The sequence below is a fragment of the Triticum aestivum genome, chromosome 3B, assembly GCF_018294505.1.
Source record: "Triticum aestivum cultivar Chinese Spring chromosome 3B, IWGSC CS RefSeq v2.1, whole genome shotgun sequence".
NCBI classification, from domain to species: domain Eukaryota; kingdom Viridiplantae; phylum Streptophyta; class Magnoliopsida; order Poales; family Poaceae; genus Triticum; species Triticum aestivum.
The window spans coordinates 463,197,248-463,269,336 of NC_057801.1; the positions used below are offsets into that span (position 1 = coordinate 463,197,248).

Genomic DNA, 72,089 nt, shown 5'->3' on the forward strand with positions numbered 1-72,089 from the left:
CCAGAAACTTTCCTTCAAATCCAGATACATCTTAATGTTTCCTGGGTGAATCGAACACGGCGAATAAAGTGCCTCCTGCAGAATCAACTTCCTGATCTCGGGGTCATTAGGCCCATATATGCGATCCTCAAACCATAAAGTGTCATGCTCATCCTCACGAAATCCTTTAGCCTTTCCTTTACTCATCCTTTCCTTTATCTCGGCAATCTCTTTGTTAGTCTTCTGGGCTTGTCCGATCTTACCCAAAAGAGTGGACTGAATTTCCAATGCTGCAACATAACCTCTCGGAACTATCTCCAAGCATAGCTCTCGAAGATCATTTGCTAGCTCCTTAGGTAATCCTTCGGTTATGAGCGTGTTAACATAACTCTTGCGGCTCAACGCATCTGCTACGACATTGGCCTTTTGCGGGATGATAGTGCAATTTCATATCATAATCCTTGATGAGCTCCAACCATCTCCTTTGCACGAGGTTCAATTCCTTCTGCGTGAAGATGTATTTCAAACTCTTATGATCCGTGTATACCTCACAATGGTTTCCGATGAGAAAATGCCTCCATGTCTTCAGCGCGTGCACTACGGCTGCTAACTCCAAATCATGCGTAGCATAATTCAGCTCATGGGGTTTAAGTTGTCCTGAGGCATATGAAACAACTCTTCCTTCCTGCATAAGCACAGCTCCAAGTCCTCATCGTGAAGCGTCACAATATACTTGGTAATCCTTACGTTGGTCTGGGAGAATCAACACTAGGGCTGTAACCAAACATTTTTCAACTCCTGAAAACTAGCTTCACACTCCTCAGTCCATTTAAACTTGGTGTCCATCTTCAATAATTCCGTCATGGGCTTTGCAATCCTGGAGAAATACTCAATGAACCTCCGATTATAACCTGCGAGTCCAAGAAAACTTCTGATCTCTCCAACAGATGTGGGTGCCACCCATTTAGTAACAGAAGTAACCTTGGTAGGGTATACTGCTATTCCTTCTCCGAATATAACATGTCCGAGAAATCCAACTTCCTTTAGCCAAAACTCACATTTGCTGAACTTGGCATACAACTGATGTTCCATGAGCTTCTCAAGAACCAAATGCAAATGCTCCTTATACTCTTCTTCATTCTTCGAGTAGACCAATATATCATCAATGAACACCACGATGAACTTATCCAGAAACTCCATAAACAATTTGTTCATCATATTCATGAAATAAGCAGGCGCGTTAGTCAGACCAAATGACATAATGGTATACTCATATAGCCCGTACCTTGTGGTAAAAGCTGTCTTTGGTATATCCTTCTCTCGGATCTTCAACTAGTGATAACCTGATCGAAGATCAATCTTAGAGAAAACTTTAGCTCCTTGCAACTGGTCAAACAAATCATTGATCATCGGTAGTGGGTATTTGTTCTTGATCATCACCTCATTCAGTGCACGATAATCAACAACCATCCTTAAAGATCCATCCTTCTTTTCCACTAGAAGCACTGGGGCTCCCCAAGGTGATGAACTTGGTCGAATGTAACCTTTATCTAGTAACTCCTTTATCTTCTTCTTAATTTCCTCTAGATCTTGTCCGGGCATCCGATATGGTCTCTTTGATATTTGCCCAGTGCCTGGCAATAGCTCAATCAAAAACTCAATGTCTCTATCCGGTGGCATGCCTGGTAACTCCTCTGGAAATACGTCAGGGTAGTCCTTCACCACTGGTACTTCCTCCTGTACAACTCCTGATAAGGAATTCACTTGAGTCCTCCTCGGCGCATGCCGGGATACATACTTGATCCTCTTTCCTACTAGGGTGGTGAGAAGTATCGACTTACTAGCACAATCAATGTTTCCTTCATACTTTGATAACCAATCCATGCCTAGTATTATATCCAATCCTTGTGACTCCAAAATTATTAGATCAGAAGGAAACACATGGCTACCAATGGTTAAGGGTAACCGATCACACCATCGGCTAGCCATATACTCTGCTCCTTGCGAGCTTACTAACATGGGTAACCTAACGGGTAGGGTTGGCAACTTAAACTTGTCCACAAATCCCCTTGATATGTATGAATCCGATGCACCAGTGTAAAAAGAACGAGGGCGGTAAATGACTTAATCAAAAACTTACCAATCATTGCGTCTGGCTGATCTTCAAGCTCCTCCATGCTGACGTGGTTCAACTGACCTTTGGTGAAGGGGTTGGGCTTTTTGGCAGAACCTCCATTGCCGTTTCCATTCTTCGCTTTAGGATATTCAGTGGCATAATGTCCGGTCTTCTGGCACTTGAAACAAGTAATGTGGCTCAGATCCCTCTTGGTTGGTGTTGAAGGGTTGGAACGGTTCTGGCTGCTCCTTCCTCCGTTCACATTGCCATTCCTGGTGACACTATGGTTGTGCGAGCTTGCTCCATTGTACGTGTGTCCTCCATGGTTATGGCCTCCATGGTTGTGGGTATGTCCTCCCGAGTATGGGGAATAGCGTCCCTTCTGCTAAGCTCCTGAAGTGTACCTCCCCTGTCCATACTTCCTCTTACGATTATCAATCTGTTGTTGATTGCCGTCAATCATGAGAGCCCCATCTACCAACTCCTGGTAGTTGTTGAATGTTGCCACCATAAACTGCATGCTCAACTCATCATTCAATCCTTCCAGAAACTTCTCTTGCTTAGCGGTATATGTAGCTACGTCATCAGGGGTAGAGCGTGCTAACTAGCTAAACTCATCCACATACTGGCCTACTGTACGTCCTCCTTGGCGCAAGTTGCGAAACTCGTGCTTCTTCATGCTCATAGCTCCTGCTGAAACATGGGCAGTGCGAAAAGCCTGCGGAAACTGATCCCATGTAACAGTGTCAATAGGGTAAGTGGCTGTGAAATTCTCCCACCATGATGCTGCGGGTCCATCAAGCTGACGTGCGGCAAAGCACACTCTCTTCGCATCTGTGCATCCTAAAGTGGTCAGCTCTCTTCCAATCTTGCGGAGCCAATCATCTGCAACAATCGGCTCGGTGCTACTAGAGAACATCGGCAGATTCAACCTTGGAAAGCGGGCTAGGTGATCAATAGGGGGAGGTGATGGTGGGTTGTTGTTGTTGTTGTTGCCTTGGTTTTGGTTCTGAACTAGTATTTGCATCAAGGCATTCTGCTGCTGGATCAACTGAGTGAGCTTTGGTGGGAAGGCAAATCCATTGTCATGTCTCGGAGGCATCTGATGGGTTTGAAGGGGTGAGAAAACATAATAGAATGGGGTCTAAGAGAGATTCACTACACATAATGCTCATGAGGCAAACACAATCAATTTCACTTCAATCAATAGCACACAAGATCACACAAAGCGGTCTAACCTATGATTACAAACTCGATCGTTGCTAACTACTTGCATGGAAATACTACTAATTACAATGATGGTCATCTAGAAATTTTCATCAGATGAAGACTCCATGATATCTGCTCCAGCTTTGCCTTCATAATCATCATCACTATCAGGGTCGGAGTAGGTGTCGTTGGTGATGATGTAGTCTCCTAGGTGGTTGTCCTCCTTTGGCGCAGGGTCACCCATGAATATTGTTAGCTTCTTCTTCAGGTCTTCATTCTTGTCCAGTAGTACGGCAATCACTTCCACGTATCCATCACATGTAGACTTGACTTCCTCTTCTAGCTCATTGTTTCTCTTCACCATTTTCTTGATCTTCTTCATGTGGATAATTTGTTAATTCTCCTGTCGACGAATATGATCTCCCATCTCTTGAATGTAAGCTGCAATTGATACATCCCTCCTGGTACGAATTATCTCCCATTTGTCATCTCGGCGGCCACATATCTGGTAAATGGTATTCTCCAGCTCCTTGTGGTACACCTCACATATGCGTCCAAAGGTGATATGTGCGGCCATGCTCTTTCCTATACTCTAGCTTGGTGCATCCAGGTAGAAATCAATAGGCTCTGTTATTGGCACAAATGTCCTCCCAGGTACCCATACTTTGATCTTCCGGTGCTCCTCTTCCGGTACAGACGTAGAGAAAGTCCCCGTGAAGCTTGGTAGTCTGATGTTCAAATACTTAGTGACTTCCTTCAAGTGGCATCCGAAAGGGGTATCATCATCCGACTGAGTGAACTTGTTCCTGGGATCCACCATCTATTACATCGAGTCCTCATAAAGAGTATCATTACACAAAATATCATGGCTGAAGGCCATCTAAACTAGATAACTGCGGAACCTTCCAAGGTAAATGAGTCCATCAACTCCAACGGCATAGCTAAGTGCAAAACAATGACCTATCGCACCCTATTCGTCGTCTGAGTAGTCCGCAACATGAGACGTCGCAACCATGTAGGTCAACACATTGAATATGCTGGTAGAGTTACACTGTAAAGCAATGAAATGCAAGAACTATATCTACATGCAATATTTGGCTGGTGGAGACTGTAAGTTTCATGGTTTTGCATAAAGCTAGTTTTTCCCTACAACAAAGGAATAAATTTATTTAACTACTCCCAAGTTGCCCATTATTTGAGAAGGTAACCCCAACTCAAATCCCAATTAAAAGTATCATCTTTAACCCAATTCAAATTAATTAAAGTAACGTGATGAGATCACATCAATAGATTCAAGTACTAAATACTCAAGATGTCCATAACTGGGGACACGACTAACCATGATTAGTTTATACACTTTGCAGAGGTTAGTGCACTTTTCCCCACAAGACTCGACTGCATCCATGATCGGATGATCGAGACATAGCCTTCCTGAAGCATTAACTCTCTATTCCGGGTAGATAGTACCACCTACATCCCCTACATCTGCTAGTCCACCTCTTCAAGAGCTCACGCAACTTACTCAACTATGCCAGAGCCCATAATGGCTTGTGGCTGCACACAGAAGTTTCTAGCATGAATAATCTTATGATCCCTTTGAGCCTGGGTGGCATTCCATAGGATAATCACACGCGGACTCCGGGATTTTCAAAAACAGACAACACTGGGTTCCCCAGGTGCCTCAACCAATCCACCCACATGTATATTAAAGTTGCCACCTTAATGTTATCCATAATTAAATAACTCTCAAACTTCCATGTGTGAATCACGATCCAATCCCTGTCTACGAGCATGTCTAAGCAATAAATAAGCACAACATATATTCCTGGGGTGATCAAAAGGTATTAGATTCCTACCTCAAGCACTAAAACCAAAACCACATGTTCCCAATCCTACCAATGCAAATATTTGAGGGGCAGAACTAATGCATAGTAAAAACTGGGTATAATAGAGTATGATCAAAATGTAACTTGCTTTGCTGACGATCTGCAAGCTCTAGAGATTCGTAGTAATAAGCTTTGCACTCCGGGTAATCTAGCGTAGACAAACAGTAGCATCCATAAGCAATCACTCAAACGAAACACGAGAAAAACCAAGAAAAGATCCAAATCAAACACGAAACAAGAAAATGGCTTAAACTAACAAGAGTCAAACCTAACAGTAATATTAACATGTGAATTAGAAATTAACAGTAGGTACATGTGATTTTCTATGATTTGCAAAAAGAGTCAACTCAAACGGAGCAACGAAACTCAAAATACAAACGAAATAAGATCGTTTACTAATCTGGACGAAACTCAAATTTTAAAGTACCAAAATCATGTTCAAGTTGGTTAACTGGAAAGAACATAACGATACGAAGATTTAGGCGTTGGTTTCATCTAATTTTGATAAACGAGTAAAAAGTTACGAGGATTTGAAGATTAGGGGCTAATCTGCGATAAAAATAATCGCGGATAGGTCCCTGGCCAAAAAAAGAAAAGACTATCGAACGAACGTTCGCTATCATGGACAGACGGGCGAAAACGTTCGCTAGAGGTGACGTTTGAGTGAACATTCGCTAAATAGATCCGAACGAGAAAAAAACCGAGAAAACCCTAACCCTAATTTAAAACCGATCTAGATCTAAAACCAAAAAACTCAAAACGAACCGGCGGTTTTTACTGGTTCATGACGAAAACCGGGGTCGGCGGCGGCGCAGCGGGGCGGGCTCTATTTAAGGGGGCGGGGCGGCGGTTTGGCTTGGGGAGGGGGTCGGCCCGGGACGGAGTCCGGCTCCGACTCCTCCTCGGCATCCACGCTAAACACGGCGGCGCGCGCGAGGAAGGCAGCGCGGGAGCTAGGTCGCGGCCTTCTCGGCTGGGCCTTTGGCCCAGTCATGTGAGAAGTTTTTTTATAAAATTCGTCAAAGAAAAATCATAAAAAATTATAAAAAAAATCTAAAAATGCCAAAAACAATTTTCACTGTCTAAATAAAAATTTTAGAACAAAGTGAACATTTTTCTAGCCTAAAAATGCAATTTTCAATAATGCATATTTTTCTCCTTCAAATAAAATAGAAAATAAAATACCAATGAAATCGTAATTTGATTTTAAAACTCTTCCTCCAATATTTCTCTTAATTTGAAGAAGTCATATTATCTTCTCTCATTTATTTTTCATATTGGAAATAATTGGAGAGAAAATTAATAAAATCGAATTGATCCTTTCTTCCAATTTGAAATAAATTCAAATATGAAATTTGTGAAACCTCCAACTCTCTCCTTGGGTTCTTGAGTTGCTTAAGATTTCTAGGATCTCAACAAAATGCAAGAATAAATATGATATGCATATGATGATCTATGTATACCATCCAAATTGAAAATTGGGATGTTACATCCTTATTTACCTAAGAGGACTAAGAAAGTATTTCTCGGTTATGTGGGTGATAAAGAGTTCATCATAAAGAGTTATGTCGATGTAAGCTTTGAGTAGCTCGATGCAAAGCATTGTAGACATAGAAAATTTGCAAAATACATACGGCTCTGAATTTAGCAAACTCGTTGACTAAACTTCTCTCACAAGAAAAACATGATCACACCTTAGTACTCTTTGGGTGTTAATCACATAGCAATGTGAACTAGATTATTGACTCTAGTAAACCCTTTGGTTATTGGTCACATGGGGATGTGAACTATGGGTGTTAATCACATACAGATGTGAACTATTGGTGTTAAATCACATGGCGATGTGAACTAGATTATTGATTCTAGTGCAACTGGGAGACTGAAGGAAATATGCCGTAGAGGCAATAATAAAGTTATTGTTTATTTCCTTATATCATGATAAATGTTTATTATTCATACTATAATTGTATTAACCGGAAACTTAGTACATGTGTGAATACATAGACAAAACATAGTGTCCCTAGTATACCTCTACTTGACTAGCTCGTTGATCAAAGATGGTTATGTTTCCTCACCATAGACATGTGTTGTCATTTGATGAATGGGATCACATCATTAGAGAATGATGTCATGGACAAGACCCATCCGTTAGCTTAGCATTATGGTTGTTAAAGTTTCATTGCTACTGCTTTCTTCATGACTTATACATGTTCCTTGGACTATGAGATTATGCAACTCCCGAATACCGGAGGAACTCCTTGTGTGCAATCAAACATCACAACATAAATGGGTGACTATAAAGATGCTCTACAGGTGTATCCGAAGGTGTTTGTTGGGTGGGCATAGATCAAGATTAGAATTTGTCACTCCGTGTATCGGAGAGGTATCTCTGGGCCCTCTCGGTAATGATCATCACTATAATCCTTGCAAGAAATGTGACTAATGAGTTAGTTGCGGGATGAAGCATTACGGAATAAGTAAAGAGACTTGCCGGAAATGAGATTGAACTAGGTATGATGATATCAACGATCGAATCTCAGGCAAGTAACATACCGATGACAAAGGTAACAACTGATGTTGTTATGCGGTTTGACCGACAAAGATCTTCGTAGAATATGTAGGAGCCAATATGAGCATCCAGGTTCCGCTATTGGTTATTGACCAGAGATGTGTCTCGATCATGTCTACATAGTTCTCGAACCCGTAGGGTCCGCATGCTTAACGTTCGATGATGATTTGTATTATGAGTTATGTGACCGAAGTTTGTTCGGAGTCCCGGATGAGATCTCGGACTTGACGAGGAGTCTTGAAATGGCCGAGACATAAAGATTGATATATTGGAAGGTTATATTCGGACACCGGAATGGTTCCGAAGTGTTTCGGGTATTTTCCGGAGTACCGGGAGGTTACCGGAACCCCTCGGGAGAGTAATGGGCCTTAATGGGCTTTAGGGGAAAGGAGAGAAGGGCCTAAAGGAGTGCCCCCCCATGGGCTGGTCCAAATTGGACTAGGAGGGGGCGGCGCCCTCCTCCTTCCTTCTCCCCTCTTCTCCCTTCCCTCCTTCTCCTAGTTGGAATAGGAATGGGGGGGATCCTACTTGGACCGGGAGTACAAGTAAAATCGCGAAGACGTTTGGTACTTCGATCAGTTGGATCGCAAAGACGTTCGACTACATCAACCGTGTTACTAAACGCTTCCGCTTTCGGTCTACGAGGGTACGTGGACACACTCTCTCCTCTCGTTGTTATGCATCTCCTAGATAGATCTTGCATGATCGTAGGATTTTTTTTTGAATTACTATGTTCCCCAACATGATGAAGTTCATGAAGATACTCAACCAAATAATAAAGAACTGGATAATGATGTTTAAATAGAACCAACTGTTGATCTTGATAACGCACAACCCAAGAATGAAAGATATGATAAAAGAGACTTTGTTGCTAGAAAACATGGTAAGGAAAGAGAACGGTGGGTTCAAAAACCTATGCCCTTTCCACCTAAGTCAACCAAAGAGAAAGACGATGAAGAATTTGAACGCTTTGATGAAATGCTGAGGCTAGTCTTTTTGCGTACCCGCTAGACTGATATCTTAAAAATTCCTCCTTATGCAAAGTACATGAAAGACATCATCACCAATAAGAGAAAAATACCAAAAACTGAAATCTCCACCATGCTTGCTAATTATACTTTTAAGGGTGGAGTACCTAAAAACTTGGAGATCCGAGAATACCAACTATGCCTTGCTCCATCAAAAGAAATTATGTGAAAACTGCTTTATGTGATTTGGGAGTTGGTGTTAGTGTTACGCCTTTCTCTCTATTTTAAAGACTTGATTCGAATAAACTCACACCTACTTAAATATCTTTGCAAATGGCTGACAAATCAACTGCCATACCTATCGGTATTTGTGAGGATGTGCCCATTTTTGTTGCTAATGTTACTATCTTAACTGACTTTGTTATACTTGAGATGCCCGAGGACGACAACATGTCGATTATCCTTGGTAGACCCTTCTTGAATACTCCAGGGGCTGTGATTGATTGCAATAAAAGCAAGGTCACTTTTCATATCAATGATAATGAACATATGGTGCACTTTCCGAAGAAACAATTCCAAGTGAATGGTATTAATGTTACTGAAAAATCTTCGACAATCACTATGGGAAGTTTTCAACTACCTCTACCTACTGCCAAAAATAAATATGAAATGCTTACTCTTGGGTACATTCATATCCCCATTGAGGTAACTTAGTGTTTTATGAAAGTTCTTCAGTTTCATGCTAATCGCAAGTGGTTGTTAATAAGACTTGATCAACCTTATTCATGAATCATTTTTGAGAGGTATGAAGTTGATGAATTTAATGAGCACTACATTCTGTCCCTACCCTTTGTTTTTTGTTTTTATTAGTTAAATAAAATAAAATGACATGCTTTTTCTGTTTTCTGAGTTTTCCGTACAATAAAAATATAATCCAAAAATAAAAGTTTTCAGAATGCTCTGAAAATTTAATACGATTTTTTCTGAATATTTAAGAATTACTAGTGCAAATAACATCAGAGGGAGGTGCTCTAGGTGGGCACAACCCACCTAGGCGCGCCCTGCTGGGTTGTGGTCCCCACGTGCCCCCCTCACTTATCTCTTCATCCCACATCATCACCTACCTCCAGAAAAATCACCATTGCTCTCTCTCTCTCTCTCGTGTTCTTGCTCTCAAACCCGTGGATTTCGATCTCTTCGCTTGAAGCTCCGTTTCTGAAACTGTTTCGAGGGATAGTTGCTTGGTATGTGACTCCTCCATTGGTCCAATTAGTTTTTGCTCTAGTGGTTTATATTTAGAATAATTAGTGACTCTTGGTGCTGTTGTTGATGAGCTTGCATGTTGAATTCTTAGAGTTCTAAGTAGTTTGAATGCTTGATATGGCCTCTATGCATCCCTGTGTGTAGTTTCTATCAATCTTGTGAAGTTTTGTTGACAAAAATGACCCAAAAAGTTTCAGAAAATTGTACGCGAATATGATGACCCTCTTTGGAAGAAGTTCTTTGAGGAGGAGGTCCTCGAAGGCATCTTCTAGTAGCATCTCCGTTCGTCGGTCCTATGTTGAACCAAGTGAAAATTCCATTCGAGATGCCGCCACCAAATCATGTTTATGGCCATGCAATGATTATATGGCGTGTGTGGACATTAAAGAAGAATTTGAGCAATATGTTCACAATGTCGAGCTCGGTCCCTACATTAAAGATAAGTGCAACCAACACCTCAGCCTCACTCAATCATTTACCAAAGAATTGAAATTTCATCCTCGCGAGTCCATAGTATCATTTAAACTATATGACAATTCATTTACTATGCCTCTGGAAACATTTTCTAATCACTGTAAAATTCCATTTTGGGTTCATTGGACGAACCACCAAGGTCGGAGTTTGAAACATTCTTGACTAGCCTTTGCTTTGGTGAGACTAGAGGAGTGACTCAAGGGAGAATAAAGAGCATTCATTTTCCCTCAATCCAATACTTTGCACTATTTAATGGAAAATGCATTGTAGGCAAACAAGATTGTAGTACACTTTGTGCTCCAGACTTGAGTCTTATTCGCACCTCTCTAACCAAAGGCCAAAGTCATAACCTTGGAGCAATAGTGGCACGTAGATTGAAACACAATGCTGGTAGTGGATGTTTTTATGGTGGAATTTATGCCACACGCTTAGCAAGAGAGCTTGGTGTTTCACCTTGGCCTTATGACCCCATCCTACCCATGCAGTACCTTGACTTCGATGCTATGAAACGTCATAATCCTTAGTGGTGAACCCCATAATTTTACTTATAACCTGTTGTTTAATAACAGGTCCGTTGTGGACACCTTTTTGCCTGCACCTGCTCTCTTTGATGTTCACAGCAAGGGAAGATATTATGTTCTTGAGAGCAAGGGCCGAGCGCATAACGCAGCGGTTGTGGCTGCACGGTGAGCTGAGGTGTCTGCACCCCAAGCTTCCATGAGCTACCACTTCGACCATTAGACAGGCTACTGATGGAGTTACCAAGTTAGGCCAAAAGCCTATGCTTGGGAGAGTACGTATATCCACTGACATTACTTTCATGCTCACACATTTCATTCCAGTTGTCAGTGTCCACACTTTTTCATTGTATTATCCATGCTAGATTTATTTTCTCGCCTTCTTCTTGGGATTTTGAAAAACTTTGAGAAAAATACAAAAATATTTCCTCCTTCCTTTTGATTTTTCTTTCTAGCATAGTTGGTTGTAGTATTTAAAAAGAAAACCCAAAAACATTTCCTTGTTCTTCTTTTGCTTGTTGGGAGCTCTACCGTGTAATTAGTTTTTCTCATTTTTTGTCTTTCTGTCTTTGTTTCTTTCCAGATAAAAATCAAAAAACCCAAAAAAATCAGTGTGTTTCTCTGAATTTCTTTTTCTTTTTATTGAGTCGTACCAAGGAGAAGACCACGATAAAAATGTTGAGTGGCTCTCGTATGCATTATTGTTGATCTAACAGAGAGCCCATATTACCTTGCTTTCTTCTTTTTGAATAAAACTGTTTGCATATTCCAGCTTAGTCCAGTGCACTCTTGCACTATTATTATTTTCATATCATTCGATCATGCAAGTGAAAGGCAATAATGACAATATTTGATGAACTGGCTGTGGTAGAGAGAAACGGGTATGAACTCAACTTGTTCTTTTTTTGTAAATATGTTTAACCTAGTATCCATGATTCAGCCTATTATGATCAAACATGTTTGCAATGACAATTAGAGATGTTTCTCATGCCATGCTTAAGTAGCTAGGAGTGGATAATGATTTATCTTGGATGTCAACATTACGTTAAAATGATTGTGATGTAGTATGATGATATGGTATCCTCCTCTGAATGTTCGAGTGGCTTGACTTGGAACATGTTCATGCATGTAGTTGAATCAAAACCAACATAGCCTCTATGATATCTATGTTCATGGTGTTCATATCCTACTCATGCTAGTATCCAATGTTACTTATGGATAATGCATGTTCATGCCTGTTTTCACTCACTAGCTGGCCGCTTCTCAACCTAATTGCTAGCCTTCACCTGGGAATTCTTCCTGTGCATCAAAACCATGAAACCCAAGTTATTCCAGATGAGTCCACCATACCTACCTATATGCAGTATTACCCTGCCGTCCAAGTAAATTTGCATGTGCCACCTCTAAAAACTTCAAATAAATATCCTTTTTTGTCCGCCTGGATTGTTAATAGAGCGACAGGAGGTCGTCAGTATCTTCCATGCTAAGTGGGTTATTCTCATGATGAGTGTTTATTCACTCGTCCTTGCATGAGAGGGGCGGTAATAGGGATTCTCAGTCCCGAACTCAAATTGCAAATAATTAAACAACCCCCCCCCCCGACCGTTGTTGGTATGGACGGCATCCGTTGTTTCGAACAAGCCGTGGAGTGTGATTGTTGGTGGAGGGGGAGTAAACCTTTACTTTTATCACTTGGGAACCACCACTAATGTGTTTATCATGGAAGATACCGATAACTAATGGTTGCGAAGTAAACAAGAAGGGTGCATTTCTCAAAATTTCATTTACCCCTATTCTATAAACTTGAGCTCTGGCAACTCTGCAAATCACTACTTCCCTCTGCGAAGGACTATCTATTTATTATTATGTTGTGTCATCACCTTCTCAGATAAGCACCAGAACCTGAGAGCACTATTGTCATCCTCATACATTGTGTATAGCTAATGTTGGGTGCATCATGACTAGATCTTTTCTACCATGAATTACAATGTCTAGTCGCTGCTTGAACTTTGGAGGTGCTCCGCATTTATGTTTTGCGGTCTCAGAAAGGGCTAGCGAGATACCACTATTGTCATATTATATCATGGTTGTTTTGACAAAGTGTTTTCATTTGAGATATATTATTATTGCTTGCTAGTTGATTATGTCATTGATATGAGTTAATATAGTTTCTAAGAGTTATTGTTGACATGGTTAGTTATAATCTTGGCTGAAAACCTGAGTGTCGCTTAAGCTTATTTATGTAAACAAGAGCAAAAGAGTTCGTAAAAGTTTTTCTTTTTCACTTTCAGTTTATCAACTGAATTGCTTGAGGACAAGCAAAGGTTTAAGCTTGGGGGAGTTGATACGTCTCCAACGTATCTATTTTTCCTAATGCTTTTCCTCTTGTTTTGGACTCTAATTTGCATGATTTGAATGAAACTAACCCGGACTGACGTTGTTTTCAGCAGAACTACCATGGTGTTGGTTTTGTGCAGAAAAAAAAGTTCTTGGATTTGAACGAAACTTTGTGAGGATTTTTATACATAAAATAGAATTTCTGGAGCAAACAACCACCGGAGGGGGGCACCTGGGTGGGCACAACCCACCAGGGCACGCCCCCTCTAGGCACGCCCAGGTAGGTTGTCCCCACCTGGTACTATAATGTCATATTTTCAAAGAAAAAAATCAGGGACAAAGAATTATCGTGTTTCACGAACGGAGCCGCCGCCACCTCCTGTTCTTCATCGGGAGGCCAGATCTGGAGTCTGTTTGGGGCTCCGATGAGGGGGATCTTTGATCTTTGTCATCACCAACCCTTGTCCATCGCCAATTCCATGATGCTCCCCACCGGGAGTGAGTAATTCTTTCATAGGCTCGCTGGTCGGTGAGGAGTTGGATGAGATTCATCATGTAATCGAGTTAGTTTTGTTAGGGCTTGATCCCTAGTATCCAATATGTTCTGAGATTGATGTTTCTATGACTTTGCCATGCTTAATGCTTGTCACTTTGGGCCCGGGTGCCATCATTTCAGATATGAACCGTTTATGTTATCACCATTATATCTATGTTCTAGATCCTATCTTGCATGTTATAGTCACCTACTACGTGTTATGATCCGGCAAACCTAGAGTGACTGAAGTCGAGACACTTCCCGGTGATGACCATAGTTTGAGGAGTTCATGTATTCACGCGTGTTAATGCTTTGTTCCAGTTCTCTATTAAAAGGAGGCCTTAACATCCCTTAGTTTCCAATAGGACCCCGCTACCACGGGAGGGTAGGACAAAATATGCCATGCAAGTTCTTTCCATGAGCACGTATGACTATTTACGGAATACATGCCTACATTATATTTATGAACTGGTGCTAGTGCTGTATCGCCCTAGGTTATGATTTTTATATGATGAATGTCATCCAACGAATTCACTGATCCAATGCCTACGAATTTCTCTCATATTGTTCTTGCTAAGTTGCTATTGCTACTGTCACTATTATTGCACTTTCTACAAAACCATTACTATCACTGTTTCTATTACTATTGATGTTGCTACTACTATCAAACTATCATACTACTTTGCTACTGATCACTTTGTTGTGGATAATTAATCTCTAGGTGTGGTTGAATTGACAACTCAACTGCTAACACTTGCAAATATTCTTTGGCTCCCCTTGTGTCGAATCAATAAATTTGGGTTAAATACTCTACCCTCAAAAACTATTGCGATCCCCTATACTTGTGGGTTATCACCATCCACAAAACATCTCCCAACATCGACCCATTGCATTGTGCCCAGTGCTGTCAAAGTGATAACCAACCGGTTACGGCCTTGCATGGATGAGATAATCAGTGAGGAGCAAAGTGCTCTCTTCCCAGGTCGTCTAATCACAGACAATGTCCTAGTGGTTTTGAAAGTGTTCATACAATGAGGAGGCGAAAGAAAGGGAAGAATTTCTTGTTTGGAATTAAATTGGACATGATGAAGGGTCACGACAGAGTGGAATGGCACTTCCTTGAAGCTATACTGTTGCGACTCGGCTTTACTGGCAACATGGTCAGATTAATCATGAAGTGTGTCACTTCGGTTCATTTCTCAGTTCGTGTCAATGGAGAACTTCTGCCTTTCTTCACACCTCGAGAGGCCTACGACAAGGCTTCCCCGTATCTCTTTTTGCTAAGCGCCGAAGGGTTCTCGTCTCTGTTGAAACACTATGGCAATCATGTGGATCAGGGCATTCGTGTAAATTTTCGAGCCCCATGGGTGAGTCACCTTTTACTCGCAGATGATAGTTTGATTTTCATCCAGGCGAGCACAGAGAGTGCATCTCTATTGAATGACATTCTCAGAATCTACGGTGAGGCCTCCGTTCAGTGTGTTAATAGAGCTAAAAGTGCTATCTACTTCAGTCCAAACACATCGGCGACGCTCAAAGGTGCTCTCAAACAGTTGTTGAACGTCCATTCAGAAGATTTTTCTGAGCTCTACCACGGTCTGCCCACCGCTGTCGGAAGAATCACTAGTGGAACCTTCGAACACATTGGGGACCGGATGAGGGGGGAAATGTAGAGAAACATTGATCAAATCTATTGTTCAGACTATACCAACTTTCAGCATGTCTTGTTTTCTTCTAACCAAAAAAGTGTGCAAAAACTTGACTTCAAGCATGGCAAGATTCTGGCAGGGGAGTTTTGTGGATAAGCGTTCTTTGCATTGGATTGCCTCGGACAAACTTGCTACACCAAAGATTAAGGGAGGGATGGGCTTTCGTAACCTCTGACAGTTTAACCTAGTGCTTCTCGGGAAGCATGGCTGGAGGTTCATGACAAAACCGGACGCTCTCTGCACAAGAGTGATGAAAGGAAGATACTTCCGTAACTGTGATTTTATGCAGGCAACAACACCCAAATCTTCATCAGCTATATGGAGGGCCATCATAGCTGGTTGTGAAGCTCTCAATGTTGGCTTGGTAAAATGCATCGGTGACGGCGTATCCACCTCCATCTGGGAGGACCAATGGATCCCGTCGACTGTCTCTATGAGACCACTTTTTAGGCCATCGTCTACTACTGTAGACACGGTTAACGATCTAATTGACATGGACAATTGGACCTGGAGGCGTGATCTTGTACGCACAACTTTCATCACACCGAACGTGGAGGCAATATTGAACATCCCACTCCGGCAGGGCAGTGGAGAGGATTTCCTTGGTTGGGCACACAAGTGATCCGGCATCTACTCTGTCAAAACAGCCTATTGAGCTCTAGTGAATCAAAAAGAGCGGTTAGATCTAGAAGAAGGGTAGATAGCGGGGCCATCAACGAATGAACAGCAGATGTGGAGCCAACTATGGAAACTGAAAGTTGTCCCAAAAGTAAGGGTGTTCTGGTGGAGGGTAATTAAAGGAATCATTCCTGATGAGTGCACTCTCCAACATCGACACATAAAAGATACAAGCTTGTGTAAGCTGTGCCTTGCTATGGATGAATACTTGATGCATGCTCTCGTGCACTATTCTCACGCAAGTCGGATTTGGGAGGAGGCAAGGCTACTCTTCGATGTTAGTTTGCCCCGACTCCATCCTAACACTTGGGCACGCGACATCCTCTGTGATCCCCGATTCATAGATAAGGACCCCAAAACAATTATCACAGTCATGTGGGCCATTTGAATGTCTCACAACAGAAGGACACATGATCAAGAAATTATTGATCTAGCCAGCTCGGTACGCCGCATTCGCGAAGATCTAGCATTGCTGCATATCCCCCGTTAGAGTTTCATACCACTGTCGGGCCATGGTTGGCGACCTCCGAAGCTACTTCTGTCAAAATCAACACGGGCGCGGCAATCCAGTTTGATGTTGGTACTGCTGGACTGGGGGGTGTTGCCCGCTCTTCCTCGGCTTTCCTGGGTGCATGGTGCAAGCCCCATTTGGGGATAACAGATCCTTTCATTGATGAGGTGCTCGTGCTGCGCGAGTGTGTCATCTTTGCCAAGCTTTGGGGCTATATGCACGTGCAACTGGAATCCGACTATCTTGAGGCAGTTAACCTCTGGAACCTTAGCTACACCGATCGTTCAGTAGTAACAACGATCATTGCTGAAATAAACGAGCTCTCTGCTAGCTTTTGGTCTTTTCATATTTCTCATGTAATTAGAGCCGCTAACGGTCCTGCACACCTCTATGAGCGTGCTTGTACGCTTAATGTGACTGAAAGCCGGCTGGACTCCACCCCTAGCTTCCTGGACAACAGTCTTCTGGCTGATTGCCCAGCGAATGCCTTTATTTAATAAAGCTCTCTGAAGTTGCCCGCAAAAAAATACATATCATCCTAATGACGATTCTAACCACTCTCCATGTACAACGTGTGCTTTTTTGTATCACCTTGAAAGTTCTTATAATGTTAAAAGTCTCCTATAAAAACCTCATCAAGACTATATATGGAGGGTAGTATTTGAGATGTTGTCAAAACGGTTTTAAACCTAGTGGGAGAAATAGTTAGAAAATAATACTCCCTCCGTCCGAAAATACTTGTCATCAAAATGGATAAAAATAGATGTATCTAGAACTAAAATACGTCTAGATACATTGTCTTCTATCCGTTTTGATGACAAGTATTTCCGGACGGAGGGAGTACATCATATAATAATTATTGTCTCTTGATAACTTGTATAAGAAAAACTTTTGAAAAGATAGAAAACTCATAGGTGAGTTTAGAGATCAATGCATATGTCTTATATACTTCCTTTCAAAACTCCATTAGGGAAAATAGGAAGTAGGATAGGTGATATTGTGAAGATATTGGCTCATTAAAACTATTATGATAAACTTTGAGAAAAACTCATAAAAAGAGAATAAAACGATATGATGCGCCATTGAAATCTCCTTTGAAACCAAGCACGAAAAAGAGAAAGTGATATAACATGTGTGAACAAAGGTATTTTTATTGTCTCACTAAAATCATTTTAGGGAAAACTCACTAAGAAAAAAGAGTGAAATATATGCATAATCTTTTTTTGCGGGGGAAATATATGCATAATCTGATGATCATTAATGAATTATTATTTGGAGTTTCCTGCCCCTTAACTATGCAAATCCCAAGGTTATGGCATACTAATTTCATGGACATAATTATGGAGTGTAATACCTAGTAATGACACATTGCATAATCTATTAAAAAATAAATTATTTTATTTGCCAATGATATATTTATGGGGACAAATAATTTATGAGAAATTTTCTTTGTGATATCGTTCATCATATAACCCAGATGTGTATCAGCGATACAAATGGTATTATTTACTAGATATTAATATGTGATTCTGATAAATTATGGTCACGTGATTTTGAGTGTGGTCAAGCATTCTACTAACATTGATGGTCATTGACTCATTGTTGCAGCATAGTCGATCTTCCTGACGTCCGACGAGAGAGTAGATGGCGTCATCGAACTTACCATGCTCGATGATTGTAGATAGTTGGAAAACTGCAATAAAATTGCCATGATCAAAATAATAAAGTGGGCTGTTTACAGAACTTCGAACGCTTCACTGGATTCTCTCGCTCGTCCGCTCCCGCGAGAGGCCGGGCGAAAAACCCAGCCCGCCGCCGCAACCCCTCTCCACCCTCGCCCCTCCCTCGCCGCCGCCAGGGGACGGTGTCGGGCAAAGCCCGTGCGTGCGTCGGCGGCGGCGGGGCCCTTCCCCTCCCTGTGAGGCGCCAGGACGGCGCGGGACGCCCGGCTTCACGGCGGGCCGCGGCCCGACGTCGGATCTCCTCGGGTCGGAGGTGATCTATGGTTGGCTGCTGGGGGAGGCATCATCGGGCGGTGGGCGGTTGTTCCGCGGCTTGCGGCGACGAGCGGCGCGTCCATGCAAGTGGATCTGGTGCGACGCCCGGGAGATGGCGAGGTGGAGGAGGAGGGCGCCGAGAGGTCTCGCGGTAAAGGAGGAGGAGGGCGCGGGGTGGAGGGCCGGTGCGGATCTGGCCAGCGTAGGGCTGGGCAGTGGTCCGGCGGTGGCAGTGGCACGGATCTGGCGCGCTGGCGCCACGAGGGCCCGAGTTCCGCCCCGTGCTGCTCCTGGCCTAGCGCGGAGATGGGCGTCGCGGAGGGCGGCGTCTGCACTACACCGGGTGGCGAGTGGAGACGGGCCGCGCTGGATCTGGGAGGGCTGCGCTTGCTGGAGCAGGGAGGCTCCAGCCGTGGTAGATGCGGGATGCAGGGCCCGATCTGGCCTCTGCATGCCCGCCGTGGGGAGGTGGACCATGCCTTCACGGCTTCAACAACAAGGTGCTGTGGCGGTGGCAGTGTGAGACGACATGGACGAGCTCCGAAGGGCTTGAGAGGAGGTGTGCAACGACACGGACGAAAGTCCTGCACAACAAGAGGCGGTGCCCATGGCGCCTGAGGGTGTCATTTTCCTCCTTGGAGGCGCCACCGAGGTGTGTCGGCATCTTCCTCGGGCTTGGTTGGTAGTGTCTTCGGGCGAAAGCCTAGGTCCAGAGTTGGATCGGCGTGATGGCGGCGTCTCCGACGTAGTTCCTTTGTTGGGAGCGTCACGTTCTTGAGACACTGCTTGGAGGTTCTATGTGGCGCTCCTCCGGTGCCCGGTGCTGTTTTTGGTGAAGCTCCAGGCGCAATGTACGACATCACTGATAAGTCCAAGACGAAGCTTTTTCTAGGACCGACCGAGTTCCGCCATTTGCCTGCACTCTGCTTCAAGGGTGGATGGTGCATTGACAAAGAAAGTCTCAGTTGGAGCTGCTGCTGTCTTCGGAGGATACCGGCGTTGGTCAAGAGACGCGGCGGTGATGCTTAGCCTAGGACAGGCTCTTTTTGCTTTGTAGTCGTGTTGTCTGTGGTGGGTAGCTCGGCAGCTAATAGGGCTGTGGTTTCTTTTTCTTTGATCTTCGGATCTTCATCATATTGTACTTCCGATGCTTCCTGCTAAATCGAATCAAGCCAGATTTTGCTGGATCTTTCCAAAAAGGTGTCATTCCATAAAAAATCAATTACCATGATCTAGATAACTATGACATGACTAAAACTATTGAGTTCTTTAAAATTTGAAACATGCCAAAAAAGGCACGATTTACCAATAAACGTTTTGCAAAAAAATTATGTATGATAGAACACAAATATCTTAAAAATTTCCTTGTGAAATGGATTTATCATGGTTTGTTAGAATTATTTGCGAGGGTATCTACAATTAATTTGGCACGGCAAAAAATATGCAACATTACATGCAAAAGTAATTTTTTTTGTGAAAAACATGCAAAAGTAATATGACATGATATGTATGAAATGCTTGCCAATGTGCATAGAATTAATTTTCCATTGTTACAAAGTATAAAAAGGGCACCTATAAAACATAAAATGAATTTCCATGGTATATATGAATTATTTGCAACGGTATATAAGTTCAACTTGACAGGGGTATATACAAAAGATGGGGGATTGCCCTTACAACGGAAAAAGGATTTGGCATGATATGTCATTAAAATTGCCATGCAAAAAGAATTAGTTGTCAGGGTGTATGTAGTTAGAGCAGCTCCAACTTGCCGACTGAAACGGACGGCGATTTTGTCCATTTAGGTCGGCCCGGCGAACTCACATATCCGTTTTTGCGTCTGGATCGGCGCATATGCCAACGCTGGCCCGACCCATATTTTAGGTCGCGCTAAAAAATACTCCCTCCGCCCCAAAATATAAGAACGTTTTTACGTTTTCAAAAACGTTCTTATATTTTGGGACGGAGGGAGTAGGACACAAATATTTCAAAAATAGAAAAACATTAATTAAACATTAATACCGGCCATAAAGGCCGGCGAGAGTCCACGCGTCCACATTTACATTAACTAAAAATTAATTAATCTTAAAACTACGAGGAGGCGCTCAGCCCTAGGCGTCCTCGTTGTCGTTGGGGCCGGTGAGATCGATCAGCGTAGGCGCTGGGCCAGTCCAAGGGAACGTCGTCTCCCAGGCATGGGTGACGTCCTCCGCCATTGGCTGTGCTGCCGCCGGCTCGGGTGCCCCACCCCGGGCACGGTGCCCCTCCTCCTTGGCCTCGCGGCGCTCCTTCTAGGCGTCGCGCTCCAGCTGCTTGAGGTGCTCGCCCTCGTGGTGATCCTCGGCCAGCCGTTGCTAGCGCCATTGCTCGGGTAGACGTGTTCCTGTGCCCCCGTCGCCCCCATCCAGAATGGTGGCGCGATGACCCACTCGCGCACCACCCCGGTCCAGGTGTACCGCTTGATGGGGGTCGGCTCCGGCTCGACCTTGGCTGGTGACGGCGGGTCCAGCGGCGGCAAGACGTAGTCGCCGGCCGCGAAGAGCGCCATGGCCTCCGCCATGCGCACGTGGTAAGCCGCCGCCTCCTCCTCCCCCTTGTGTTGCTCCTCCTCTTCGCTCTCTCGGAGGACAGCCGCCAGCGCCACCTGGTAGGCGGCCTCCGCCTCTTGGTCCTCGTCAAACTGGACGAGGGGCGACGGTGGGGAGCGGCGCGACAAGTCGCAGATGCCGCGCCTCCTGACCTCCTCGTGTTCGAAGGCGAACCACTGCTCCCACGTGGGAGAGTCGAACGCATAGGCAGGGTCGCGGAGCTGCTCCGATGTCAGCAGCTCCCGCCAGTGACGCACCTCCTCCGCGTACACCCTCGCCGTCCGCGGCACGTCCTGTAGTGGGATCCTCATCGGATCCAAGTGCCCGTTAATACGTCCATTTTGCATCATGTTTACCTACTATTATTTATGTGGTTTTACTTAATAATAATGCTTTTTGGAGTAATTCTAATGCCTTTTCTCTCATAATATGCAAGGCATACACAAAGAGGGAGAATTCTGGCAGCTGGAAATCTGGACATAAAAAACCTACGCCAGGCTACCTATTCTGCACAACTCCAAATGAGCTGAAACTTCACGATGAATTTTTATGGAATATTTGAGGAATATTGGAGCAAATAAGTACCAGAGGGGGGCCACCAAGTGGGGACAACCCACCTGGGCACGCCAGGGAGCCCAGACGCGCCCTGGTGGGTGATACGTCTCCAACGTATCTACTTTTCCAAACACTGTTGCCCTTGTTTTGGACTCTAACTTGCATGGTTTGAATGAAACTAACCCGGACTGGCGCTATTTTCAGTAGAATTGCCATGGTGTTTTTTTGTGCAGAAATAAAAGTTTTCGGAATGACCTGAAACTTCACGGAGTCACGTTTTAGAATTAATAAAAAATGCTGGCGAAAGAATCAACAGAAGGGGCCCACACCCTGTCCATGAGGGTGCAGGGCGTGCCCCCTACCTTGTGGGTCCCCTGGACCTCCACCGACCTCAACTCCAACTCTATATATTCACGTTCGGGGAGAAAAAAATCAGAGAGAAGGATTCATCACGTTTTACGTTATGGAGCCGCCGCCAAGCCCAGTTCTTCCTCGGGAGGGCTGATCTGGAGTCCGTTCGGGGCTCCGGAGAGGGGAATCCGTCGCCATCATCATCATCAACCATCCTCCATCACTAATTTCATGATGCTCACCGCCGTGCGTGAGTAATCCCATCGGAGGCTTGTGATGGCCCACAAGTGTAGGGGATCTGTCATAGTCCTTTCAATAAGTAAGAGTGTTGAACCCAACAAGGAGCAGAAGGAAATGACAAGCGGTTTTCAGTAAGGTATTCTCTGCAAGCACTGAAATTATCGGTAATAGATAGTTTTGTGATAAGATAATTTGTAACGGGTAACAAGCAACAAAAGTAAACAAGGTGCAGCAAGGTGGCCCAATCCTTTTTATAGCAAAGGACAAGCCTGTACAAACTCTTATATAAAGGAAAACGCTCCCGAGGACACGTGGGAGTTATTGTCAAGCTAGTTTTCATCACGCTCATATGGTTCGCGTTCGTTACTTTGATAATTTGATATATGGGTGGACCGTTGCTTGGGTGTTGCCCTTCCTTGGACAAGCATCCCACTTATGATTAACTACTCTCGCAAGTATCCGCAACTACGAAAGAAGAATTGAGGTAAACCTAACCATAGCATGAAACATATGGATCCAAATCAGCCCCTTACGAAGCAATGCATAAACTAGGGTTTAAGCTTCTGTCACTCTAGTAACCCATCATCTACTTATTACTTCCCAATGCCTTCCCCTAGGCCCAAATAATGGTGAAGTGTCATGTAGTTGACGTTCACATAACACCACTAGAGAAAAGACAACATACATATTATCAAAATATCAAACGAATACCAAATTCACATGACTACTTATAGCAAGACTTATCCCATGTCCTCAGGAACAAACGTAACTACTCACAAATCATGTTCATGTTCATAATCAAAGAGGTATTAATATGCATTAAGGATCTGAACATATAATATTCCACCGAATAAACCAACTAGAATCAACTATTAGGAGTAATCAACACTACTAGCAACCCACAGGTACCAATCTGAGGTTTTGAGACAAAGACCGGATACAAGAGATGAACTAGGGTTTGAGAGGAGATGGTGCTGGTGAAGATGTTGATGGAGATTGACCCCCTTCCGATGAGAGGATAGATGGTGATGACGATGGTAATGATTTCCCCCTCCCGGAGGGATGTTTTCCCGGCAGAACAGCTCCGTCGGAGCCCTAGATTGGTTCCGCCATGGTTCCGCCTCGAGACAGCGGTGCTTTGTCCTGAAAGCTTCCTTCTGATTTTTTTCTAGGGCGAAAGACTTCATATAGCAAAAGATGGGCACCGGAGGCCTACCAGGGGGCCCACGAGACAGGGGACGCGCCCAGGGGGTAGGGCGCGCCCCCCACCCTCGTGGCCAGGGTGTGGGCCCCCTCTGGTTGATTCTTTCACCAGTATTTTTTATTTAATTCAAAAACGTGCCTCCGTGAAGTTTCAGGAATTTTGGAGTTGTGCAGAATAGGTCTATAATATTTGCTCCTTTTCCAGCCCAGAATTCCAGCTGTCGGCATTCTCCCTCTTCATGTAAACCTTGTAAAATAAGAGAGAAAAGGCATAGGTATTGTGACATAATGTGTAATAACAACCCATAATGCAATAAATATCAATATCAAAGCATGATGGAAAATGGACATATCAACTCCCCCAAGCTTAGACCTCGCTTGTCCTCAAGCAGAAGCTGAAATCGAAAAATATGTCCACATATTTTAGAGATGGAGGTGTCGATAAAATAAAATACGGACATGAGGGCATCATGATCATCCTTGAAACAGCAACATACATACATACACACACACACACACACACACATATATATATATATATATATATATATATATATCTGGGCTATTCTGTTACGCGTAACAGAATATTATTCTGTTACCCTTTTTGAACTGACGGGTTCAGGTGGTCGTACTGATGATTTTCGAGTAGTTGAACTGATACTCTCAATTCTGTTTAACAAATCGTTTTCTTTAGTTCAAAACTTTTTTACAATTTTTTGTCGGAACGAGGCATGTAATATATCGTTGGAAAGCTCTTGACAACTATATTGAAAGTATATTGAAAGTTTTTGCAAAATCATCAAGGTTTAAGAGCAGTTTTGAAAAAACTATATTTTTCAAAACCGAAAATGCGAATCGTATTTTGGACTCAATTTTCAAACGGTTTATCGGAATTGAGAAAATAAGATGGCGTTGGAAAGCTGGTGAAAATCCGCATCTTCCATATATCTAATCTTTTTTCTAATTCTATATGATTTAAAAGTAATTTGAAAAACGGTGAAATTCTGGGAGAAACGTATTTTCACGTTTTTTTGCAAACGGTTTGTTGGATTGATGCAAATGATATGGCGTTGGAAAGCTATAGAAAATTCGCAACTTTTTCGTATAAAAATGTTTTTCTAATTCCTTACGGTTTAAAAACGAATTCAAATACGGTCAAATTTGATTTCGAACGCGATTTTTCTAAAAAGTTTATCGAAATGGGGCAAATAATATACCCTTGGATAGCTATCGAAAATGCGAAACTTAGTCGTGTTGAACGTTTTCTCTACTTCGCAACCGTTTAAAAGTAATTTTGAATAAGGTGAAACCCATCATGTTGTTTTTCCTGTCTAAAAAACAGAGTACTCGTACTGATCTATGTCTATATTTGTACTGAGGTATTTTTCAGAGAGTAGTTTTAAATATGGTTATACCGGTTGTGCTATTTTTCTGTTTTGGAAACATAATACTCGAACTTATCTATGTATTGAGTTTGTGTTGAACGTGTGTTTTCATAGACTCGACTTTACTATGTTTTTTCGTTAGAGTTTTGCTCGTAACTCTTCAACGGCTTACTATACTATCGTCCCCGAACTTGCATGGTTTGTATCGTTGAACTGATTGCTATTTTTTTCAAAAATAAATTGTTTTGCATGTTTTCTTTTAACTCTTTACTATGTTTTTTCGTTAGAGTTTTGCTCGTAACTTTTCAACGGCTTACTATACTATCGTCCCCGAACTTGCATGGTTTGTATCGTTGAACTGATTGCTATTGTTTTCAAAAAGAAATTGTTTTGCATGTTTTCTTTTAACTCAACATTTTTTTGCAATGATGTTCTGGACTTCTCTCATTTTACGACTTGTACCTTTACCATTTGAATTTCCGTGGGGTTTCTTTTTTTGTTTGGACTTTTATAATTTGAATTTCTATGTGTGTTTCTTTTTTAATTCAAACTGACCATTTCTTTTTGTTCCAAACTGATCACCGTTTTTAACTCGTACTGATCAATATTTGTAATTCAAACCTTTTTATCCTTTCATATGACAGAAATTATTCATCTCCCTTGACCTCTTAAAATTCAAGACTTAGGCACAAACACCCTCATCTTAGCAGGACATGCTAATTCATTCGCATGCAGAGCAACAATAACAATACTCCAAACATACCAAGGGACGTCATACCAGGAAAACAATGCACCAACGGGTTCTCTCCAGTGGCAAAATCGACAATTTTTGAACTTGCACGACATCTAAACAAGAACTACATGATACACAATTTTCCATCATGCACCTGCTATCCTGAGCATAAATAAAATGAGAGAAGGGTATCCTGAACATCTAAACAAGAACTTGCAATTTTTTCCATCATGCGCCCAGAGGTTCTTCCTTCTACCCCGGCACTGAAACAAGAGCACCATCAGTTTAGTTTTAAACAAATTGAAAGTTAGAACATGAGGCATGTAGGTTTTCAAATGATGAAAGTCACAAAAGTGAGCTATTTTTGTTTTACTTCAAATAATTCAACATGAAAAAGAAAAATACAGATAAATATTTTTTTGCGACATTCTGAAGCATATGTCAGTTCGACCTTTTTAACTACTTTTTTGCACAACGAGATGATGTTATTGAACTGGCTAGGTACATTCAGTTTTACCTAGTATGGTTGGACTAGTAATGAAAGCTCTGCTTCCAACGTTTTATAGAGATTAGTAGCCATCCAACTATGAAATGCATGCAAACCCAATCTGCATACACTAGCGAACATTGAAACAAAGAACCCATGTTTGTCAACTTTGAACTTTTGTATGCGTTTTCCCTCAACTTATTGTATCCGCGAGTCTGAACTGATGCAAGTATATAAGAATACCAAACATTTATTACCTGAACCTGAAAAGGATCTGAGACAGGTTGCCCTGGAACTGCAACTTGTATCTTTTACTGCTCATCTTTAACATTAAGAAAGTACTAATCGGTACTAGTATTTTGTGTAAGTCATACTGATTAGTACTGCTGCTTGCCATCCTGATGAGCACTAGTACTGATCGCTAACACAGAATTACAAGAAAAATAGCCTTCATGGATAGTAGTATGTGAACTGAAGAGTAGGAGAGGAGGAGCACGAAGGTGTTTCTCACCAATCTTGCTCCTTATCGCGTGGTGGATGGCAAGAATCCATGGCTCAACAGGAGGTTGAGGCGTCGTGGCAGGAACTCCAGGGCTGGCGGGGCTCGTCGGGGTTGGCAAATCTTCAGGAAGGTGGTGGCCCTTCGCTGGGAGGTGGAGGCGCCGTGCCATGGCGGCAGAGGTTGGGTCTAGTCCTGCAGGAAGGGGCAGCGTCCAGATATTAGGAAAATGTACCAAAATTCCCCAATCAGTACTGTAGATATTAGCAAATTTCAACTGATAGTGTTAGAGGGAGGCAGACCTGAGAGGAGGAGGAAGCACCTACCCAGGGGATCGTCAATGACCGGAAGGTGGAGCAGCATTACAAACTGGAAATTATGTTATTTTGTAGTTGTTGTATGCATTTTAAAACTTTACATTTGTTGATTTTTAAATCCACTCATGGAAATTCTGTTTTAAAAAAATCCACTCATGGAAATTGTAGTGGATTCAAACTAAATTTTGACAAGTAAATAACAAGGAGAATACAGCAGAAAAGGCACACTTTTTCAAGAAAATGATCAATGGTAGTCTATTGAGTACTATTTGTAGAAGGATAGGTAGGGTCCAAGAATCGACTCCATTTTTCAATCAAGTCATAGTTGATCAGTACTAGTAGTACTGAACAATAAGTATAGAATTGTAGCAGTGGTAAGGAATCATTACCATGAAGAGGGCGACGAGGTTCACATTTATTTTGGCCCCTCTTCGTTGTTGAGATCGATGATGATGAGCAGCAAGTGGGGGAGGGCCGCCATGATCTGCTAGGTAGGAAGCAGAGGAGGCCATGAGGGCACCTCAGATCGTCGGAGGGAGGCCACCATGAGGACACCCATGTTGGCCCACTAGCCAAGAAAGAGGAGCATCGGCGAATCTACACCATGGACACAAAATTATGAACTTCATGAAAAAGAAATTTGAATGTCAAAGAAGTTAGTGTGTGAATTGTTCTGATATAAAAATGCAACATAAAAAACCCATTTCTGCTTCTCTGAATCAAAATTCTGGCATCACATCAACACAACCAAACTGGTTTTCTAACACAACATTTAACTGCTTCACATGATCTGTATCTCTCAAAAAAGGAAACTTGTTTTACAGCATTTTACCAAATACTCCTACAAAAAATTTATGAGGCCAGTGCTTCCATAGAAGTAACAAGATGCAAGCTTAGTTCTTAGGTTACAAATTTGTAAATATTAGTATTGCTACCAGCATTTATAAATACTAGTGAACTTGAACTTGTGGTCTATCGAGATCTGAACTGATTGTGTTACAAGCACAAACACAAAATCTAATGAAGCTGATATAAGTACATGTTAAAAAGAGAATCAAGTTCATGTATATTAATTGGGAGAAGCTCAAAAAGAAACTTCTAAAACTTTTAACACACGATCATCAGTTCAATATAAACAGACTGATGTTAACATCGCCAATATGCTGTCCGTCCAACCTCCCTCGGGCTGCAGTTCCAATAGAAAACAAATTAGTAAGATAAAGAGCATCAGAGAGGAAAGAGATAGAATGGGTGCATGGACTATCGCTGGTTTTCTTGTTGACCCGCAGCTGAAGAAACTCCTATAGGCTACAAGTCGTAATGAAGAGAAAATGGAGATGAGGTTGTGTGGCAGCGGCGCTGAATGTAAAGGAGCTTGGGGATCTATCGTGTGACGCCCGACTGGTCACCGGAGCGAGCGAGTAGGGTCACCAGAGAGGAGTGGGGAGGGGGATCCAAGGAACAGGTGCGCCATGCATGAAGATGGGCAGCTACCCGGTCATCTTCCTTGTCGTCGCTGAGATCTCAGGGGGAAGGCGGACCATTCCCGGGGAGGAAGGAGGCCGAGGCGCAGGGAGGTGGTGGCGCGGTGCCTAGGCGGGACTGGGAGGGGGCAGCGCTATGGAGGAAGGTAGGCGGCGTGGTGGAGGTGGCCTGGTAGTGCGGTGGCCTTGGCCTGGTGGCACGGCGGAGGTGGCCTGGCGGTGCGGCGGCCGGGGCCTGGGGTCGTAGCTGAGGTAGCAATGCGGCGCGATGGTGGGGGCCTGGGGGCGTGGTGACCTGGACCTGGGGCGCGGCGGCGGGGGCCTGGGGGCACGGCAGCTGGGACATGGGGGCGCGGCGGCAGGGGCCTGGGGGCGCAGCGGCGGGGGGTGTAGCATGGGATTGGGGATCGGGGAGGTCGGGGACGACTGCGGTCGGGCCAGGGTGTTTTTTCATTTGGGCTGCTTCTAGTGTTCGTGATAATGGTTCGGGCCTATATAGGGCGCCAGGGTAATAGAATAATATTCTGTTACCGGTAACAGAATAGTCCATCCCTATATATATATATATATATATATTGTCAGATGACTTCTTATGCTAAAGTAACAATCTATTCATAGTGTTAAGTATGAATCAGAGACTTCATTGAAAACTAACAAACTGTAATCTCGATCATTGAAGGAATTGCAATTCATCGTAACATCGGAAAGAGTCAATATAAGAGCTTTTCAGCAAGTCCACATACTCTATCATTTAGTCTTTCACAATTGCTAATACTCATGCGATACTTGTGGGTATGGAGTTTTAATCGGACACATAGAAAGATAGGGGCTTATAGTGTTGCCTCGCAACCTTTTACCTTAAGGGTAATGTCAACAATAATAGTTTATGATAACTTACATCCAATTGGATATATATATCAGGATCTTTCCAACACAATGTGCTTTCCAAAGGATAAAATGTAAAAAGGAAAGGTGAAGATCTCCTTGACTCTTGCATAAGGCATAAGACAAAAATAAAAGATAGGCCCTTCGCAGAGGGAAGCAGAGGTTGTCATGTGCTTTTATGGTTGGATGCACAAAATCTTAATGCGAAATAACGTCACTTTATATTGCCACTTGTGATATGGACATTTATTATGCAGTCCGTTTATTACTTTCATATCACAAGATCGTATAAAGCTTATTTTATCCACACTAGTAAATCATACATATTTAAAGAGCAAATTTTATTGCTTGTAACAATGACAACTTACTTGAAGGATCTTACTCAAACCATAGGTAGATATGGTGGACTCTCATGGAAAACTGAGTTTAAGGATATTTCGAAGCACAAGTAGTATATCTACGTGGTGCAAATAATTTGGCTAGCATGAGGGGGAAAGGCAAGCTCAACATGTTGGATGATCCATGACAATATACTTTATTTCGGATATAAGAAAACATAACCCATTACGTTGTCTTCCTTGTCCAACATCAACTTTTTAGCATGTCATATTTTGATGAGTGCTCATAATCATAAAAGATATCCAAGATAGTATATTTATATGTGAGAACCTCTCTTTCTTTATTACTTCCTATTAATTACAACGATGACAAAAACTATGTTTGTCAACTCTCAGCAACTTTTATTCACCATACTCTTTATATGTGAAGTCATTACTCTCCATAAGATCAATATGATCTTGTTATTTCTTTTTATTCTCTCTTTTTTCTTTAATTCCCTCAAGATCATAACAGGATAATCAAGCCCTTGACTCAACACTAGTCTTTATTATATATATGGCTCACGGACTCGATTACATAGAAGGATTATAAAGCAAAATTCAAAACTAAATCATACTAAAACTTTATTCTAATAGATCAAGATATTACCAAAAGGATCGAACTAAGAAAAATGATAAAGATAGGAGTGTGATGGTGATACGATACCGGAGCACCTCCCCCAAGCTTGGCAGTTGCCAAGGGGAGTGCCCATACCCATGTATTTATGTCTCTTTCTTTAGAGGTGGTGATGGTAGAGTTGTTGATGATGTAGGCTTGTCGTCCATCTTCCACAGCATAGGCTCACCATCATAAAAGGATGATCGAGTCTCCGGGATCCTCAAATCTGCAGCCAAACTCATCCTCTTGAATCTATATTCATACTCACAGTTTTGGTTTTGTAGGTCATAGATCTGGGCCTGGAGGTGCTTGATTTTCTCGTGAAGCTTGAAGATGGTCTCCCCAATGTTCTTGACATCTAGCTTGTGGTTGTTGGTGAACTCCGTGATCATTATGTGGTTGGCGTCGAGTACGCGTTCCACCATCTCCTGGCACTTGGAAACTTGTTGCTCCATTGCTTCGAGCCTTGTCTCCATGCTTCCAGTCCTCCTTGGTCCTTCAACATCGCGGATGTGCAGCAACCCCTCACGCATCTCAATGGTTTGAGGATGTTGCAGCACTTCCGTGAGGTAGGGGTTGTTGACCTTCTCGAAGAACTTGTCCTCGGGGGCGCTTGGAAACGTCATGGTGATCTAGATCTGTCAGAAAAACAGCTCGAAACAAAGACAAAGGATATTTGTGTGATATGGTGGTCAAAAACTTCGGGAGATTATATAATGAATTTTTCTGACCAAACGAAGTATCGTGCAAGAAAACGGAGTCCAGAGAGCACACGAGGTGCCCACGAGGCAGGGGGGCACGCCCAGGGGGTAGGGCGCGCCCTCCACCCTCGTGGATGCCTCGTGTCCTTCCCGGACTACTTCTTAATTTCCTATTTTCTTAAATATTCCAAAATGGAGAAAAATTGCTATTAGAAATGTTTTGGAATCGGTTTACTTACCGTACAACATAACTATTCCTTTTCGGAGTCTGAAACGTTCTGGAAAATGTCCTTATGTACTCCTCCGTGGTTATGGTGTCAATAACATTGGTTTAAATATTTATGGGATTAACTAAGATATAATGTTTGATCCTTTGATTGTTCACCACCTTTGGATTTGTGCCTTCGAAGTTGTTGATTTTTATGGCACCGGAACGATAGACCTCCTCGATAACGTAAGGGCGTTCCCATTTAGAGAGATGTTTTCCTGCAAAAAATCTTAAACGAGAGTTGTATAGCAAAACATAATCACCTACATTAAACTCACGCTTTTGTATCCTTTTGTCATGCCATCTTTTAACCTTTTTTTAAACAGTTTGGCATTCTCATACGCCTGGGTTCTCCCCTCATCAAGTGAGCTAATGTCAAATAGCCTCTTCTCACCGGCAAGTTTGAAATCATAATTGAGCTCTTTAATGGCCCAATACGCCTTATGTTCTAGTTCAAGAGGTAAGTGACAAGCTTTTCCATAAACCATTTTATAAGGAGACATACCCATAGGATCTTTATATGCTGTTCTATAGGCCCATAATGCATCATCAAGTTTCTTGGACCAATTCTTTCTAGATCTATTAACAGTCTTTTGCAAAATTAATTTGAGCTCTCTATTACTCAGTTCTACTTGGCCACTAGACTGTGGGTGATGTGGAGATGCAATTCTATGATTAACATCATATTTAGCAAGCATTTTACGGAAAGCACCATGAATAAAATGTGAACCACCATCAGTCATTAAGTATCTAGGGACTCCAAACCTCAGAAAAATAACTTCTTTCAGCATCTTAATAGAGGTGTTATGATCAGCACTACTAGTTGGAATAGCTTCTACCCACTTAGTAACGTAATCAACAGCAACTAAAATATGTGTATACCCATTAGAGGAAGGAAATGGTCCCATATAATCAAAGCACCAAACATCAAATGGTTCAATAACAAGTGAATAATTCATAGGCATTTCTTGACGTCTACTAACATTACCGATTCTTTGACATTCATCACAAGACAAGACAAAATTATGGGCATCTTTGAAGATAGTAGGCCAATAAAAACCGGATTTCAATACCTTATGTGTGCAGTTCTATCTCTAGCGTGGTGTCCTCCATAAGCCTCGGAGTGACACTTGCGTAGGATCTGTTCCTGTTCATGCTCAGGTACACAACGTATAATAACACCATCTACTCCTTCTTTATAAAGGTGTGAGTCATCCCAGAAGTAATGTCTTAAATCATAGAAAAACTTTTTCTTTTGCTGGTATGTGCAACTAGGTGGTATAAATTTGGCAACAATGTAATTAGCATAATTAGCATACCATGGAGCAGTACGAGAAGCACTTATGACATCTAATTTTTCACCAGGAAAGTTATCATCAATAGGTAGTGGGTCATCAAGAACATTTTCTAACCTAGACAAGTTGTCTGCAACGTGGTTCTCAGCTCCCTTTCTATCAATAATATGCAAATCAAATTCTTGTAATAAGAGAACCCATCTAATAAGTCTAGGTTTAGCATCTTTCGTTTCCATAAGGTATTTAATAGCAGCATGATCAGTGTGAACAGTTACTTTAGAGTCAACAATGTAAGGTGTGAACTTATCACAAGCAAATACAACTGCTAAAAATTCTTTTTCAGTAGTAGCATAATTTCTCTGGGCATTGTCTAGAGTTTTATTAGCATTTTGGATAACATTTAGTTTCTTATCAACTCTTTGTCCTAGAACAGGACCTACAGCATAATCACTAGCATCACACATAATTTCAACGGGTAAATTCCAATCAGGTGGCTGAACAATAGGTGCAGAAATAAAAGGTTTCTAAAGTATTTCAAATTATTCTACACAATCATCATCAAAGACAAAAGGAATATCTTTTTGTAAGAGGTTAGTCAGAGGTTTAGAAATTTTAGAGAAGTCTTTAATGAACCTCTTATAAAAACCGGCATGGCCAAGGAAACATCTTATACCTTTGATGTCCTTAGGACACGACATCTTTTCAATAGCATCGACTTTAGCTTTATCAACTTCAATACCTCTTTCAGAATTTTTTTCCCCAAGACAATACCTTCATTAACCATAAAGTGGCACTTCTCCCAATTCAAGACAAGATTAGTTTCTTCGCATCTCTGCAAAACTCGATCAAGGTTGCTCAAGTAATCATCAAAAGAAGTTCCATATACGGAAAAATCATCCATGAAAACCTCAACAATCTTTTCACAAAAATCAAAGAATATAGCATCATGCACCTTTGAAAGGTAGCAGGTGCATTACATAAACCAAAAGGCATACGTATATAAGCAAAGGTACCGAAGGGCAAGAAAAAGTGGTCTTATCCTGATCCTCTTTTGACACAGGTATTTGAGAGAAACCAGAATAACCATCTAGAAAGCAGAAATGGGTATGTTTAGATAATCTTTCTAGCATTTGATCAATAAAAGGTAAAGGGTAATCATCTTTCCTAGTAGCTTTATTTAATTTGTGGAGATCAGTTAACATCCTATAACCTATAACAATTCTTTGTGGGACCAATTCATCTTTATCATTAGGAACAACAGTAATACCTCCCTTCTTAGGGACACAATGGATAGGACTTACCCACTGACTATCAGCAACGGGATAAATTATACATGCCTCCAGAAGCTTTAGTATTTCTTTTCTTACCACTTCCTTCATCTTAGGATTTAACCGTCGTTGGTGATCAACAACCGGTTTAGCGTCTTTCTCCAATTTTATCTTGTGTTGGCTTAGAGTGGGACTAATGCCTTTAAGGTCATCAAGAGTATATCCAATAGCAACACGGTGCTTCTTCAGAGATTTCAACAATTTCTCCTCTTCCTGCTCTGAAAGGTTAGCACTAATAATAATAGGATATATCTTCTTTTCATCAAGATAAGCATATTTAAGAATATCATGTAATGGTTTAAGCTCAAACACGGGATCACCCTTGGGTGGTGGAGGATCCCCTAGGATTTCAACAGGCAAGTTGTGTTTCAAAATAGGTCCCTGTTTAAAGAATACTTCATCTATTTCCCTTCTTTCATTCATAAACATATCATTTTCATGGTCTAGCAAATATTATTCTAAAGGATCATTAGGAGGCACGGCAATAGAAGCAAGACCAATAATTTCATCCTTACTAGGCAATTCTTTATCATGGGGTTGTCTACGAAATTTAGCAAAGTTAAAGTCATGAGACATATCCCCTAACCCAATCGTAACAATATCCTTTTCGCAATCTATCCTAGCATTAACAGTATTAAGAAAGGGTCTACCAAATATGATGGGACAAAATGTTGGAAATATGCCCTAGAGGCAATAATAAAATGGTTATTATTTTATTTCCTTGTTCATGATAATTGTCTATTATTCATGCTATAATTGTATTGACCGGAAACCGCAATACATGTGTGAATACATAGACCACAACATGTCCCTAGTGAGCCTCTAGTTGACTAGCTCGTTGATCAACAGATGGTCATGGTTTCCTGACCATGGACATTGGATGTCATTGATAATGGGATCACATCATTAGGAGAATGATGTGATGGACAAGACCCAATCCTAAGCATAGCACAAGATTGTGTAGTTCGTTTGCTAAAAGCTTTTCTGATGTCAAGTATCATTTCCTTAGACCATGAGATTGTGCAACTCCCGGATACCGTAGGAATGCTTTGGGTGTGCCAAACGTCACAACATAACTGGGTGGCTATAAAGGTGCACTATGGGTATCTCCGAAAGTGTCTGTTGGGTTGGCACGAATCGAGACTGGGATTTGTCACTCCGTGAGACAGAGAGGTATCTCTGGGCCCACTCGGTAATGCATCATCATAATGAGCTCAATGTGACTAAGTAGTTAGTCATGGGATGATGCATTACGGAACGAGTAATGTGACTTGCCGGTAACGAGATTGAACGAGGTATTGGGATACCGATGATCGAATCTCGGGCAAGTAACATACCGATTGACAAAGGGAATTGCATACGGGATTGCTTGAATCCTTGACATCATGGTACATCCGATGAGATCTTCGTGAAACATGTGGGAGCCAACATGGGTATCCAGATCCCACTGTTGGTTATTGACCGGAGAACGTCTTGGTCATGTCTGCATGGTTCCCGAACCCGTATGGTCTACACACTTAAGGTTCGGTGATGCTAGAGTTGTTATGGGAAATAGTATGTGGTTACCGAAGGTTGTTCGGAGTCCCGGATGAGATCCCGGACATGACGAGGACCTCCGGAATGGTCCGGAGATGAAGATCGGTATATTGGAAGAAGGGTATTCGAGTCCGGAATTGTTTCGGGGGTACCAGGTGATGACCAGCGTGTCCGAAAGGGGTTTCGGAGGCCCCGGCAAGCATTGGGGGGGCCTTATGGGCCAAGGGGAGAGGGCACATCAGCCTACTAAGGGGCTGAGCGCCCCTCCCGCCCCATCTCACGTAACCAGGAGAGGTGGGGGCGCCACCCCTAGGGCAGCCGCCCCTCCCGGCTTGGGGAGCAAGTTTCCTAGGGGGTGGGGCGCCCATACCCATCTAGGATTTCCCCTGTGGCCGCCGCCCCTCCCCTAGGGAACCCTAGGGCGCCTCCCCCTCCTCCCTCCCCCTATATATAGTGAGGGAGAGAGAGGGAAGCCACACCCTTCCCTTGGCGCAGCCCTCTCCCTCCTCCAACACCTCCTCCTCCTCCGTAGTGCTTGGCAAAGCCCTGCCGGAGAACCACGAGCTCCATCACCACCATGCCGTCGTGTTGTTGGACATCTCCCTCAACTTCTCCTCTCCCCTTGATGGATCAAGAAGGAGGAGACATACCCAGGCTGTACATGTGTTGAACACAGAGGCACCGTTGTTCGGTGCTTAGATCGGATTCGGCCCCAATCTGAATCGCTTCATGAACGACTCCACCGACCGCGTTCTTGTAATGCTTCTGCTTAGCGATCTTCAAGGGTATGAAGATGCACTCCCTCTCTCTCTCATTGCTAGTCTCTCCATAGATTTATCTTGGTGATGCGTAGAAAATTTTGAATTTCTGCTACGTTCCCCAACAATGGAATCATGAGCTAGGTCTATTGCATAGATTCTATGCACGAGTAGAACACAAGTTGTTGTGGGCGTTGATTTTGTTCAATATGCTTACGGTTACTAGTCCAATCTTGTTTCGACGGTATTGTGGGATGAAGCGGCCCGGACCGACCTTACATGTACTCTTACGTGAGACAGGTTCCACCGACTGACATGCACTTGGTGCATAAGGTGGCTAGCGGGTGCCAATCTCTCCCACTTTAGTCGGAACGGATTCGATGAAAAGGGTCCTTATGAAGGGTAAATGGCAATTGGCATATCACGTTGTGGTTTTTGCGTAGGTAAGAAATGTTCTTGCTAGAAACCCATAGCAGCCACGTAAAACATGCAAACAACAATTAGAGGACGTCTAACTTGTTTTTGCAGGGTATGCTATGGGATGTGATATGGACAAGAAGAATGTGATGAATGATATGTGATGTATGAGATTGATCATGTTCTTGTAATAGGAATCACGACTTGCATGTTGATGAATATGACAACCGACAGGAGCCATAGGAGTTGTCTTTATTTATTGTATGACCTGCGTGTCACTGAACAACGCCATGTAATTACTTTACTTTATTGCTAACGGGTAGCCATAATAGTAGAAGTAATAAGTTGGCGAGACAACTTCATGGAGGCACGATGATGGAGATCATGATGATGGAGATCATGGTGTCATGCCGGTGACGACGATGATCATGGAGCCCCGAAGATGGAGATCAAAAGGAGCAAAATGATATTGGCCATATCATGTCACTATTTGATTGCATGTGATGTTTATCATGTTTATGCATCTTATTTGCTTAGAACGATGGTAGTAAATAAGATGTTCCCTCATAATAATTTCAAGAAAGTGTTCCCCCTAGCGGTGCACCGTTACGAAAGATCGTTGCTTCAAAGCACCACGTGATGATCGGGTGTGATAGATTCTAACGTTCACATACAACGGGTGTAAGCCAGATTTACACACGCGAAACACTTAGGTTGACTTAACGGGCCTAGCATGTACATACATGGTCTTCGAACACAAGAGACCGAAAGGTCGAGCATGAGTCGTATAGTAGATACGATCAACATGAAGATGTTCACCGATGATGACTAGTCCGTCTCACGTGATGATCGGACACGGCCTAGTTGACTCGGATCATGTATCATTTAAGATGACTAGAGGGATGTCTGTCTAAGTGGGAGTTCATTAGATGAACTTAGTTATCATGAACATATTCAAAAGGACTTTGCAAATTATGTCATAGCTTGCACTTTCGTTCTACTGTTTTAGATCTGTTCCTAGAGAAAATTTAGTTGAAAGTTGATAGTAGCAATTATGCGGACTGGGTCCGTAAACTAAGGATTGTCCTCATTGTTGCGCAGAAGGCTTATGTCCTTAATGCACCACTCGGTGTGCTGAACCTCGAACGTTGTTTGTGGATGTTGCGAACATCTGACATACACGTTTTGATGACTACATGATAGTTCAGTAATGTTAAACGGTTTAGAATTGTGGCGATGAAGACGTTTTTGAAACGTCGCGGAACATATGGGATGTTCCAAGGGCTGAAATTGGGATTTCGGGCTAGTGCCCACGTCAAGAGGTATGAGACCTCTGACGAGTTTCTTAGCCTACAAACTAAGGGAGAAAAGCTCAATCATTGAGCTTGTACTTAGATTGTCTGGGTACAACAATCACTTGAATCGAGTGGGAGTTAGTCTTCCAGATGAGATAGTGATGTTTCTCCAAAGTCATTGCCACCAAGCTACTAGAGCTTCGTGATGTATCAGGGATAGATATGATGATCCTTGAAATATTCGCGATGTTTGACACCGCGAAAGTGGAAATCAAGAAGGAGCATCAATTGTTGATGGTTAGTGAAACCACTAGTTTCAAGAAGGGCAAGGGCAAGAAAGGATACTTCATGATATGGCAAATCAGTTGCTGCTCTAGTGAAGAAACCCAAGGTTGAACCCAAACCCGAGACTAAGTGCTTCTGTAATGAGGGGAACGATCACTGAAGCAGAACTACCCTAGATACTTGGTAGATGAGAAGGCTGGCAAGGTCGACAGAAGTATATTGGATATACATTATATTGATGTGTACTTTACTAGTAATCCTAGTAGCACCATGGTAATAGATACCGGTTCAGTTGCTAAGTGTTAGTAACTCGAAATAAAAGGCTACGGAATAAATGGAGACTAGCTAAAGGTGAGATGACGATATGTGTTGGAAGTGTTTCCAGGCTTGATGTGATCAAGCATCGCATACTCCCTCTACCATCGAGATTGGTGTTAAACCTAAATAATTGTTATTTGGTGTTTGCGTTGAGCATAGACATGATTGGATTATGTCTATTGCAATACGATTATTCATTTAAGGAGAATAATGGTTACTCTGTTTATTTGAATAATACCTTCAATGGTCTTGCACCTAAAATGAATGGTTTATTGAATCTCGATCATAGTGATACACATGTTCATGCCAAAAGATATAAGATAGTAATGATAATACCACATACTTGTGGCACTGCCATTTGAGTCATATTGGTATAAAACGCATGAAGAAGCTCCATGTTGATGGATCTTTGGACTCACTCGTTTTTGAAAAGATTGAGACATGCGAACCATGTCTATTGGTATGTACGCATGAAGAAACTCCATGCAGATGGATCGTTTGGACTCACTTGATTTTGAATCACTTGAGTCATGCAAATCATACCACATGGGCAAGATGACTGAAAGGCCTCGTTTTCAGTGAAATGGAAGAAGAAAGCAACTTGTTGGAAGTAATACATTTTGATGTGTGCAGTCCAATGAGTGCTGAGGCATGCAGTGGATATCGTTATGTTCTTACTTCACAGATGATTTGAGTAGATGCTGAGTATATTTACTTGATGAAACACAAGTCTGAATTATTGAAAGGTTCAAGTAATTTTAGAGTGAAGTTGAAGATCTTCGTGACAAGAGGATAAAATGTCTATGATATGATCATAGAGATGAATATTTGAGTTGTGATTTTGGTACACAATTAAGACATTGTGGAAATTGTTTCACAACTAACACCGCCTGGAACACCATAGTGTGATGGTGTGTCCGAACATCATATATGCACCCTATTGGATATGGGGCATACCATGATGTCTCTTATTGAATTACCACTATCGTTAATGGGTTAGGCATTAGAGACAACCGCGTTCACTTTAAATAGGGCACCACGTAATTCCGTTGAGATGACACCGTATGAACTATGGTTTAGAGAAACCTAAGCTGTCGTTTCTTGAAAGTTTGGGGCTGCGACGCTTATGTGAAAAAAATTCATCCTGATAAGCTCGAACCCAAAGTGGATAAATAGATCTTCATAGGACACCCAAAACAGTTGGGTATACCTCCTATTTCAGATCCGGAAGCAAAAGTGATTGTTTCTAGAAACGGGTCCTTTCTCGAGGAAAGGTTTCTCTTGAAAGAATTGAGTAGGAGGATGGTCGAGACTTGATGAGGTTGTTGAACCATCACTTCAACTAGTGTGTAGCAGGGCACAGGAAGTTGTTCCTGTGGCACCTACACCAATTGAAGTGGAAGCTGATGATAGTGATCATGAAACTTCGGATCAAGTCACTACCGAACCTCATAGGTCGACAAGGACGCATACAACTTCAGAGTGGTATGGTAATCCTGTCTTGGAGGTCATGTTGCTAGACAACAATGAACCTATGAGCTATGGATAAGCGATGGTGGGCCCGGATTCCGATGAATGGCTCGAGGCCATAAAATCCTTGAGAGGATCCATGTATGAAAACAAAGTGTAGACTTTGGTAGAACTACTCGATGGTCATAAGGCTGTTGAGTACAGATGGATTTTAAAAGGAAGGCGGACAATGATGGTAAGTGTCACCATTAAGAAAGCTCGACTTGTCGTTAAGATGTTTTTCGACAAGTTCAAGGAGTTGACTGCGATGAGACTTTCTCACTTGTAGCGATGCTAAAGAGTCTGTTGGAATTATATTAGCAGTTACTGCATGATTTATGAAATCTTGCAGATAGGATGTCAAAACATTGTTTCCTCGATGATATTCTTGAGGAAAGGTTGTATGTGATACAACCAAAAGGTTTTGTCAATCCTAAAAGATGCTAACAAGTATGCAAAGCTCCAGCAATCCTTCTAAGGACTGGAGTAAGCATCTCGGAGTTGGAATATACGCTTTGATGAGATAATCAAAGATTTTGGGTTTATACAAAGTTTATGAGAAACTTGTATTTCCAAAGAAGTGAGTGGGAGCACTATAGAATTTCTGATGAGTATATGTTATTAACATATTGTTGATCAGAAATGATGTAGAATTTCTGGACAGCATATAGGGTTATTTGAAAAGTGTTTTTCAATGGAAAACCTGGATTAAGCTACTTGAACATTGAGCATCAAGATCTATAAGGATAGATCAAAAATGCTTAATAGTACTTTCAAATAAATACATACCGTGACAAGATTTTGAAGGAGTTCAAAATAGATCGGCAAAGAAGGAGTTCTTGGCTGTGTTATAAGGTGTGAATATTGAGTAAGACTCAAGACATGACCACGACAGAAGAGAGAGAAAGGACGAAGGTCGTCCCCTATGCTTCCGACGTAGGCTCTATAGTATGCTATGCTGTGTACCGCACCTGAAGTGTGCCTTGCCATGAGTCAGTCAAGGGGTACAAGGGTGATCCAGGAATGGATCACAGGACAGCGGTCAAACTTATCCTTAGTAACTAGTGGACTAAGGAATTTTCTAGATTATGGAGGTGGTAAAAGAGTTCGTCGTAAAGGGTTACGCCGATGCAAACTTTGACACTAATCAGGATTATTCTGAGTAGTAAACCGGATTCGTATAGTAGAATAGTTATTTGGAATAGCTCCAAATAGAGCGTGGTAGCTGCATCTAGGAGATGACATAGAGATTTTCAAAACACACACGAATCTGAAAGGTTCAGATCCGTTGACTAAGAACCTCTCTCACAAGCGAGATATGATCAAACCCCATGGGTGTTGATTCATTACAATCACATAGTGATGCGAACTAGATTATTGACTCTAGTGCAAGTGGGAGACTGTTGGAAATATGCCCTAGAGGCAATAATAAAATGGTTATTATTGTATTTCCTTGTTTATGATAATTGTCTATTATTCATGCTATAATTGTATTGACCGGAAACCGCAATACATGTGTGAATACATAGACCACAACATGTCCCTAGTGAGCCTCTAGTTGACGAGCTCGTTGATCAACAGATGGTCATGGTTTCCTGACCATGGACATTGGATGTCATTGATAACGGGATCACATCATTAGGAGAATGATGTGATGGACAAGACCCAATCCTAAGCATAGCACAAGATCGTGTAGTTCGTTTGCTAAAAGCTTTTCTAATGTCAAGTATCATTTCCCTAGACCATGAGATTGTGCAACTCTCGGATACCGTAGGAATGTGTTGGGTGTGCCAAATGTCACAACATAACTGGGTGGCTATAAAGGTGCATTACGGGTATCTCTGAAAGTGTCTGTTGGGTTGGCACGAATCGAGACTAGGATTTATCACTCCGTGAGACAGAGAGGTATCTCTGGGCCCACTCGGTAATGCATCATCATAATGAGCTCAATGTGACTAAGTAGTTAGTCACGGGATCATGCATTACGGAACGAGTAAAGTGACTTGCCGGTAACGAGATTGAACGAGGTATTAGGATACCGACGATCAAATCTCGGGCAAGTAACATACCGATTGACAAAGGGAATTGCATACGTGATTGCTTGAATCCTTGACATCGTGGTTCATCCAATGAGATCATCATGAAACATGTGGGAGCCAACATGGGTATCTAGATCCCGCTGTTGGTTATTGACCGGAGAACGTCTCGGTCATGTCTGCATGGTTCCCGAACCTGTAGGGTCTACACACTTAAGGTTCGGTGATGTTAGAGTTGTTATGGGAAATAGTACGTGGTTACCGAAGGTTGTTCGGAGTCCCGGATGAGATCCCGGACATGATGAGGAGCTCCGGAATGGTCCGGAGGTGAAGATCGGTATATTGTACGAAGGGTATTGGAGTCCGAAATTGTTCCGGGGGTACCAGGTGATGACCAGCGTGTCCGAAAGGGGTTTCGGAGGCCCCGGCAAGCGTTGGGGGGGCTTATGGGCCAAGGGGAGAGGGCACATCAGCCCACTAAGGGGCTGAGTGCCCCTTCCATCCCATTCACGTAACCAGGAGAGGTAGGGGCGCCACCCCTAGGGCAGCCGCCCCTCCCGGCTTGGGGGGCAAGTTTCCTAGGGGGTGGGGGCGCCCAAACCCATCTAGGGTTTCTGCTGTGGCCGCCGCCCCTCCCCTAGGGAACCCTAGGGCGCCTCCCCCTCCTCCCTTCCCCCTATATATAGTGAGGGAGAGAGAGGGCAGCCGCACCCTTCCCTTGGCGCAGCCCTCTCCCTCCTCCAACACCTCCTCCTCCTCCGTAGTGCTTGGCGAAGCCCTGCCGGAGAACCACGAGCTCCATCACCACCATGCCGTCGTGCTGTCGGATTTCTCCCTCAACTTCTCCTCTCCCCTTGCTGGATCAAGAAAGAGGAGACGTCCCCAGGCTGTACGTGTGTTGAACACGGAGGCACCGTTGTTCGGTGCTTAGATCGGATTCGGCCGCGATCTGAATCGCTTCGTGAATGACTCCACCGACTGCGTTCTTGTAACGCTTCCGCTTAGCGATCTTCAAGGGTATGAAGATGCACTCCCTCTCTCTCTCTCTCGTTGCTAGTCTCTCCATAGATTGATCTTGGTGATGCGTAGAAAATTGTGAATTTCTGATATGTTCCTCAACACAAAAGTCATCTTGTGCGGAACCAAGAACAAGAAAATCAGCAGGATATTTAACTTTCCCACACAAGACTTCAACATCTCTAACAATCCCAACTAGTGAAATAGTATCTCTATTGGCAAGCTTAATTGTGATATCAATACCTTCTAACTCAGCAGGTGCAATATCATGCATAATTTCTTCGTATAAAGAATGAGGTATTGCACTCGCACTAGCACCCATATCACATAAGCCATGGTAGCAATGATCTGCTATTTTAACGGAAATAACAGGCATGCCTAAAACGGGTCTATGTTTATTTTTAGTATCGGGTCTAGCAATTCTAGCAGCTTCATCACATAAGTAAATAACATGCCCATCAATATTATCGGCCAAGAGATCTTTAACCATAGCAATACTAGGTTCAACTTTAATTTGCTCAAGGGGTGTAGGTGTTCTAATATTACTCTTACGAACCATAGTTGAAGCTTTAGCATGATCTTTTATTCTAACAGGGAAAGGTGGTTTCTCAATATAAGTGGTAGGAACAATAGGATCAACATTATAAGTGATAGTCTTTTCTTCAACTTTAATAGGTTCAACTAATTTTACTTCAATGGGAGGATGATATTTAAACCATTTCTCCTTAGGGAGATTGACATGAGTAGCAAATGATTCACAGAAAGAAGCTACTATCTCAGAGTCAAGTCCATATTTAGTGCTAAATTAACAGAAAACATCGGTATCCATAAAATATTTAACACAATCAAACTTAGGTGTCATACCTGACTCCTTACCTTCGTCGAGATCCCAATATTCAGAGTTGCGTTTAATTCTTTCCAATAAAGCCCATCTGAATTCAATAGTCTTCATCATAAAAGAACCAGTACAAGAAGTATCGAGCATGGAGCGATTGTTGAGAGAAAGTCGAGCATAAATTTTTTGAATAATAATTTCTCTTGAGATCCCATGATTGGGGCATGAATATAACATTGACTTAAGCCTCCCCCAAGCTTGAGCGATGCTTTCTCCTTTGTGAGGCCAAAAATTATATGTATAATTACGATCACGATGAACCTCATGCATAGGATAAAACTTCTGATGAAATTCCAATTTCAGTCGGTTGTAGTTCCATGATCCCATATCATCACATAGCCTAAACCATGTCAATGCCTCTCCCTTGAAAGATAAAGGGAAGAACTTCTTCTTGATAACATCCTCGGGCATACCTGCAAGCTTAAATAATCCACAAACTTCATCCACATAGATTAGGTGCAAATCGAGATGCAATTCCATTTCCTGTTAAGGGATTAGCTAGCAGTTTCTCTATCATACCCGAGGGAATTTCAAAGTAAACATTTTCAGTAGATTCAGTAGGTTGAGGAGCAACTCTTTGCTCTACTAGTCGGGGTGAAGATACCCCGAACAAGACCCTCAAAAGATTACTTTCCATAGTAACAAGTGACAGTAAATTTTAGCACACTATATAAATTTTTCCTTACCAAAGGCGCTTCACTCCCCGGCAGCGGCGCCAGAAAAGAGTCTTGATGACCCACAAGTATAGGGGATCTATCGTAGTCCTTTCGATAAGTAAGAGTGTCGAATCCAACGAGGAGCAGAAGGAAATGACAAGCCGTTTTCAGTAAGGTATTCTGTGCAAGCACTGAAATTATCGGTAACACATAGTTTTGTGATAAGGTAATTTGTAACAGGTAACAAGCAACAAAAGTAAACAAGGTGCAGCAAGGTGGCCCAATCCTTTTTGTAGCAAAGGACAAGCCTGGACAAACTCTTATATAAAGGAAAACGCTCCCGAGGACACATGGGAATTATCGTCAAGCTAATTTTCATCACGCTCATATGATTCGCGTTCGTTACTTTGATAATTTGATATGTGGGTGGACCGGTGCTTGGGTGTTGCCCTTCCTTGGACAAGCATCCCACTTATGATTAACTACTCTCGCAAGCATCCGCAACTACGAAAGAAGAATTAAGGTAAACCTAACCATAGCATGAAACATATGGATCCAAATCAGCCCCTTACGAAGCAACATATAAACTAGGGTTTAAGCTTCTATCACTCTAGCAACCCATCATCTACTTATTACTTCCCAATGCCTTCCCCTAGGCCCAAATAATGGTGAAGTGTCATGTCGTCGATGTTCACATAACACCACTAGAGGAAAGACAACATACATCTTATCAAAATATCAAACTAATACCAAATTCACATGATGACTTTGCTAGCAAGACTTCTCCCATGTTCTCAGGAACAAACATAACTACTCACAAATCATATTCATGTTCATAATCAGAGGGGTATTAATATGCATTAAGGATCCGAACATATAATCTTCCACCGAATAAACCAACTAGCATCAACTATAAGGAGTAATCAACACTAGTAGCAACCCATAGGTACCAATCTGAGGTTTTGAGACAAAGATCGGATACAAGAGATGAACTAGGGTTTGAGAGGAGATGGTGCTGGTGAAGATGTTGATGGAGATGGACCCCCTCCCAATGAGAGGATCGATGGTGATGACGATGGTAACGATTTCCCCCTCCCGGAGGGATGTTTCCCTTGCAGAACAGCTCCGCCGGAGCCCTAGATTGGTTCCGCCAAGGTTCCGCCTCGAGACGGCGGCATTTCGTCCCGGAAGCTTCCTTCTGATTTTTTTCCAGGGTGAAAGACTTCATATAGCAAAAGATGGGCACCGGAGGCCTGCCAGGGGGCCCGCGAGACAGGGGCCGCGCCCAGGGGGTAGGGCGCGCCCCCACCCTCGTGGCCATGGTGTGGGCCCCCTCTGGTTGATTCTTTCGCTAGTATTTTTTATTAATTCCAAAGCATGCCTCTGTGAAGTTTCAGGAATTTTGGAGTTGTGCAGAATAGGTCTCTAATATTTGCTCCTTTTCCAGCCCAGAATTCCAGCTGCCAGCATTCTCCCTCTTCATGTAAACCTTGTAAAATAAGAGAGAAAAGGCATAAGTATTGTGACATAATGTGTAATAACAGCCCATAATGCAATAAATATCAATATCAAAGCATGCTGCAAAATGGACGTATCAGCTTGCTGGACGGTGATGGGTTGGATGAGATTTACCATGTAATCAAGTTAGTTTTGTTAGGGTTTGATCCCTAATATCCATTATGTTCTAAGATTGATGTTGCTATGACTTTGCCATGCTTAATGCTTGTCACTAGGGCCCGAGTGCCATGATTTCAGATCTGAACCTATTATGTTTTCATGAATATATGTGAGTTCTTGATCCTATCTTACAAGTTATAGTCACCTACTACGTGTTATGATCCGGCAAACCCCGGAGTGACAATAGCCGGGACACTTCCCGGTGATGACCGTAGTTTGAGGAGTTCATGTATTCACTAAGTGCTAATTCTTTGGCCCGATACTCTATTAAAAGGAGGCATTAATATCCCTTAGTTTCCAATACGACCCCGCTGCCACGGGAGGGTAGGACAAAAGATGGCATGCAAGTTCTTTTCCATAAGCACGTATGACTATATTAGGAATACATATCTACATTACATTGATGAACTGGAGCTAGTTCTATGTCACCCTATGTTATAACTATTGCATGATGAATGCCGTCCGACATAATTATCCATCATTGATCCATTGCCTACGAGCTCATTTCATATTGATCTTTGCTTAGTTACTTCTCCGTTGCCACTCTTACGATTGTTATAAAATTGCTACTGTTACATTTGCCATTGTCACCGTTACTTCCATACTTCTTTGCTACTAAATACTTTGCTGCAGATATTAAGTCTTTCAGGTGTGGTTGAATTGACAACTCAGCTGCTAATACTTGAGAATATTCTTTGGCTCCCATTGTGTCGAATCAATAAATTTGGGTTGAATACTCTACCCTCGAAAACTGTTGCGATCCCCTATACTTGTAGGTTATCAGTGGGTTGTGCCCACCCAGGCCCACCTCCAGTGCCCCTCTTCTGGTATATAAGTCATTTTGACCTAGAAAAAATAAGGAGAGGACTTTCGGGACAAAGCGCCGCCATTTCGAGGCGGAACCTGGGCAGGAGCACTTTTGCCTTCCGGCGGAGCAATTCCACCGAGGGAACTTCCCTCCCGGAGGGGGAAATCATCGTCATCATCATCACCAACAACTCTCCCATCTTGGGGAGGGCTATCTTCATCAACATCTTCAACAGCACCAACTCCTCTCAAACCCTAGTTCATCTCTTGTGTTCAATCTTCATACCAAAACTATAGATTGGTGCTTGTGGGTGACTAGTAGTTTTGATTACATCTTGTAGTTTGTTACTATATGGTTTATTTGGTGGAAGATTACATGTTCAGATCCATTATGTTATTTAATACCCCTATGATCTTGAGCATGATTATCATTTGTGAGTAGTTACTTTGGTTGTTGAGGTCACGAGAGAAATCATGTTGCAAGTAATCATGTGAACTTGATATGTGTTCCGTATTTTGATGATATGTATGTTTTGATTCCCTTAGTGGTGTCATGTGAACGTCGACTACATGACACTTCACCATATTTGGGCCTAAGGGAATGCATTGTTGAGTAGTTATTAGATGATGGGTTGCGAGAGTGACAGAAGCTTAAACCCTAGTTTATGCGCTATTTCGTAAGGGACCGATTGGATCCAAAAGTTTAATGCTATGGTTAGAATTTATTCTTAATACTTTTCTCGTAGTTGCGGATGCTTGCGATGGGGTTAATCATAAGTAGTAAGTTTGTTCAAGTAAGAACAACACCTAAGAACCGGTCCACCCACATACCAAATTATCAAAGTAGCCAACACGAATTGAGCCAACATGATGAAAGTGACTAGATGAAATTCCCGTGTACCCTCAAGAACACTTTGCTTATCATAAGAGACCATTTTGGCCTATCCTTTGCCTCAAAAGGATTGGGATACCTTGCTTCACTTTTGTTACTACTACCGTTACTTGCTCGTTACAAATTATCTTGCTATTAAACTGCTCTGCTACTTATAATTCTAGCACTTGCAGACATTACCTTGCTGAAAACCACTTGTCATTTCCTTCTACTCCTCGTTGGGTTCGACACTGTTACATGTCAAAAAAGGCTACAATTGACCCCATATACTTGTGGGTCATCAAGCCTATTTTCTGGCACCGTTGCTGGGGTGTGAAGCGCTTTTGGTAAGTGGAAATTGGTAAGGAAACATTATTACTATGTGCTGAAATTTATTGTCGCTTGCTACTATGGAAAACAATCCTTTGAGGGGTTTGTTCGGGGTATCTGCACCTCTACCGGAACCACAATTAGTTGCCCCTCAACCTACTGCACCTACTAAAAATATTGAATACGTAATTCCTTCGGGTATGGTAGACCAACTGCTAGCTAATCCTTATGCAGGTGATGGAACCGAACATCCTGATATGCACTTGATATATGTCGATGAAATTTTTGGATTGTTTAAGCTTGCAGGTTTGCCTAGAGATGAATCTAAGAAGAAGGTTTTCCCTTTATATTTGAAGGTAAAAGCATTGACATGATATAATCTATGCGATGATATTGGATCTTGGAACTGGAATCGGTTGAAATTGGAATTCCATCAAAAAATTATCCTGTGCATCTAGTTCATCGTGACTGGGATTATATATATAATTTTTGGCCTCGTGAATGAGAAAGTATCGCTCTAGATTGGCGGAGGCTTAAGTAAATGTTATATTAATGCCCCAATCATGAGCTCTCAAGAGAAATGATTATTCAGAATTTTTATGCTCGGCTTTCTCGTAATGACCAATCCATGCTCGATACTTTTTGTACTTGTTCTTTTATGAAGGAGACTATTGAATTCCGCTGGGATCTTTTGGAAAGAATTAAACACCACTCTGAAGATTGGGAACTCGAGAAGGTAAAGAGTCAGGTATTGAACTTAGGTTTGATTGTGTTAAATCTTTTATGAATATCAATGCTTTTCAAAAGTTTAGCACCAAGTATGGACTTGACTCAGAGATAGTAGCCTCCTTTTGTGAATCCTTTGCTACTCATGTTGATCTCCCTAAGGAGAAGTGGTTTAAATATCACCCACCTATTAGATAAGAAGTTAAAGAACCGGTAAAAGCTAAATAAGAAACTATCATTTACAATGTTGATCTAGTTGTTCCCACTTATTATATTGAAAAACCAACTTTCCTTGTTAGGATAAAGGAACATGCTAAAGTTTCAACTGAGGAAAATATGCCCTAGAGGCAATAATAAAGTTGTTATTTATATTTCTTTATATGATGATAAATGTTTATTATTCATGCTAGAATTGTATTAACCGGAAACTTAGTACATGTGTGAATACATAGACAAACCATAGTGTCCCTAGTATGCCTCTACTTGACTAGCTCGTTAATCAAACATGGTTATGTTTCCTAACCATAGACATGCGTTGTCATTTGATGAACAGGATGACATCATTAAAGAATTATGTGATGGACAATACCCATCCGTTAGCTTAGCATTATGATCGTTACAGTTTTATTGCTACTACTTTCTTCATGACTTATACATGTTCCTCTGACTATGAGATTATGCAACTCCCAAATACTGGAGGAACACCTTGTGTGCTATCAAACGTCACAACGTAACAGGGTGATTATAAAGATGCTCTACAGGTGTCTCCGAAGGTGTTTGTTGGGTTGGGATAGATCAAGATTAGGATTGTCACTCTGTGTATCGGAGAGGTATCTCTGGGCCCTCTCGGTAATGCTCATCACTATAAGCCTTGCAAGCAATGTGACTAATGAGTTAGTTAAGAGATGAAGCATTACGAAACGAGTAAAGAGACTTGCCGGAAACAAGATTGAACTAGGTATGATGAAACCAACAATCGAATCTCGGGCATGTAACATACCAATGACAAAGGGAACAACGTATGGTGTTGTGCAGTTTGACCGATAAAGATCTTCGTAGAATATGTAGGAGCCAATACGAGCTTCCAGGTTCCACTATTGGTTATTGATTGGAGATGTGTCTCGATCATGTCTACATAGTTCTCGAACCCGTAGGGCACGCACGCTTAATGTTCGATGACAATTTGTATTATGAGTTATGTGTTTTTGATGACCGAAGTTTGTTCGGAGTCCCGGATGAGATCACGGACATGATGAGGAATCTCAAAATGGTTGAAACATAGAGATTGATATATTGTACAAAGGTATTCGGACACCCGAATGGTTTTGGGACGTTTCGGATATTCGGGAACCGAGGGGTTACCAGAACCCCTCAGGGAAGTTATGGGCCTTAATGGGCCATAAGGGAGTAGGAGAGGGCAGCCCGCAGGGTGGCGCACGCCCCCTAAGGGAGTCCGAATTGGACAAGGGGGAGGAGGTGCGGCCCGCTCTTTCTCTCCTCTCCCTCTCCTTCCCTCTTTCCCCATCTTGGAATAGGAAAGGGAGACCAACTAGGATTGGGCATCCTAGTTGGACTCCCCCTTGGCGCGCCCCCTCTAGGCCGCCGGCCTCATCCCTCTCCTCCTTTATATATGTGGGCAAGGGGCAGCCCAAAGGCACATCAATTGTTCTTTGCCGTGAGCGATGCCCCTTCCACAGTTTACTCCTCCGGTCATAGCGTCATAGTGCTTAGGCTAAGCCCTGCGCGGATCACATCATCATCAGTGTTACCACGCCGTCATGCTGACGGAACTCTCCCTCGACCCTCTACTGGATCAAGAGTTTGAGGGACGTCATCGAGCTGAACGTCTGCTAAACACGAAGGTGCCGTACATTCGGTACTTGGATTGGTCGGATCATGAAGACGTTCGAGTACATCAACCTTGTTAACTAACGCTTCCGCTTTCGATCTACGAGGGTTGATACGTCTCCAACGTATCTATAATTTATGAAGCATTCATGCTATATTATTATCTGTTTTGAATGATTATGGATTTATTATACACTTTTATATATTACTTTTGGGACTAACCTATTAACTGGAGGCCCAGCCCATATTGCTGTCTTATTGACTGTTTCAGTAATTCGAAGAAAAGGAATATCAAACGGAGTCCAAACGGAATGAAACCTTCGGCATCATGATTTTTTGGAAGAATATCATCCTGGAGGCTTGGAGATCAAGTCATAAGATCCTCGAGGATCCCAGGAGATAAGGGGGCGCCACCCTCCCCCCCTACAGGGCGCGGCCCCCTGTCTCGTGGACCCCTCGAGCACCCCCCGACCGACTTCTTTCGCCTATATAAGCCTATGTACCCCAAAACCATCGAATATCAAGATAGATCGGGAGTTCCGCCGCCGCAAGCCTCCGTAGCCACCAAAAACCTCTCGGGAGCTTGTTCTGGCACCCTGCCGGAGGGGGAATCCATCACCGGTGGCCATCTTCATCATCCCGGCGCTCTCTGTGATGAGGAGGGAGTAGTTCACCCTCGGGGCTGAGGGTATGTACCAGTAGCTATGTGTTTGATCTCTCTCTCTCTCTCTCGTGTTCTCTCTCGTGTTCCCTCTATGGCACGATCTTGATGTATCCCGAGCTTTGGTATTATAGTTGGATCTTATGATGTTTCTCCCCCTCTAAACTTGTGATGAATTGAGTTTTCCCTTTGAAGTTATCTTATCGGATTGAGTCTTTTATGAGAACACTTGATATATGTCTTGCCGTGCTTATCTGTGGTGACAATGGGATATCATGTGCCTCTTGATGTATGTTTTGGTGACCAACTTGCGGGTTCCGCCCATGAACCTATGCATAGGGGTTGGCACACGTTCTTGACTCTCCGATAGAAACTTTGGGGCACTTTTTGAAGTACTTTGTGTTGGTTGAATAGATGAATCTGAGATTGTGTGATGCATATCGTATAATCATGCCCACGGATACTTGAGGTCACAATGGAGTATCTAGGTGACATTAGGGTTTTGGTTGATTTGTGTCTTAAGGTGTTATTCTAGTACGAACTCTTGAATAGATTGATCCGAAAGAATAACTTTGAGGTGGTTTCGTACCCTACCATAATCTCTTCGTTTGTTCTCTGCTATTAGTGTCTTTGGAGTGACTCTTTGTTGCATGTTGAGGGATTGTTATATGATCTATATATGTTATTATTGTTGAGAGAACTTGCACTAGTGAAAGTATGAACCCTAGGCCTTGTTTCCTATCATTGCAATACCGTTTACGCTCACTTTTATCGCTTGCTACCTTGCTGTTTTTATAATTTCAGATTACAAATACCTTTATCTACCATCCATATTGCACTTGTATCACCATCTCTTCGCCAAACTAGTGCACCTATACAATTTACCATTGTATTGGGTGTGTTGGGGACACAAGAGACTCTTTATTATTTGGTTGCAGGGTTGTTTGAGAGAGACCATCTTCATCCTACGCCTCTTACAGATTGATAAACCTTAGGTCATCCACTTGAGGGAAATTTGCCACTGTCCTACAAACCTGTGCACTAGCAGGCCCAACAACGTCTACAAGAAGAAGGTTGTGTAGTAGACATCAAGCTCTTTTCTGGCGCCGTTGCCGGGGAGGCTAGGTAAATGGTACTCACACCCCGTCAACTAAGCTCTTTTCTGGCACCGTTGCCGGGGAGGTGAGTGCTTGAAGGTATATCTTTAGATCTTGCAATCGAATCTTTTTGTTTCTTGTTTTATCACTAGTTTAGTTTATAAAAGAAAACTACGAAAAAATGGAGTTAAGTTTGTCTCATACGCTTCATCTTTTTAATATCTTTCATGAGTTTGATGGTAAGGAAAATTGTGCTCAAGTGCTAGAAGAAGAAATCTATAGAATGTTTAGTACTAGATCTTTGTGTGATGAGCATGATTGCAATGTTGTTAGTATGAATTCCTTGAATATCCATGATGCTAATGATATGCAAAGCCACAAGCTTGGGGAAGCTATGTTTGATGAATATGATATTTTTTGTCCCCCAAGTTTTGATGAGCAAATTTATTATGATGAAAGCATGCCTCCTATTTATGATGATTATATTGATGAAAGTGGGTTTGGAAGAGTGTCAACTTTAGGAAGTAGTGATCCCACTATTTTGGAGGATGTTGAACCTTATTGTGATGAACATGAAAGTGGATTTGGAAGAGTGTCAACTTTATTTAGTGATGATTCCACTATTTCGGAAGAGGTTCCAATTGATTATGAGAACAAAGTTGCTATCTATGATGATTATTGTGATGACTTGTATGCTATTAGGAATAATGATAACCATGAAACTTGTCATCATGATTTTAGTTTTCAATTGGATTATGCCTCACATGATAATTATTTTGTTGAGTTTGCTCCCACTACTATTCATGAGAAGAATTTTGCTTATGTGGAGAGTAGTAAATTTTCTATGCTTGTAGATCATGAAAAGAATGCTTTAGGTGCTGGTTATATTGTTGAATTCATTCATGATGCTACTGAAAATTATTATGAGATAGGAATATATGCTTGTAGGAATTGCAATAATATCAAGTTTCCTCTCTATGTGCTTAAAATTTTGAAGTTATGCTTGTTTTACCTTCCTATGCTAGATGATTATTGTTCCCATAAGTTGTTTGCTCACAAAATCCCTATGCATAGGAAGTGGGTTAGACTTAAATGTGCTAGTCATATGCCTCATGATGCTCCCGTTATGTTTCAATTCTTATCTTTTATGTGAGCATCATTGCCATCATCATGCCTAGCTAGAAAGGCATTAAAGAAAAGCGCTTGTTGGGAGACAACCCAATATTTATCCTTACTGTTTTTGTGTTTCCACATGATTATGCTACTGTAGTAATCATGTTTTATAGCTTTTGTTTCAATAAAGTGCAAAGTAGAACCTTTGGGAAGACTTGGGTGAAGTTTATGTGATCTTGCTGTAAAAAACAGAAACTTTTGCGCTCACGATATTAGCTGACATTTTTTACTGGAGAGTGTTTTTAGGTTGATTCTTTTCGCAGATGATTAATAGACAAATTCCTCAGGTCCACCAATTTATCTCATAATTTTTGGTGTTCCAGAAGTATACGTTTGATACAGATTACTACAGACTATTCTGTTTTTGACAGATTCTGTTTTCATTGTGTTGTTTGCTTATTTTGATGAATCTATGGCTAGTATGTAAGGGTATGAACCATAGAGAAGTTAGGATACAGTAGATATTACACCAATATGAATTTAGAATGAGTTCATTACAGTACCTTAAGGTGGTGATTTATTTTCTTATACTAACGGAGCTTACGAGTTTTGTTTTGAGTTTTGTGTGGTTGAAGTTTTCAAGTTTTGGGTAAAGATTCGATGGACTATGGAATAAGGAGTGGCAAAGAGCCTAAGCTTGGGGATGCCCAAGGCACCCCAAGGTAATATCCAATGACAACCAAGAGCCTAAGCTTGGGGATGCCCCGGAAGGCATCCCCTCTTTCGTCTTCGTTCATCGGTAACTTTACTTGGAGCTATATTTTTATTCACCACATGATATGTGTTTTGCTTGGAGCGTCAATTTCTGTTGTTAGTTTTTGCTTGCTTTTCGTTAGAATAATGTTTTGCATCTTTATTTTCAATAAAAATTTCAAGGATAGCACAAGATCATGCACGCAAATGTGTACGATCAAGATCAGGGACTCATGGGAAGATATCACAACACAACTCTACCAATAAAATAAGTCATACAAGCATCATAATACATGCCAGGGGCCTCGAGGGCTCGAATACAAGTGCTCAATCATAGACGAGTCAGCGGAAGCAACAATATCTGAGTACAGACATAAGTTAAACAAGTTTGCCTTAAGAAGGCTAGCACAAACTGGGATACAGATCGAAAGAGGCGCAGGCCTCCTGCCTGGGATCCTCCTAACTACTCCTGGTCGTCGTCAGCGGGCTGCACGTAGTAGTAGGCACCTCCGGTGTAGTAGGGGTCGTCGTCAATGGTGGCGTCTGGCTCCAGGGCTCCAGCATCTAGTTGCGACAACCAGGTAGAAGGGAAAGGGGAAAAGAGGGAGAAAAGCAACCGTGAGTACTCATCCAAAGTACTCGCAAGCAAGGAGCTACACTACATATGCATGGGTATATGTGTAAAGGGCCATATCGGTGGACTGAACTGCAGAATGCCAGAATAAGAGGGGGATAGCTAATCTTGTCGAAGACTACGCTTCTGGCACCTCCGTCTTGCAGCATGTAGAAGAGAGTAGATTGAAGTCCTCCAAGTAGCATCTCCAAGTAGCATCTCCAATAGCATCGCATAGCATAAACCTACCCGGCGATCCTCTCCTCGTCGCCCTGTAGAAAAGCAATCACCGGGTTGTATCTGGCACTTGGAAGGGTGTGTTTTATTAAGTATTCGGTTCTAGTTGTCATAAGGTCAAGGTACAACTCCAAGTCGTCCTGTTATCGAAGATCACGGCTATTCGAATAGATTAACTTCCCTGCAGGGGTGCACCAACTTACCCAGCACGCTTGATGTCATTTGGCCGGACACACTTTCCTGGGTCATGCCCGGCCGCGGAAGATTAACACGTCGCAGCCCCACCTAGGCTCAACGGAGAGGCCAGCACGTCGGTCTAAACCTAAGCGCGCAGGGGTCTGGGCCCATCGCCCTGAGCACACCTGCACGTTGCGTACGCGGCCGGTGAGCAGACCTAGCAACCTCCATTACAAAGGAAGTTGCGTTAACGCAGTCCAACCCGGCGCGCGCCGCTCAGTCACTGACGTCACGAAGTGCTTCGGCTGATACCACGACGTCAGGATACCCATAACTACTCCCGCGTAGATGGTTAGTGCGTATAGGCTCGTAGCCAACTCAGATCAAATACCAAGATCTCGTTAAGCGTGTTAAATATCCGCGAACGCCGAACAGGGCCAGGCCCACCTGTCTCCTAGGTGGTCTCAACCTTCCCTGTCGCTCCGCCACAAAGTAACAGTCGGGGGCCGTCGGGAACCCAGGCCCACCACTACCGGGATGGAGCCACCTGTCCTTTCAGCTCCCTCATCAGAATCACTTGCGGGTACTCATCGAGCTGACCCGACTTTAGTCACCATCTGTATAGTATGTATGTATGTATAGTATATACCCGTGATCACCTCCCGAGTGATCACGGCCCAATAGTATAGCAAGGCAGACTGACAAGAATGTAGGGCCAATGATGATAAACTAGCATCCTATACTAAGCAATTAGGATTGCAGGTAAGGTATCAATGACTGTAGCAACAATGACAGGCTATGCATCAGAATAGGATTAACGGAAAGAAGTAACATGCTACACTACTCTAATGCAAGCAGTATAGAGGAGAATAGGCGATATCTGGTGATCAAGGGGGGGGGGGCTTGCCTGGTTGCTCTGGCAAGAGAGAGGGGTCGTCAACTCCGTAGTCGAACTGGTCAGCAGCAGCGTCGGTCTCGGAGTCTACCGGAAAGGAGTAACGGAGGGGGAACACAATAAATAACGGAGCAATCAAATGTAACACAAAGCAAGACGCGGCAATACGTTGTGCTAGGGGTGACCTAACGTAGGGATGGGCGATACCGGTGAAGGGGGAACATCCGGGAAAATATCCCCGGTGTTTCGTGTTTTCGGCCAGAGGAGCCGGAGGGGGAAAGTTGCGAGTTTGATATGTTAGGGGTGCGTGGCGAACGAACGGACTGTGTATCCGGATTCGTCTCGTCGTTCTGAGCAACTTTCATGTTGAAAATATTTTAATCCGAGTTACGGATTAAAAGATATGATTTTCTAAAGATTTTATTAATTTCTAGAATTTGATTAATTATTTAATTAATTCGAAAAAAAGATTAATGACATCAGCATGATGTCATGCTGACATCAGCAGTCAACAGAGTTGACTTGGTCAACCTGACATGTGGGTCCAGTGGGACCCACCTGTCATTCTCTGTTTAGTTTAATTACAAATTAGTTAATTTAATTAGTGATTAGGTTAATCTAATCAGGATTAATTAACTTAATTAATTACTTAATTAATTAATTAACATTTTAGTTATTTTAAGTATTATTTATTTATTCATTTAATATATATATTTTTTTTTAAAAAGGTTATGGGGCGGGGCCCCCTAGTCAGTGGCCCGGGGGGGGGGGGCTTAGCGGATCGGGCGCTAGCGGGCACAGGCGGGCGAGCGACTGGCCCCGGGCGCTGGCGTCGCCCGCGCTGAGGCTGAGCCCGACCGGGGGGGCAAGGCGAGGTCGCCGGCGATGGCAGAGCCCGCATGACGCCGCGGGCGAGTAGGGGGTGAGTCCAGTGCGCGGCCGGAGCGCGGTGGTCGTGCGCGGGCGTCGGGACGGCCGCGGTGAGCGTGAGGGAGAGGGAGGGAGCTCACGGTGGGGGGTAGGGTCTAGGGCAGTGGTGCTCGGGGCGGTGGTCGGGGACGACGACGAAGAACGACGCAGGCCGGCGAGGTCGTCCTCCAGCGGGGTGGCGATGCGGCAAAGAGGAGGCAGGCCGGTGGTGAAGCTCCGGGCGCCGGCGTCGGTGAGGTGGCGGTGGTTGGCGACGGCGTCAGCACAGGGCGACGGGCGGTGGCGGGGTGGGGGAAGACAGAAGGCGGGCCGGCGTGGCGGCTCCGGCGGCGGGAGGCCTTCGGGCGGCGGTATCGGGAGCGAGCGGGATGGGGCGAGTGGGGGTCTCGTCCCCGATCCGGATTGGATCGGGAGGGGGGAACGACGGGGGGGGGGAGTGCGGGGGCGAGTGGATAGGGTTCGGGTGGGGGCGAGAGGATAAGGGAGGAGTGGGGGTCGGCTGGGACGTGCGGGTGGGCCAGTTGGGCTGGCCTGGCTGTCAGCTGGGCCGGTTGGCCCAGTGGGGGTCCCTTTTCTTTTCTTTTGTTTTTACTTTTTATTTATTTTACCTTTTCTGTTTTAGTTTTGTTTCCTATTATTTTAGTTTTATTAAAATACACACGTAGCATCTAATTTAGTATTTCAACTTAGTCCATAGTCACAAAAAGTCTAATCCTCAAATAAATTAGTTTGACATTTTATTAATTACAAAAGGTATTTAAATAATTGTTTTCACTATTGTTTTAATTGTTTTAGGGCCTTTAAACATTTTGTCAAAGTTTGGTTTCTCCACCATAGTTACCTATGTATTATTTGGTTCACTCCGAACATTTAAATCTTAATATTTGAAAACTTTTATTGTTTGCTCGATTTTAATTTGAAATTCGAACTAGGTTCCGAACTAACGCGAGTTTATCCACAGTAACCGAGGTGACGTGGCATCATTAGTGGGGATTACTGTAGCTTAATTACCCGGGCGTCACAATTCTCCTCCACTACAAGAAATCTCATCCCGATATTTAGGAGCGGGAGTAAGGGGGAATGGATTTGGTTACGAAATTTTAACGAATCTTCTCGGTCTTGGTTGCTCTTCTTGAAGTGGTAGATCCATAGCGTTGATGTCTTCATTCCTATGCATCAATACATCATGATGAGGTTGTCGTCCTTCCTTCAGGAACTCCATCGTACTTACGAAAATTATAAGGGTTAACTTCGGAAGAACAGGCCTCTACAAGGTTGATTAGCCTGTAGATAACAATAGGGAAGGTGGCGGAAAGTAACTCTCGAACTAAAACATAAGAATGTATCGTGAGCAAAGTAAGAAGGTACGACAAGGAGTTCCAAGCGGATAGACAATCGTTCGATGCCGGAAAAGAGTGCGAAAGGGGTTCAAAGCATCAAGATTAAGTATTGCATCTGATACCGGAACAGATCACTAGGAAGGTGGCTCGCGAATTACACACGAAGCCAAGCGTGAGTATTGACTTTGGGAAACGGGGTACAAGAGGGTCAGGTTTCGATCCTGTGGAACTGTGGGTTATGGGCCCACCATGTGGTTTTTTTTAATAGGAGCAGTGACATCTTTCACGGTCATGATAGCAAGGCATGTCAGAGAGTAGCATGTCAGTTATGTCGGCAACAATGTCAGTACCAAGGGCGAGGGACGAAGAGAACCATTTTCCTGCTCGTTGAACGAGGCGGACCAGTAGGCGAAGTTCTCGTCCATCGGTGGTTACCGGAATGTCATCAACAAAAGTAACAGGGTCTTAGTGACAGAATTGTACGACGAGGTGTTTACATAAGCAGGAGAATATTACTGCTCAGATCATATAGTTCACAAGAAAGGTTAAACCAACAATGGAAGGAAAATATGATCATCAGATTAAACAGAACAATGGAAAGGAAATTATGTTTAAACACATATTTCAAGGGTATATCCTTCCCAAGGACAAGCAGAGCATGATATCCATGTCAGGATATAATGTAGAAAACTCTTTAGGCAGGGGAGAGAATTTTCATGACATTGCCCATACAACGGTGTTTGGGTAATTGAGCAAGAAACATTTAGCATTGGGCTTCAAATGGTCTTGTTGAAAATCGGAGTACCATAGACATGCTTCGAGATAGCATTGACATGGTCATCAGGTGAAGATCAGACTTTGGAAACACGAAGGATCCATCAGGAATGACTTGTAGAATAAGTCTTACAATTTCCTCATGGATGAATGGATAACCTTGCTGAAAAGGAATCTATAATGATAGGTCCTCCAGCCGGGGGGGGGGGTGCTAGGCATGACATCATGTTACCGGGTCATCAAAGGATCAACACCATAACTCTTGGAAAGTTGTCCCAACCATCATATCTGACCGAGATTCATATCCAATTGGTGTCATGAAACCTCAGACTCAGGGGGTCCGAGAGGAAAAAGGTGCAACACAAATCGTCGAAATGACATTGCAAGATCCTCGAGAAATGAACTATGGAAGCGGGTTTCTGAAGCAATAGTTCATCATTAAACCAAGGAGAGGACAAGGAGGTGTCTGGTGAACTCAACGGCAATTCACCGAGATTCCCAAAAGATGGATTTCCACAATTAAGTGAACAAGGAGATAACATTTGTCAGATCAAATGATATAAGGAAGTATGCTCGAGGTAAACATACACAATTAACATTGGTTGAAAGGTGCGCCCGAAATATGGGTTGGGTTGCACGACCAATGTCAGAATGGTGATTCAATAAGCCATAGTCATAGAATGAAACTATAGACCAATAACTTCAAAGCAAGAGGGTTGCTCGAAGTTTAGAATTTACACATCACAGACCATTTGTCGGTATTCCGGTTAGAAACATCACGGGGACCAAGAAAAGAATGGTGATGTTAATAAGTATCACTGGTATCAAGAATTCTTAAGGGTGGTGAATTTCTCACAACATTGAGGACATAAGAGATGTTAATGTTCCAAGGTAAAGAAGAACAATTATTGGATAGCAAGGAACTCAAGGTATAACACCAAACACGAACAAGCTTGTGTTGGTGGGAAGGCAATAAAGTGGTCGATGATAACGCAGATCATCGAGGGCAAGGATGGTATTTCTCATCATGAACTCATTTGATATCCTGGAAGAGCTCATAAGGTTGATGATGATCACGACACACTTTGTCGAGAGATTTCAAGATGTAATCGATCGGCAATGACATCAAGTCAAATGAATGATGAAGTGAAAGGTTATTGGAACCAAGGGTACGACACAAACTCGAAATCAAGCTTGTTGTCCAAGGAGAAATGATATGATGAGGAAGATCAACGTAAGCTTAGCTCATCATCAAATAATTGTGCTACGAGAAGAAGGACCGGGTAGCACAGTTAAAATTTAACATGGTAATGATATAGCCGATCAGGCTAGGAATGACTTGAAGGATTATTAAACTCGTAAGCAACCAGATTTACTTAGATTTATTGAATTGGAGTGCGGAATCGATTCACTTATCGGTGTTTTTGAGTGTTTAATAACGCAGAGCCCATGAAAACTGTAATTAGTGAGAATGTAGTACTTGATGAAGAACTCATAAGAAGTTATGCAGTTCCAAGATAATCTCGAGATACCAGGGGGTAATACTCAAAGACAGATCAAAGTAGAGGTTCGACCGGGGTATTGTTCCACAGAAGACAAGTGCTTACACTTGCATCGAAAATGGTATTTAAAGGAGAACATGGTCGGAACCACGATTGTAAAAGGGCAGACCCCAGATATAAGATGAACTTATATCAAGGGAATAATTAATTTTAAAATAAGCTTCGATGAGAAGATGTACATCGTGTTCATGGGCATGAACACAAAGTTCAAGGTCGACTCCCACTTCTTTAATGCATAACCATCATTCACCTCTCGTATTTCGAAAATGACATTAGTTGTTGAAAGTTTTACCTAGTGCAATACCAGATAAGTTTGACCCATGAAATCTTTCGGGTTCACCAGATTTGGAAAGGCATAGGTTCAACCCATCAGGGCATCTTAGGAACATATACCACAAACTTCGATAGTAATTTATCACTAGCTCGAAAGTAGAGCAAGCTTGATAAAGTAGATGATACAATTTACCAAAGGCATTATGTATCAGGGGAAGAACTCACAAAGTGATCAAATGTGAAGGACACTATCGGATAACAATCCAACAAAGGACTTGATGGTCCACAAAGGATCTGATGTGAGTATCGATACTCAACTAGAAGAGGAAGGAATGCAAATGCAACTGGTTATGGAATCATCTGAATAATTCAAAGCTTAAATGCAATGGAATTATGATTTCCAAAACAAAGGATCAGAAGCAGACGCTCTGATCAAGGATGGATCAATTGAATATACCAGAGGCACAATCAACGACAGATAGTTTGGTCGAGAACCAGCTCATGTTCAAAATGACGTCTGAGCCGAAAAGATAATCCTAGGATTCGACTGATGATTGTGAACATTCACAACGTATTGAATCAATGGACACAAAAATGATAGTGACAAAGGATGCCAATAAGATTACTATACATATGGGATTAATCATAATAAAAGCAAACAAGAAATTCCAGAGCAATAGGTTGCTGAGGATTTTCGGAAGATCGAATGGTATTTCGAAGACTTTTGTGAAACACATGAACATCTGGGGGATGAGCGAATACTCGATAAGTGCGATAATTACCCGTAGGGGTATTAAGGTGACAAAGAACAGCAAGGCAGTAAGCTCAAAGGATTATCGAAACAACGACGAGTTTTTCGGGGTATCTTGTAATAACAAGATCAACTGGGAAACATTGTATGAATGGCGAGTATACGTGCTTATCCATAGGGGTTTATCGATGGAAGGGCATTGCATAAGTGACCATAAAGTTTCGAGAGAACATCGGAGAGTATCTTCGGATCCTTCTGGTGCAGCAGACGATCACCTATAACAAGGGGCTCTCCGGTAGAAAGTTGTTTCGAGAACCTAGAGTCAGATTTAGTAAAATCATTTTACCCGAATAGAAGAGAGATCAAAGCCCCAGAGTATAGATCGAGGAATAAAAGATCCTAATAACACCCGATGGCGACGTGGGCCCGTAAGGCACACAGCCAAGTTAGTAAAAGTTTTTGCAATGTCTAGACTCGACTTCGGCCAAGGAGTGTGGAAGGGGGATTCCTACAGGCAGTCGGCTCTGATACCAACTTGTGACGCCCCCGATTCAATCGTACACTAATCATGCACATAAATGTGTACGATCAAGATCAGGGACTCACGGGAAGATATCACAACACAACTCTACCAATAAATAAGTCATGCAAGCATCATAATACAAGCCAAGGGCCTCGAGGGCTCGAATACAAGTGCTCAATCATAGACGAGTCAGCGGAAGCAACAATATCTGAGTACAGACATAAGTTAAACAAGTTTGCCTTAAGAAGGCTAGCACAAACTGGGATACAGATCGAAAGAGGCGCAGGCCTCCTGCCTGGGATCCTCCTAACTACTCCTGGTCGTCGTCAGCGGGCTGCACGTAGTAGTAGGCACCTCCGGTGTAGTAGGGGTCATCATCGACGGTGGCGTCTGGCTCCAGGGCTCCAGCATCTGGTTGCGACAACCAGGTAGAAGGGAAAGGGGAAAAGAGGGAGAAAAGCAACCGTGAGTACTTATCCAAAGTACTCGCAAGCAAGGAGCTACACTACATATGCATGGGTATATGTGTAAACGGCCATATCGGTGGACTGAACTGCAGAATGCCAGAATAAGAGGGGGATAGCTAATCCTGTCGAAGACTACGCTTCTGGCAGCCTCCGTCTTGCAGCATGTAGAAGAGAGTAGATTGAAGTCCTCCAAGTAGCATCTCCAAGTAGCATCTCCAATAGCATCGCATAGCATAAACCACCCCCGGCGATCCTCTCCTGTCGCCCTGTAGAAAAGCGATCACCGGGTTGTATCTGGCACTTGGAAGGGTGTGTTTTATTAAGTATCCGGTTCTAGTTGTCATAAGGTCAAGGTACAACTCCAAGTCGTCCTGTTATCGAAGATCACGGCTATTCGAATAGATTAACTTCCCTGCAGGGGTGCACCAACTTACCCAGCACGCTTGATCCCATTTGGCCGGACACACTTTCCTGGGTCATGCCCGGCCGCGGAAGATCAACACGTCGCAGCCCCACCTAGGCTCAACGGAGAGGCCAGCACGCCGGTCTAAACCTAAGCGCAAAGGGGTCAGGGCCCATCGCCCTGAGCACACCTGCACGTTGCGTACGCGGCCGGTGAGCAGACCTAGCAACCTCCATTACAAAGGAAGTTGCGTTAACGCAGTCCAACCCGGCGCGCGCCGCTCAGTCGCTGACGTCACGAAGTGCTTCGGCTGATACCACGACGTCGGGATACCCATAACTACTCCCACGTAGATGGTTAGTGCGTATAGGCTCGTAGCCAACTCAGATCAAATACCAAGATCTCGTTAAGCGTGTTAAATATCCGCGAACGCCGAACAGGGCCAGGCCCACCTGTCTCCTAGGTGGTCTCAACCTGCCCTATCGCTCCACCACAAAGTAACAGTCGGGGGCCATCGGGAACCCAGGCCCACCACTACCGGGATGGAGCCACCTGTCCTTTCAGCTCCCTCATCAGAATCACTTGCGGGTACTCATCGAGCTGACCCGACTTTAGTCACCATCTGTATAGTATGTATGTATGTATAGTATATACCCGTGATCACCTCCCGAGTGATCACGGCCCAATAGTATAGCAAGGCAGACTGACAAGAATGTAGGGCCAATGATGATAAACTAGCATCCTATACTAAGCAATTAGGATTGCAGGTAAGGTATCAATGACTGTAGCAACAATGACAGGCTATGCATCAGAATAGGATTAACGGAAAGCAGTAACATGCTACACTACTCTAATGCAAGCAGTATAGAGGAGAATAGGCGATATCTGGTGATCAAGGGGGGGGGCTTGCCTGGTTGCTCTGGCAAGAGAGAGGGGTCGTCAACTCCGTAGTCGAACTGGTCAGCAGCAGCGTCGGTCTCGGAGTCTACCGGAAAGGAGTAACGGAGGGGGAACACAATAAATAACGGAGCAATCAAATGTAACACAAAGCAAGACGCGGCAATACGTTGTGCTAGGGGTGACCTAACGTAGGGATGGGCGATACCGGTGAAGGGGGAAACATCCGGGAAAATATCCCCGGTGTTTCGTGTTTTCGGGCAAAGGAGCCGGAGGGGGAAAGTTGCGAGTTTGATATGTTAGGGGTGCGTGGCGAATGAACGGACTGCGTATCCGGATTCGTCTCGTCGTTCTGAGCAACTTTCATGTTGAAAATATTTTAATCCGAGTTACGGATTAAAAGATATGATTTTCTAAAGATTTTATTAATTTCTGGAATTTGATTAATTATTTAATTAATTCGAAAAACAGATTAATGACATCAGCATGATGTCATGCTGACATCAGCAGTCAACAGAGTTGACTTGGTCAACCTGACATGTGGGTCCAGTGGGACCCACCTGTCATTCTCTGTTTAGTTTAATTATAGATTAGTTAATTTAATTAGTGATTAGGTTAATCTAATTAGGATTAAGTAACTTAATTAATTAATTAATTAATTAATTAACATTTTAATTATTTTAATTATTATTTATTTATTCATTTAATATATATATATATATATTTTTTAAACGTTATGGGGCGGGGCCCCCTAGTCAGTGGCCCGGGGGGGGCCTTAGCGGATCGGGCGCTAGCGGGCACAGGCGGGCGGGCGACTGGCCCTGGGCGCTGGCGTCGCCCGCGCTGAGGCTGAGCCTGACCGGGGGGGCAAGGCGAGGTCGCCGGCGACAGCAGAGCCCGCATGACGCCGCGGGCGAGTAGGGGGTGAGTCCAGTGCGCGGCCGGAGCGCGGTGGTCGTGCGCGGGCGTCGAGACGGCCGCGGTGAGCGTGAGGGAGAGAGAGGGAGCTCACGGTGGGGGGGTAGGGTCTAGGGCGGTGGTGCTCGGGGCGGTGGCCGGGGACGACGACGAAGAACGATGCAGGCCGGCGAGGTCGTCCTCCAGCGGGGTGGCGATGCGGCGAAGAGGAGGCAGGCCGGTGGTGAAGCTCCGGGCGCCGGCGTCGGTGAGGTGGCGGTGGTTGGCGACGGCGTCAGCACGGGGCGACGGGCGGTGGCGGGGTGGGGGAAGACGGAAGGCGGGTCGGCGTGGCGGCTCCGGCGGCGGGAGGCCTTCGGGCGGAGGCATCGGGGGCGAGCGGCGTGGGGTGAGTGGGGGTCTCGTCCCCGATCCGGATTGGATCGGGAGGGGGGAACGACGGGGGGGGGGGAGTGCGGGGGCGAGTGGATAGGGTTCGGGTGGGGGCGAGAGGATAAGGGAGGAGTGGGGGTCGGCTGGGCCGTGCGGGTGGGCCAGTTGGGCTGGCCTGGCTGTCAGCTGGGCCGGTTGGCCCAGTGGGGGTCCCTTTTCTTTTCTTTTGTTTTTACTTTTTATTTATTTTACCTTTTCTGTTTTAGTTTTGTTTCCTATTATTTTAGTTTTATTAAAATACACACATAGCATCTAATTTAGTATTTCAACTTAGTCCATAGTCACAAAAAGTCTAATCCTCAAATAAATTAGTTTGACATTTTATTAATTACAAAAGGTATTTAAATAATTGTTTTCACTATTGTTTTAATTGATTTAGGGCCTTTAAACATTTTGTCAAAGTTTGGTTTCTCCACCATAATTACCTATGTATTATTTGGTTCACTCCGAACATTTAAATCTTAATATTTGAAAACTTTTATTGTTTGCTCGATTTTGAATTTGAAATTCGAACTAGGTTCCGAACTAACGCGAGTTTATCCACAGTAACCGAGGTGACGTGGCATCATTAGTGGGGATTACTGTAGCTTAATTACCCGGGCGTCACAGGTATAATGTTGAAACGTTTTGCATATTGAACTCTGATAAATTCATTACATTGGAAATTTTATTTCATAATTTTTGGAGTTAGGGAAGTATGATGAATATTGCATTCTTTACAGACTGTACTGTTTTGGCAGATTGCTGTTATGTTTGCATTGTTTGCATATGTTTGCTTGTTTAATGATTCTATTTGAGGATAGGAGTATTAAATATGCAGAGGCATTTAGTATGCAATGTTGAATAATAATTTTAGGGATTTGCTACAGTAGAGGATGATAAGGTTTTTCATTGGTTTATACTAACCTATCTCACGAGTTCTTGTTGAGTTTGTTGTGAATGAAGCTTTTGATAAAAATAAGAGAAACCATGATATGAAAGGAATTAAGGAGACACAAAAGCTCAAGATTGGGGATGCCCAAGGCACCCCAAGATAATATTTCAAGAAGTCTCAAGCATCTAAGCTTGGGGATGCCCCGGTAGGCATCCCACCTTTCTTCTTCAACCACTATCGGTTAGTATCGGTTGAGCCTAAGTTTTTTCTTCTTCACATGAGTTGTGCTATCCTTGCATCGTTATTTTATTTTGTTTTGCTTGCTGTTTGAATACAATACCAAGATCTGAAATTCTTTAATGAGAGAGAGTCTTCACATAGTTGCATAATTATTTAGCTACTCATTGATCTTCACTTATATCTTTTTGGAGTAGCTTTTCATTTACTCGTGTGCTTCACTTATATTCTATGAGTAAATTGTTGAATGAGTTGATTGTCATAAATCTGAAATTATATATGCCTCATTTGTTTATACCATGGGTAGTAATGACTTCACATCTAAGAAGTAGAGGTTGTAAATTTATTGACGGTTAGCAAGCATTGTATTGGTCATTTGAAAAGTTCATGAAAGAATATCGAAGGAAGAGAGATTTCACATATAAATATATTATCATAGACATCTTTTATAATTGTGAGCACTCATTATGTATGACATGCTAAAGAGTTGATGTTGGACAAGGAAGACAACATAATGGGTTATATTTTCTCACATCTCAGTTAAAGTATATTGTCATGGATCATTCAAACATGTTGAGCTTGCCTTTCCCCCTCATGCTAGCCAAAAATTCCTAGCACCAAGTAGGGATACTACTTGTGCTTCCAAATATCCTTAAACCCAGTTTTTGCCATGAGAGTCCACCATACCTACCTATGGATTGAGTAAGATCCTTCAAGTAAGTTGTCATCGGTGCAAGCAATAAAAATTGCTCTCTAAATATGCATGACTTATTAGTGTGGAGAAAATAAGCTTTGTACGAACTTGTTATGGAAGCAATAAAAGCGACGGACTGCATAATAAAGGTCCATATACAAGGGGCAATATAAAGTGACGTTCTTTCGCATTAAGATTTTGTGTATCCAACCCTAAAAGCGCATGACAACCTCTGCTTCCCTCTGCGAAGGGCCTATCTTTTACTTTATGTCTTTTACTTTATGCAAGAGTCAAGGTGATCTTCACCTTTCCCTTTTTCATTTTATCCTTTGGCAAGCACTTTGTGTTAGGGTGATCCTGATATATATATCCAATTGGATGTACGTTAGCATGAACTATTATTGTTGACATCACCCAAAGGTGAATACGTTTGGAGGTAACATTATAAGCCCCAATCTTTCTCTGTGTCTGATTAAAACTTCATAACCACAAGTATTGCGTGAGTGTTAGCAATTGTAGAAGACTATATGATAGTTGAGTATGTGAAGTTTGCTAAACCAAAGCTCTGACATAGACTCTTCCTGAAAGTAAGATGAATTGCAATTGTTTGATGAATAAGAATGAAGTTTGCTAGTTTTCAAGAAAGTTTATGGTCTATGCTTTAACATGTGAATTGCTTGTTACTAGTTCGTGAAAAGTTTCATGAGATGAACTACTGTTATGACATATAATGATGCTAGTAAAGGTGATTGAAATTATCATTGATCAAACTTGTGCACCTTCTAGCATTCACACTTCATAAATTCTTTCTTTTATCATTTACCTACTCGAGGACGAGTAGGAATTAAGCTTGGGGATGCTGATACGTCTCCAACGTATCTAAAATTTATGAAGCATTCATGCTATATTATTATCTGTTTTTGAATGATTATGGGCTTTATTGTACACTTTTATATTACTTTTGGGACTAACCTATTAACCGGAGGCCCAGCCCATATTGCTGTTTTATTGCCTGTTTTAGTATTTCGAAGAAAAGGGATATCAAACGGAGTCCAAACGGAATGAAACCTTCGACATCGTGATTTTTTGGAAGAATATCATCCTGGGGGCTTGGAGATCAAGTCAGAAGATCCTCGACGAGCCCAGGAGATAGGGAGCGCCCCCCCTACAGGGCGCGGCCCCCTGTCTCGTGGACCCCTCAAGCACCCCCCGACCGACTTCTTTCGCCTATATAAGACTACGTATCCTAAAACCATCGAATATCAAGATAGATCAGGAGTTCCGCCGCTGCAAGCCTATGTAGCCACCAAAAACCTCTCGGGAGCCCATTTCGGCACCCTGCTGGAGGGGGAATCCATCACCGGTGGCCATCTTCATCATCCCGGCGCTCTCCATGACGAGGAGGGAGTAGTTCACCCTCGGGGCTGAGGGTATGAACCAGTAGCTATGTGTTTGATCTCTCTCTCTCTCTCTCTCTCTCTCTCTCTCGTGTTCTCTCTCGTGTTCCCTCTATGGCACGATCTTGATGTATCCCGAGCTTTGGTATTATAGTTGGATCTTATGATGTTTCTCCCCCTCTACACTTGTGATGAATTGAGTTTTCCCTTTGAAGTTATCTTATCGGATTGAGTCTTTTATGAGAACACTTGATGTATGTATTGCCGTGCTTATCTGTGGTGACAATGGGATATCATGTGCCTCTTGATGTATGTTTTGGTGACCAACTTGCGGGTTCCGCCCATGAACCTATGCATAGGGGTTGGCACACGTTCTTGACTCTCCGATAGAAACTTTGGGGCACTCTTTGAAGTACTTTGTGTTGGTTGAATAGATGAATCTAAGATTGTGTGATGCATATCGTATAATCATGCCCACGGATACTTGAGGTCACAATGGAGTATCTAGGTGACATTAGGGTTTTGGTTGATTTGTGTCTTAAGTTGTTATTCTAGTACGAACTCTTGAATAGATTGATCCGAAAGAATAACTTTGAGGTGGTTTCGTACCCTACCATAATCTCTTCGTTTGTTCTCCACTATTAGTGTCTTTGGAGTGACTCTTTGTTGCATGTTGAGGGATTGTTATATGATCTATCTATGTTATTATTGTTGAGAGAACTTGCACTAGTGAAAGTATGAACCCTAGGCCTTGTTTCCTATCATTGCAATACCGTTTACGCTCACTTTTATCGCTTGCTACCTTGCTGTTTTTATAATTTCAGATTACAAATACCTTTATCTACCATCCATATTGCACTTGTATCACCATCTCTTCGCCGAACTAGTGCACCTATACAATTTACCATTGTATTGGGTGTGTTGGGGACACAAGAGACTCTTTGTTATTTGGTTGCAGGGTTGTTTGAGAGAGACCATCTTCATCCTACGCCTCTTACGGATTGATAAACCTTAGGTCATCCACGAGGGAAATTTGCTACTGTCCTACAAACCTGTGCACTTGCAGGCCCAACAACGTCTACAAGAAGAAGGTTGTGTAGTAGACATCAAGGGTACATGGACACACACTCCCCCTCTCGTTGCTATGCATCTCCTAGATAGATCTTGAGTGATCGTAGGAATTTTTTTGAAATTGCTTGCTATGTTCCCCAACAGTGCATCCGAGCCAGGTCTATGCGTAGATGATATGCACGAGTAGAACACAAAGAGTTGTGGGCGATAATAGTCATATTGATTACCACCAACTTCATACTTTGATTCGGCAGTATTGTTGGATGAAGCGGCCCGGACCGACATTACATGACCGTGTTCATGAGACTGGATCTACCGATGTGCTTTGCACACAGGTGGCTGGCGGATGTCTGTTTCTCCAACTTTAGTTGAATCGAGTTTGACTACGACCGGTCCTTGTTGAAGGTTAAAACAGCACACTTGACAAAAAATCATTGTGGTTTTGATGCGTAGGCAAGAACGGTTCTTGCTAGAAGCCCATAGCAGCCAGGTAAAACTTGCAACAACAAAGTAGAGGACGTCTAACTTGTTTTTGCAGGGCTTGTTGTGATGTGATATGGTCAAGACATGATGAGATATAAATTGTTGTATGAGATGATCATGTTTTGTAACAAAGTTATCAGCAACTGGCAGGATCCATATGGTTGTCTCTTTATTGTATGAAATGCAATCTCCATGTAATTTCTTTACTTTATCACTAAGCGGTAGCGATAGTCGTAATAGCAACAGTTGGCGAGATGACAACGATGCTACGATGGAGATCAAGGTGTCCAGCCGGTGACGATGGAGATCATGATGGTGCTTTGGAGATGGAGATCAAAGGCACAAGATGATGATGGCCATATCATGTCACATATTTTGGTTGCATGTGATGTTTATCTTTTATGCATCTTATTTTGCTTAGTACGACGGTAGCATTATAAGATGATCCCTCACTAAATTTCAAGGTATAAGTGTTCTCCCTGAGTATGCACCGTTGCTACAGTTAGTCGTGCTGAGACACCACATGATGATCGGTTGTGATAAGCTCTACATTCACATACAACGGGTGCAAGCCAGTTTTGCACATGCAGAATACCCGGGTTAAACTTGGCGAGCCTAGCATATGCAGGTATGGCCTCGGAACACTAAGACCGAAAGGTCAAACATGAATCATATAGTAGATATGATCAACATAGAGATGTTCACCATTGAAAACTACTCCATCTCACGTGATGATCGGACATGGTTTAGTTGATATGGATCACGTGATCATTTAGATGACTAGAGGGATGTCTCTCTAAGTGGGAGTTCTTTAGTAATACAATTAATTGAGCTTTAATTTATCATGAACTTAGTCCTGATAGTTTTTTTTTGCATATCTATATTGTTGTAGATCAATGGCCCGTGCTACCGTTCCTTTGAATTTTAATGCGTTCCTAGAGAAAGCTAAGTTGAAATATGATAGTAGCAATTATACGGACTGGGTCCATATACTTGAGGATTATTCTCATTGCTGCACAGAAGAATTACATCCTGGAAGCACCACTAGGTGTACCACCTCCACCAGCAACTGCAGACATTGTGAATGCCTGACAGTTGCGTGTTGATTACTACTCGATAGTTCAGTGTGCCATGATTTACGTCTTAGAATTAGGACTTCAAAAATGTTTTGAACGTCATGGAGCATATGAGATGTTCCAAGAGCTGAAGTTAATATTTCAAGCAAATGTCCGAGTTGAGAGATATGAAGTCTCCAACAAGTTCTATAGCTGCAAAATGGAGGAGAATAGTTCTGCCAATGAACACATACTCAGAATGTCTGGGTACCATAACAACTTGACTCAGCTGGGAGTTAATCTTCCTGATGATAGTGTAATTGACAGAGTTCTTCAATCACTGCCACCAAGCTATAAAGGGATGAACTATAATATGCAAGGGATGGAAAAGACTATTCCCGAGCTATTCGCAATGCT

General features: G+C 42.9%; 1 long non-coding RNA gene across 1 annotated transcript; it reads right to left on the reverse strand.

The window, feature by feature from the left end:
• Window positions 1–25,846: 25,846 nt before the first annotated feature.
• Window positions 25,847–28,951, reverse strand: LOC123065532 (uncharacterized). The gene is made up of 5 exons (XR_006431056.1): window positions 27,497–28,951; window positions 26,803–26,985; window positions 26,549–26,613; window positions 26,322–26,421; window positions 25,847–26,067 (listed from the first exon to the last, which is right to left on the reverse strand). It is a non-coding gene; the product is annotated as an uncharacterized lncRNA (long non-coding RNA).
• Window positions 28,952–72,089: the final 43,138 nt, after the last annotated feature.